The sequence below is a fragment of the Chenopodium quinoa genome, unplaced genomic scaffold (assembly GCF_001683475.1).
Source record: "Chenopodium quinoa cultivar QQ74 unplaced genomic scaffold, ASM168347v1, whole genome shotgun sequence".
In the NCBI taxonomy this organism is placed as follows: domain Eukaryota; kingdom Viridiplantae; phylum Streptophyta; class Magnoliopsida; order Caryophyllales; family Amaranthaceae; genus Chenopodium; species Chenopodium quinoa.
Window position 1 is genome coordinate 1,587,148 of NW_018744702.1, and position 72,089 is coordinate 1,659,236.

General features: G+C 34.5%; 2 protein-coding genes and 1 long non-coding RNA gene across 5 annotated transcripts; 1 reads left to right on the top strand and 2 right to left on the bottom strand.

Moving 5' to 3' along the window:
* Positions 1 to 16,323: 16,323 nt before the first annotated feature.
* Positions 16,324 to 20,368, bottom strand: LOC110702780. Its single transcript, XR_002507586.1, has 4 exons — positions 20,214 to 20,368; positions 19,811 to 20,095; positions 19,147 to 19,214; positions 16,324 to 17,269 (listed from the first exon to the last, which is right to left on the bottom strand). It is a non-coding gene; the product is annotated as an uncharacterized LOC110702780 (long non-coding RNA).
* A 221-nt stretch (positions 20,369 to 20,589) lies between these two features.
* LOC110702779 lies at positions 20,590 to 28,398 on the top strand. 3 transcript variants are annotated; one of them, XM_021880526.1, is made up of 4 exons: positions 20,590 to 20,730; positions 20,799 to 20,929; positions 26,488 to 26,529; positions 26,906 to 28,398. In XM_021880526.1, the coding sequence occupies exons 3-4, from the start codon at positions 26,512 to 26,514 to the stop codon at positions 27,944 to 27,946; spliced, it is 1,059 nt and encodes a 352-aa protein (XP_021736218.1). In that variant the 5' UTR covers positions 20,590 to 20,730; positions 20,799 to 20,929; positions 26,488 to 26,511; the 3' UTR covers positions 27,947 to 28,398. The 3 variants fall into 3 exon arrangements, with proteins under 3 accessions (XP_021736218.1, XP_021736216.1, XP_021736217.1); XM_021880524.1 differs by having other exon boundaries at positions 20,591 to 20,730; positions 26,900 to 28,398; XM_021880525.1 differs by having other exon boundaries at positions 20,591 to 20,730; positions 20,815 to 20,929; positions 26,900 to 28,398.
* A 13,551-nt stretch (positions 28,399 to 41,949) lies between these two features.
* LOC110702781 (RRP12-like protein) lies at positions 41,950 to 54,334 on the bottom strand. The gene is made up of 18 exons (XM_021880527.1): positions 53,711 to 54,334; positions 52,354 to 52,864; positions 51,994 to 52,251; positions 51,801 to 51,892; positions 50,782 to 50,991; positions 50,271 to 50,675; positions 49,368 to 49,528; positions 49,124 to 49,217; positions 48,959 to 49,015; positions 48,504 to 48,638; positions 48,077 to 48,139; positions 47,071 to 47,202; positions 45,304 to 45,465; positions 45,085 to 45,213; positions 44,386 to 44,487; positions 44,207 to 44,283; positions 43,405 to 43,545; positions 41,950 to 42,783 (listed from the first exon to the last, which is right to left on the bottom strand). Exons 1-18 carry the CDS (start codon positions 54,233 to 54,235, stop codon positions 42,219 to 42,221), a joined length of 3,819 nt encoding a protein of 1,272 aa, XP_021736219.1. The 5' UTR covers positions 54,236 to 54,334; the 3' UTR covers positions 41,950 to 42,218.
* Positions 54,335 to 72,089: the final 17,755 nt, after the last annotated feature.

Consider the following 72,089-nt stretch of genomic DNA (forward strand, 5'->3'; position numbering starts at 1 on the left):
TATGAAATGATTTATTTGTTCTAATGAGGGTTATAAAGATAATAAAGGCAGAAATATTAGATTTTATGAGAGACTTGATACAATAACTGAATGTTTAGCTTTTGTACAGTTTTCTATTGATCGTTCAAGTGTGACTATGAACATGTATATTCTAATATAGTTAGTGAATGATAGTTCAAAGTCGACAATTGTAAATGCTCAACCACAATTCAAGTTCTTATGAATATTTAGTTTTTTGTTTATGACCATGTTGTTTTCCTAATATGAACATTATATAAGTCGTCAAAAAATATGAAAACACACACACACACACAAACACACACACACACACACACACACACACACACACACACACATATATATATATATATATATATATATATATATATATATATATATATATATATATATATAAAATTTTTGCTTTTGAAGGATGTGATTTGTAATAGTACTTTAGGGGAAAAAATTATTTCCTTCTTATTAAAATCAAATAGAAATTGTATATCACCAAAAATTAAAATATTGAATATATAAATAGACAACACAATAATTCCCCGCATATTATTATACACAATGAATTCTCGATCCGTAATCGAAAAATTCAAGCTCGTGTTATTAATCCGTGTTGCGCGAATTCATGCCTTCTTGATTTCCTTATTTTTGTCGTCTTCTTCTTTTTTTTCCTTGCTATTGTGTGGTGTAACTTACTATATCCACGATTCTTTGTTTAACTACTAGACAGAAATAAATGAATTTTTAGTTAGATTTGAACAAGAATAAGTGTTGAAATGAACCAATTTTCATATGAATATGAATAGTATAACAATTGAAATGATCAATATAGAAATGAACATATATTAAAAATGAACATATATTAGTGTATAAAAGATCATCCATTAATATGGAAATGAACAACTATTAATACATAAATGAACATTTTTTACATAATTCAATATGAAAATGAACATCTATTAATATATAAATGAGCATACATTAGTTTAAAATGCCTATGAAAGATATTAATCAATGAACAACCAAATGTCTCCCCAAAACCAAACTCGATGATGAACAACCTTTCACCGCCACTATTGGTCGGGTTTAGTATTTAATCCCGAGAGTGCTTAAAAAATCATATTTTATTAAATTCATATTTTTGAACAGTCCATGGATTAGTCTTGATTTTTGGTAAAAGCATAGTTTTAATTTCAGCCCAAACTTATTAATTAATTTTTAGCCCAAGCCTTTTTATTTTATTGTTTTATTATTTATTTTTGGCCCAAACCCTTTATTTATTTTTATTTAATTATTTTTTTATTTTAGCCCGAATAATAAAAAGTCAGAAAAGGCCCGAAATTATCAATCGGCACTTAAAATGCCGAAGGAAATTAGGGTTAAAAATGTATTTAGACGGAAAAACAGGCTGGAATTTCCCGCGCCACGGCAGATACCTACCGTGTCACGGGAATCCTTCCCGTCTGACGGTGGGATTTCCCGTGTCTTTTCCGCGTAAACCCTTAACGCGTTTTTTATCTCGTTTTCTGAAAATTTCCCGCGTCACACCAAAAATGTACCGTGTCACGGGAAAGTGTACCGTCTGACGGTGGAGCTTCCCGTGTCACGGTACAGTTTGACCGTGTCACGGGATACTTTTTTAGGGTTTTTATCATTTTAGGGTTCCGTGTGCTCCCTCAGCACATTTTCCCTATAAATACCCCCTCATTTCTGATGAACGGGGCACCGAGTAATTCGATTATTTTATTTTCCCTCTTCTATGCTTTAGCCTAAACACTAGCCTACCCTTTTCTACTTCAAAATTCCTTCTTCAAGTACTCAAAGGAGTCCATACTTTACTCGTGGTTCTATCCTTAAGCCAAGGCGTGAAAGGTAGAATTGTTTGAGGGTTTGGCCCCAAAATCAACTTTACTTTATTTAATTTAATTTAATCATCGTTTTATTATTTCCTTGAAGTTACTAACTCGTTTATTATTTTGTAGTTGCAAACAAACAGAATCAAAGTAAGGATCATGCTCCTTTTATTTTTATTATTTTTCTAACGATTTTATGTTGTTGGAATTGTGATTAATTTGGTTTTAATATTAATGTTATTCTATTATTGATCACCGTATTGCATGTTTAAAGGGAATATGTAATTGAAAATCACGCCTAACAGGATAATTTGGACAAACGGTTTAGGTTCCTTTTTAATCTTGTTTTTAATTAAAGTGATCACAAATATTTTAGAATTATGTGTTGCATTAATATTCAACCAATTTAGCATAATAATAGTTTGGCGCAAATTGAATTTTTGTTTGTATGCCTTTGAGATCGCAGGAATCATTTTTCACTATAAGAATCGAGTAGAGGCCAATACGGGCGAATATGACTCCATGAATCACTTCGTACCATCATCCCCGATCCTCCTTTCGTGGTTCCAAACCATATGGAGTTAGTAATCTCATGGATTATGAATGGGGTGTAACCTTCACGGGTCAATCGTTGTTGCCTTCGTTGTCCCTTATTCGTGGTTGCCTTTTATGATCCGTGAACGGTTTACAAGTTCCTTAAAAACTTGTTGGCGGCTCCCTACTTTCCTTGTCCCTAATCGTATTATGTCAATTCCTACTTCCTATGAGTGCCAAGCATATTCACCACATGCTTTTAACGTAGGCGCACTTCGAACGACGCCTACAAACTCTTGAAGCTATCAATATGTGATTTACCATACATTTATATGCAAAAGGCATATATTGAAACTCAAAATGGAACCGAGCATGAAATATTTGAAGATGACCGAAATATAAATATTTATCAAAATTCTAATAATCGTATATTAATATGTGAAAATCATATACTTTTATGTGATTGAACATCTACCAAAATACAAATGAACATTCATCAAAATAATTTTCCACTTCAAACTATGAAAAAGAATGAACATTAATACAATGACTACGTAGTAATATATAAATGAACAATTATATTAATCATCTATTAACATGTGAACGAATGTGTACTAATATATAAAATATATAAATGAACATTTATCAAAATAAAAATGAACATTCATTAAAAAAACGAAAAAAAAAAACCCACTACGAACTAATTTAATTAATACTTACTGTTCTCCATATTCTTTGATGTTCTTCTCTGAAACTGTTTCCTTAACTTCATACCCAAAAATCAAAATGTATTTGTTCAAATTACTAATATTTAAACGAAAATTAGTAAAAATTATTAAAATGCAATAGTTAATACTATTTTTCCATGTTTTATACTTCGATGTTGTTCCTGTAACACAATTGCAACAAAATTTTATTAAAACTAGGGTTTATACTCTTTTTCGAATTAAATATGAACAAAATCACTTACCTCTTTGAATTTCGACCTTGATTTGTTGAATTCTGTAGTAATTGAACAATTTTTTTGATAATTTGTCACAAATTTGTAATTTTCGGATTTGAAAATACAAAAAATGGGTGTAGATAGAGAAAATGCAGAAAATAGGTGAGGAGAGAGTGAAATACGAATGATGGGGGGAAACAGTACGTTTATGTAGTGAAAGTGAGCATTTGGAGAAAGGGGTGTAGGATAAGATGCCTACACTAGAGTCTAGTCATAAATATTTTTTTTTTACGGAAACCGAGCACAGAAAAATATTAATCAATCAAAGAGTTTAAATCATCAACAACAAAAACAGAGATGCCCAATGGGACCTCTTCCATCCAAACTCTAAGCTCAAAAAAATTAGAACAAAGTTTAGCAAGTTCATGTGCAACTCGGTTCCCTTCCCTCTTCACAAAAGAGTACTAACATCTTCGGCAGCGAGAAGTGAGATTAAATATATCATGGACAACGAGACCAAAGGCAGTAGAGGGGGCATCGCCCTTCTTCAAGTGATTATAGAGCTTTAAACAATCGGTTTCCAAGCAAACATCAACAAACCCCGATTCCAAAGAGATGGACAAAGCATGTCGCATAGCTAATGCCTCAGCTACATCGGCGTCAAACTTCCCACTCATACGGAGACATGTTGAGGCTACCACATCTCCAAACCCATCATACATAACCCCACCTAAACCCACAAAACTCGTAACAAAAACAGCCGCATCCGAATTGATTTTAATCACCCCTTGGGCAGGCAGCTTCCATCGTGACTCTAAAGGCTAGACAGTTGGGTTAGGAGCAGGTGTGTCCTTCGCTCTCTCATATTCTCCCACCACACCCACTGTCTTATGGATAATCTCACCTACATCCTTCTTCTTGTTCTCAAACACCCATGCATTCCTTCGTAACCAAACTCCCCACAATATGCTCCAAAACAAATCCCACCATAAAGAATCTTTGTGGGAGTTCCTAACAGTGCAGCACCATTGATCAAAAGACTCACCCTCAAAGCTATCAACATTCAATCTTAACGGAGAGAGGTACCAAATTCGCCTCGTTTCTTCACACCTCACCAACAAATGAAGGATACTCTCCTCATGGATACCACACGTAGGACATATAGGGTCGATCAACATACCTCTATGAAGCAAATTAACACGAGTAGACAAAGCTCCTTTCAAGGCACGCCAGGCAAAAAATTTTGCCTTGGGAGGGATCTGAGCATCCCACACGATCTTCCAATCAAAACTACAACCCACATTCGAGCTTGAAGCCTTGTCATTTTTCTGCTCAATAGTCAAGAGATTGTAGGCACTACGAACTGTGTACCTTCCATCTTTCGTAGGATGCCACACCCAAGAATCCTTTCTATCGAACATTGAGATGGGTATATTGCAGTTTACTCACTTCCAAGGACAAAAATCGAGCCTCGAGAGGTTGAACATTCCACGACTTTTCAGTCCACAAGTCACGTACAAAAGTAGGCTCTCCCTCACCCATTACTTGGCTAGAACATACTTTAAAGCTTGGGAGATTAGGAACCCATGGATCATTCCATATGTGAATATTAGCACTATTGCCCACAGCTTTCCTTTCCCCTTTTAACAAAACATCACGAGCCCCCATTATCGATCTCCAAGTGTAACTCGCATTTTGTTGAACCTTTTCTTCCAACAACGACGAGTGAGGGTAATACTTCCCCTTAAGAACTATAGCCACGAGAGAATCCTCATTGTTCAAGATACGCCAATCTTGTTTAGCAAGGAGAGCTTTATTGAAATTTTTCATGTTCCTAAAACCAAGCCCCCCTTCCTTCTTTGGCACATACAATTTCTCCCACGCTACCCAACACAACTTCCTCTCTTCACCTTTTTGACCCCAAAAAAATTGACGACACAATTTCTCTACCTCGTTTAAAATACTACTCGGAATCAAGAAGCATTGCATTGCATATGTAGGAATTGCTTGGGCTATCGACTTAATTAACACTTCCCTTCCCGCTTGTGATAGAAAATTTCCTTTCCACCCTTTTAATTTTTTCTAGATTCGATCCTGAATATTATGGAACGCCTGTTTCTTGGAATTACCAATGTAAGTCGGCAACCCAAGATATTTGTCATGTCCTTCGACGGCCTTAAATGATAACTTCATCTGAAGCATATTTTTCCGTTCTTGCTCAATGTTTCGGCTAAAAGACACCTCTGACTTGTCCATATTCAGTTTCTGACCAGAAGCCACCTCATAAGTGGAAAGAATTCCCAACACATTCTCAACCTCTTCCTCCGTCGCCCTTACAAACAAAAGACTGTCATCTGCGATAAAAAGATGGGAAATGGGATTGACATGTCTGCCAATTTTAATTCCGTGAATAGCTTTTCTCCTTTCTGCATCCCTGAGCAAAGACGACAAACCTTCCGCACACATAATAAAGAGGAACGGAGAGAGCGGGTAACCCTGCCTGAGCCCCCGACTAGGCTTAAAACTCCTAGATGGTTGCCCATTTACCAACACCTCGAATTCTGTAGAGCTGACACATTTCATAACCAGGTGCAAAAAAGAAGCCGGCAAGCCTAACTTGATCATCATTTTCTGCAAAAAAAACCCATTCCACCCTATCATAGGCCTTACTCATATCGAGATTAAGGCCTAAAAAACCTTTCTTTCCTGTTTTCTTCTTCCTGAGATAATGAAAACATTCATATGCAACCAACACATTATCTGTGATCAATCTCCCCGGAACAAATCCACTGTACGACTCATGAATAATGAACGGAAGTACTAGTTTCAGTCGATTAGCTAGCACTTTAGTGACAATTTTATACAGCACATTACATAAACTTATAGGCCTATAATCAACAGGAGACTCACATTCTTTCATTTTTGGGATTAAAACAATATGAGTCTGATTAATAGAACCTATGTCACCATTATTGTTCAAAATATCCAATACTTTATCAATTATATCCATTCCTACAACATCCCAGAATTTCTGAAAAAAGATTGCGGACATACCATCAGGCCCAGGGGCCTTAGTCGGATGCATTTGAAAAAGAGCAGTGCGCACTTCCTCGGTATTGAATGGGGCTGCCAGATTGCTGCATTGTTGTTCTGTGACAATCGTTTCCACTTTCTCAATAACAGGTTCCGGCTCAACAAAACTATTCTCGGCAAAGAGTTTCTCAAAATATTTTACGAAAACCTCCGTAATTTGCTCCTCATCCACGAACTCTATACCAGCCGCATCTTTGATTTTTTTAACATTATTTCGAACAGCTCTTTGTTTGGTCTTCGTGTGGAAAAAAGTGGTATTCTTGTCTCCGTGTTTGAGCCAATCATGTATACTACGTTGCTTCCAGAACATCTCCTCCCTCCTTTCTAGCTCATCCATTCGATCATCAATAGCGCGCATTTGGGCAATAACCTCCTCCGTTTGAGGTTCCTTCATAAGATGTTCCATTTGCCCTCTACAAGCTTGTATCTCCTGTATGAAGTCCCCAAATTTTTCCTTACTCCACGCACTAAGGTTAGAGGAAGTGAGAGCAATTTTCGAACATAAATCGCCACCCCTTTCCCAAACCTCGGACACAATATTCGCACAATTCTCATCCCGTAACCACATTTCTTCAAAACGGTACATATTTTTTTTTCCTCTTTTTCCTGGGTATGTTCATAGCTTCTTTAATGCACAGAAGGATTGGCAAATGATCAGATTATCTTTTTGAGAGATGAGTAACAAAAGAGCCCGGGAATCTATCTCTCCAATCCCGATTAGCCAAGAAATTATCAAGGCGTTCCTAGATATTCTCCGCCCCACCTCTGTTATTTGACCACGTGAAATCATGACCAATGTGTCCAAGATCCTCTAACTGGCAATAGGCCACAACTTCTCTGAGAATGTCTGCCTCCTCGGTGCAAAATGCACGGCCCCCCAACTTTTCTGATGATTGCAGCATAAGATTAAGATCCCCACCACACAACCACGACCCACCATGATTATCACCCAAGTTCTTGAGCAGCAACCCTGTTCTAAACTTGTTCTTATCTTCGGGGAAACCGTAAATTCCAGAAAAACGCCACTTGCCTTGTTGGTTCGAGGAGATGTCCACATAAATGTAGTTTTGGGAGTATGATTTCACAGTAACATCCAAAGTGTCCTTCTACATGAGTGCTAGGCCACCTCTCCGTTTCCTTCCCTCTCCTTCGCAATCCACAACCAACGCACACTCAAACTTTGTTTTTTGTTTTATTTTTTCAAACTCAAAAGCTTTTAATCGAGTCTCCGAAAGAAAAACCATTTGGGGGCAATCAAGAAACACTATACGTTTCAATGCATTAATTGTAGGAGTGCCCCCCAAACCCCTACAATTCCAAGAGATAATGTAGCTCATTGATCACTGTAGGCGTCGCTCGAAGTGCGCCTACGTTAAAAGCATGTGTGAATATGCTTGGCAATCATAGTAAGTGGGAATTGACATTACGATTAGGCACAAAGAAAAGTAGGGAGCCGCCAACAAGTTTTTAAGGAACTTGTAAACCGTTCACGGATCATAAAAGGCAACCACGAATAAGAGACGACGATAGGTAACAAAGATTGACCCGTAAAGGTTACACCCCATTCATAATCCATGAGATTACTAACTCCATATGGTTCGGAACCATGAAAGGAGGATCGGGGATGATGGTACAAAGTGAGCCATGGAGTCATATTGGCCCGTATTGACCTCTACTCGATTCTTATAGTGAAAAGTGATTCCTGCGATCTCAAAGGCATACAAACAAAATATTCAATTTGCTCCAAACTATTATTAAGCTAAATTGGTTGAATATTAATGCAACACATAATTCTAAAATATCGTGATCACTTGATTAACAACAAGATTAAAAAGGAACCTAAGCCGGTTGTCCAAATTATCTTATTAGGCGTGATTTTCAATTACATATTCCCTTTAAACATGCAATATGGTGATCATAAAAATAATAATAGAATAAACATTAATATTGGAAGCAATTTAACCATAATATCGTAAGTCAAATTAAATATAAAATAACCTAATCATGATGCTAGCAACAAGAATAAAAATAAGAGTAATCAAATGATTAACTACTCACTTTCCGCATTTCCTTGAATTGCTACATCATGAATAAACTGTTAGTAACTTCAATAAAAATATAAATCAAATGAAAATTAAATTAAATAAAGATTATATTTGATCCAAACCCTCTGTTAATTATACATTTCACGCCTTGGTTTAAGTATAGAACTTTGGGTATTGTATGAACTCCATGGAGTGCGTAATTAGGGGAAGTATTTTGAGAGAATAGGGTGGCTAGTGTTTAGGATAAAGAGGGAGAAGAGAATTATTTTGTGATCAAGCTTCTTGATGATTGGAAAATTGGTGATATGAACTTTATTTATAGAGAAAATAAAAAGAAGGGTCGAAGAATCAAGAAAAGATAAGAATTCAAATCGGATAAAATTCTTGCGATAGACAGCAGTTTTTTTGGTTTTTGTTTTTATCATATCTTTTGATCCAGAAATTAGAATAATATGAATAAGATATCGTTTGAAAGATATTTAAGTCTACTTTCTAACCCAATTGAAATCAGATTAAAATATTTTATATAATAAAATATATATCCGAAATAGTGAGACGATGTCAGTTTTGGATAGAGCTTGACATTTTATTCATATCTTTTCCGTTATATCTCGAAATTGATATTATAATATATCATTGGAAAGATAATTTCAAGGGCTATCCAACCATCTAAGATTTGGATAAAAACTGTGAGGCACGAAAATATTATCTGTCTATCTTTGAATGTCTTTCGATTTGAATAGAATTAGGACTTTCAAAAACAGGAGTTTTATTCAATTTCAAACTATTTAGTCTTATCTTTTCAAAAAGGATAATCAAGATCTTTTAGAAACTTATAGAAGCTTCTAATTAATCCTAATTGGTTTATGAATGGGATTAAATAATTTGGACCCTCCACATGATCATTGGGTCGTAGGTAAGGTGGGCTTAGGTTCGGTTTGGGCTCAGTTTAATATTTTGGCCATAACTTATTCGTTATAACTCGGATTTGGGCTTATAATATATCGTTGGAAAGCTCTTTTAAAGCCCCATCCATCTAATCAATCATTGAACCCAGATAATGGACCAAAATAAACTGGATTAAAAGTTTTATAAAAAGGGCACGAAATGAATGATTTTAAAGGACACGAAATGAATTATTTTTGGTTTAAAGGCACGAAAAGTGGAAAATAAGTTATGGTTTGGGGAAATGGGATAGGATTTGGGTTGTTTTATGAAATGGAAATACGGATTTAAGCACTACAAGATTAAATACTCAACCCGACCAATAATGGCGATAAAATGTTGTTCATCATCGGGTTTGGTTTGGGGAGACATTTTTAGGTGTCTACAATCATCGAGAGCCCATTGTGTGGGGCTCGCCACTTTGTCGACGACGTTTCCAACAGATCTCTTCCTCTTCCTATCCACCTTTTCATCCAATGTATCAACTTTTTCAACACTACCCCCCTTTGAAGCCTTCCTCTTTTCACCAATAATACTCACATTCTCACCCATGCTATGGTCTGAGTCTCTCACCACACGCTTCTAGGTTTTACTATGAGCCACCTCTTTTGAAATTGTATTTTCCTCCCTCTCAAGAACCTTACTGACTCCCTCTACACTCTCTCCACTCGAAAAAATGAAAGACTCACTCCTCACATTTTTTTGGATTTTTTCTTCTCCCTCTTTCCTTACTAAACCCACATCACTTAATTTATGTACTACCTCTTCTACAACAGCAGCTTCTACTACCTTTTTTTCTGTAGCTTTTTTTGGTTTAGTCACGAACAGGGACTTTGCACAGCTCCCACCCTTCCCTGCTTTTTTATCACTCATCCCCCCATTATACTTCCACGGGGACGCCTTCAACCAAGTGCCAAAAGGGAGGTCAGTGTCTTCATTCTCCTTATGATCATCACAATCTTTAAGCCCATGCCCCATCATACCACAATAGAAGCAAAACAGAGGCGGTTTTTTCAAATTTAACCTCAAAAGCTTCTTCACTCCCATCCCTCAGTTTCAGCTTCACCTTTTGAGTCAAAGGCTTTCGAACATCAATCATAATACGAAGTCTTATAGACTTGTCAATCCCAATTTGAGCAGCCGCATCAAGTTTAACAAAAATTCCCAGTTTATTGCCAATTTTTTCAACATTAGCTAAGTTTAATCTACCCTTTAAGGGGAGATTGTAAACCCTCACCCACATAGGAAGATGGAAAAGTTCAATGTTCGAGGGCTTTACCGTGTCAATAGTATCACCTAGAACCAGTGCATATCTATCAAAGTGCCATGGTTGTTCATCAAGTACCCGTTGCTTATCCCTCCAATGGTAAAATTGGAACAAGAAACGATTTTTTCCAATGTTCGAGATATCCACTCCATGCTTAGGTTTCCAAACTCCCTTCATAGTAGTAATAAAGGCATTAACATTAACATTGCGAGAAGTCTAGAGGTCACCTACCAAGGCAAGTTCAATACGAGCGTCCTCATCGTCCTCCCCCGTATCGTCCCACTCAATTGCATCATCAAGAGCCTTCGATTGCGCAACCTTCTTACTGCCCTTGTCGCTAATTTCTTTCTCCATCAACGAAAGAAATTGATCAGAGTTCTCCATAGTAAATGTCTAGCAAACAAGAGTACAAAAATTGAGAAAGAAAAAGCAAAAAATCTCGATTAAAATCGAGAAAAAACCTCAAGAAAGAGGAAGACCTAGCCAGGAAGCTAGAACGGAAACCCTCCCAAGGTGTACCTAGAGGGAACCAGTAGCGAATGGTTATTCCCGAGTCTAGTCATAAATAATTAGTGTTTGGATGGTTGAGAAATTGAAATTAGCCTAATTCCAGTCCAATCCCATCGTTTCTCTCTCCTCTTTCTCTCTCTTTAATCTCCTTTAATTTAGGGTTATTTTCTCTCTCCTTTCTATCGTTGACATTATTCAAGGTATCTTATTTGACAAATTGAAATTGAAATTAGCCAAATTCTATTGTTTAGGTTTAATTTCGTGATTTAATGTGTTATTTTCAACATTTGTTTCGGAAGAATTATTGAATGATGGAATAAGATGTTTCTGATTGTGATGTTTTGGAAGTGATTTGAAAAATTAATTTCTTCAAGCTTTTATGCTTTGATCGTTCTAATGTACTGCATAGCAAGTATATTCTTTACTTCATTCTATCTATCTAATTGCATAACATTATTCCTTACTAATTCCATATATTTTATGCTTAATTTGTTCTTTGCTTAAATTTAGTTGAATCTAATTACAAGGTTATCCAAACAATGATATAAGAATTCAATTTTTTGATTTCCAAACGAGTTTGAGGAAATGGAATTGGATTTCAAATCCCTAATTTCAATTTAAAAATTTTAATTGAAATCCGTGTTCCCAAACACTACCTTAATTTAGAGCCGATTTTGACAATTTGGAGGCCCGGGGCAAAATGATTATTAAAGAAATCTTTTATTTTTATAGTTATTAAATAGTTTTGTAATTTGTTAATTCGTAAATATTTTATATAATTTGTTAAATACTTTCCCTCTTTATTTAACTGTAGGACATTTTCACTATTCACACTTCTCTTTTGATCTTCTTTTGTGATTTATCCGTTAGAAAAAATTATAATTAAATATTATATTTTTATAATTACTTAAATAAATAACTAGTAATCATCAATGAATAATAACTAATTAATAATCCATAAGTATATAAGTATTTCAATAACTATATACTTAATGACACACTAAAAAAATTCGTTCTTGGTTTGATAACGCACCTTCTTTTTTTTTGTCTTTTTGTCATTTTCATATGGAAAATATTAGTGTAAAATAGTAATGCGTATACATATGATAAATAAAAGAAAATTCTAATATAATACAGTAAAATAATGAAAAAATAACCACAATAAGTCGAACTTTAGGTGATCTTTTAATATTAATTCAACTTTAATAAATTAAAAAATAAGTCTAACATTGATGTCTATATTCGATAAATAATTTAAGTACTAGATTTTACTTGTGATCAATCAAACAAGTCATCATTTGACTTATACTATAATGAACTCTCATTTAAATAAGAATTTTCTTAATTAAAAACAAAATATAGCTTAATATTAACTTTAAATACAAAAAATTAATTTTAATTATAATTATAATAAATAATTTTTTAAAAGACTAGGGTGTCGGGTTTGGTGTGTAGGAATGGGTGGTCATAGGTTCATGCCGACTAGGGTGGGTGGGAGTTGTGTAGCTTCGATCGATTAGATAGGTTGGGGCTAGTTGGGAATTCGCCGCATAAGTGTGGTTTGAGAGTAAGGGTTGGGCTTTGGTTGGGAGTTCGCCACATAAGTGGGTTCGAGAGTTAGAGTAAGGTTTGGGTGGGTGTTCGCTGGAGTGGTTGGGACACTAGGGTGTAAAGTTAAAATGTATCCCATAAAAGGAACCGATGTAGTATTAGAGCAACTCCAATAGTTAGCTAATTAGAAAATTAGCTTTTTTAGGCTACATAAGATTTTAAAGCTAATTTCTTTTGTAGCTAGTTTGTGCCCTAGCTACTAGCTTGTGGTGTTTGCTAGAGAGAAGAAGAATATGTCATGCATGCGTTAAGATTGCAGTTTAGCCCAAGCAATTTAAAGTAAGTACAAACAATTTATACACGTTTTTTTACGAGATAAATTATACAAGCTTTGGTGTGTGAAGATAATATTTGGGAAAATATAGTGTAAATTTAAACTAATACTCTGTACTTTTTAAAACAGGTTTATTCTAAACCCTTAAGAGATGTGCGCTGCCCTATAATTGGACGATCGTATAAAGACTCAGCCCATTTATTTATTAGACGGATCTATCCCTTTAAGAACTGTGTTGGGTCATAGGGATTAAAGCTTGGTTCGTGGAGGCAGATGCACGATCCGCATGGTGCATCTGTCCAAAGTACAAAAAGGCGGAATGACATGCAGGTATATACTAATGTACATGGGCATATAAAAGAACACAGTGTTCATTTATAATTTACATGGACATATACATAAAAGAACATCGTGTTCATTTATAATGTACATCAGATTTTTGTGCAACAATTTTGTATATTATTTTTGTATAATAATATAATTTTTTTTTTGTATAATGAAATAGATAAATAGTACTATAATTATTTTTTTTACCATACATTAATTACAATCATTTTATTTAATTTTTTTTACCAAAAGTTCACTTTCTCTCTCCAAACAAAAACCCATTTAAATTCCTCAAACCCCAAGCAAAATTTCAAGAAATTAAAAATTTTGAGTCCAAAATTGTTCAAGATGACAAATAAAAATGAAAGGTAAGGCCAAATTCGACATTTATACTTATTTATTTGACATTCATACTTGTTTATTTTGAGTTTGAGTATTTTTTTTTTATAAATTTGATTGAAAATTGTAATATTTGATTTTATTGGGAATTAATTGCGATTTTGTTGTTATTTTTTTGTTGCAATGAGAAATAAAATGAAGTTCCTTGAAGAAGATCGTCCGATTAATCCATTTTGAAGAAGAAACCAAGCAAATAGTCAATTTTAGAAAAAGTTTTAGATTCAAATAATACAATGTACATTAAAATACAGTAAAATGTTCTTTTTTCATATACTTACAAGATGCAAATAATACAATGTACATTAAACATGTAACCAACATTATTATAACATATATGTTCATTAGAATATAATACAATGTACATTATAATACAATAAAATGTACTTTTTTATATGCATACATGGTCATTTATACCAAATGTACATTTACTATATGAATACTGTTCTTTAATATTATCAAGTTCTTTACTAATATTACAAATGTTCTTTAGATTTACAAAAAACACATATAAAACTAGATGTTCTTTATAAAATAGCTATATGTTCTTTATAAAACAACTATATGCTCTTTACTGAACAACTAAATGTTCATTCCGCCTTGTTTTTAAAGAAAATTGGATGCACCATGGTGCATCCGCCTTCACAGAAAAAAAAATTCACATAGGGATCCATAGAATTGGTCTCTCTCTTTTTTAACATAACTAGTTATTGGCCCTTGGCGGTCCCCCAATGTGATTTCGTCTCGGTGATTAGTGTATGATTAGTCGTAGTTTATGTGTTAATGTAATTGGTTGCGTTTTGTTTGTCGATTTTCTTTTGCTCTGATTGGTTAGTGTATTATTATATGTGGCCAGCCTTAAATTTAATTTGGCTAATGATCACTTTAGCTATAGCAAATAATGATGCAGACAAAGTGGATAGCAAGATAGCTTTGTTTACTATTACAATGGATGACACACAGAAAACACATGATGTGAGTATTGCTGAGAATGTTGCTAACTGTATTGATGAGCCGGATAAACCTCAACAAAATTTACAATTGACTGCCAGTTAGGAAGATGTAATTTGGGTCAATTGTTATGATTACTGTGTAATTATTCAATGATATATGCGTAGATTATTTCTAATGTTTTATTGGTAACGAAAATAGGTAAAGTTGTTAGCGTTGATCAATGATGAAATTTAATGGAATAGATTGTTCTGCTAAGAAATTAATTAATGTAATATATATGTGTGTTGATTAATGTGTATTGTGTTATGTATTACTAAAGTGGTTGAAAGGATTAAGTTGTTTTTTCTTATAATTATATTAACTATATTAATTATGGAAATAATAAACTTGTTATTATTGTTGTTAAATTGTTTTGAAAGAGTTATAAAAGGCTACTAGCATTTTAATAGTTATAATGATTTAATAATTGGTAATAAGGGTAAAAGAATTGTTTATTATTTTTTGAGATTTTGTTAAAGAATAATGGTTTATTAAAAAAAAGGTTAAAGAAAAAATCCCTTTAAAAAAGGAAACATTTCTACCTATGATAATTTAAGTTTTAATTAAGAATAAGAGTAAGACATCTTGTACGTACATTTCTTGGATACTTTATAACCTAACTTTTCGGAAAAGGAAAATGAAATAAATTGCAAATATTTGTAAAAAGGTATAGAGGCAAAGGATATTGTAGATAACCACTATCACTTTCCCTCCTTTGTTCCTTCTCTCCTTCCTTATTTAATGATACAACAAAATTTACATAGATAATCCATACCCCCCCCCCTTTCATAGCTCTCCTCCTCACCCTTTTTCATCTTCCTTTACATTTTCACACTTATATGATTTTACAATATTTAGAATCTTTTCCATCTTCCTTTAAATTTTCACACTTATTTAGAATATTTAGAACCTAATTCTTGATTACATACTAAAGATGGTCCTCGATTTATAGAGTTTTTCATCTATCCTTTCTCTTTTCCAGAAGCCCATTGCAATTTTTATTTCTTCAATACACATTCTTAATTCCTCTTCATTTCTCTCTTCCATGGCTTCTAAGTCTCTTCTTTAATTAAACACTAAGAATGGTATTTTGAAGTAGTGTTTCTCATCTTTTTCTTTCTTTATTACCCTAAAACATCTCTCAGTCTCTCTCTTTCCCTTTATCTCCCCCTTAACATGGCTATTGTTGACCCTAAGTTTTGATGATTACTCAAGGAACCTAAGCAAACTCATATAAGTTAAACTTTCGTTTTTAGCTTTGATTGATGCCAGGTTATTGCCGAGCTAAACTAAAGTATTATTTAAAGGGGTATACTCAGCTCGGCAAGTCACAAATTGTCAAATCGATCTGTATGTTCTGCAATGATTACTTGTTTCACATGACCTATTTTAGCTGGTTTTGTACCCTTTTGATTCTCCTTACTGATAGACACAGTTGATGATGACTTATCTGTAAGTCTTACAACAGGAATGGATCTCTTCTCTCCTTCAATCGGAGGAATCCATAGTTTCATAGGGCATTTTGAAACGAAGAGAGAGAGAGTAAGATTATGACAAAACCGATTGCCAAGCAACATTTTACAGGAGACCAAAAGAAGGAATCTACACATACATTAAGTGAATTTGGAGGTATACTTTCTTGCATTGGTATTACAAGTATTCCAGCATCTAGAATCAATTCGAGCTCCCTTTGTACCACAGACCCAGAAAGATCCGGTTGGTATGATAGCCCAAGCTCCGAAGATTCTCCAGGTTTCAGAGAAAAAACCTGGCAATTATGTACAACAAAACCATCCAATCCACATTCTCTTCCTGAGACATCTATTCTCTTGACATTGACAGGGTAATCACCTGCATTAAAAGCAAAGACCTTCTTTAATAATGGCTTACGACAGGCAGATATAGCATCCTCATTGTTGGATATATTTAGAGGATAGTTCATAGTAAAATCCAATCTTTGCACATGTTCTGAACCCTCGAGCAAGACTAAGGAAAAGAATCCACCCGATCCATGCAGAGATAATATCTCCAGACCAGAAAGATTACTCCTTATGAACGCCGAGCTCTTCCATTCACATATATCTGAAGGATGAAAATAGATAGGACCCAATCATGCTGTGTCATTTGGATGTAGAAAGGCCTCTGTAACTATACCGTCTGCTACTGAAAACCCACACATACTCATCCTGGTGGAATCATTACAGGTAGAGCTACTTGCAGAAGGTGTCTGTTGATGACCATAACAGGTTTGCAATTATCAACAGTTTCTATTGAGTTTAGTATAAGCTGCACTACGACAGGTTGCTGGCTGGGATTTCTGACCGTAATTGACTTATCATAATATTTCCCAACTGGGAGCAACGGGAGAAAGAGCTCGTGGCTGTCAAGAAAATAGCGCCCACTCATTGAGCTCTGAGTTCTCCACTCTTCATGAAAAAATTCATCTTTCACTGCACCATCCAATGCCTTCATGTAGCAAAAACGATAGTATTATATATTTATTGACAGGAAAGTGTTATTACTCAAACATGGAAAAGCAAACTTATAAGAGCATATAGATAAGAAGGGGTACACAGAAAACATAGGAGCATAGAAAGCGACACCTAAAAAGTTGAAACAACTTCACCGTCATGTTTTTTTACATTTGGGGCAACATGGTTTCCAAAAAAAATATTTTGTAAAGCATAACCATGAATTAATTCTGTAATTTGCTTGGTAGGTCCTGCATAATCATCTGCTAGATGAGCAAGATGATCCTTTAGCCCTTCAAGCTACTGAAAAACCTTTTTATGATGCATTGGGTCACAAAATACCCCCTTCCCCTAATCAACACCCTCTCATTGATCATGATGTTGATAGCCCGGATGACCGACCTTGGAGCTCATCTACTGATACTATTTTAAGAAAATCTAAGTGGTTGGTTAGTGATTGTGGATCATATCTATCTTGCTTTAGATTGCTTCTATGTATTATGTGTGTGTACGATTGTTTTAACAAGACTCAGTGACTATTTTAATATGTTATTATGCTGTTTGATTCCAATTATGCATTCTGAACTTTGATACATGTGATTATTCCCTTTCAATGAGTTGGTTTATGAGCTTTATTCTATAAGTTACTCTTCAAGTGACTTCTTAATCAAGGCACCTGGTAATTAAGGACCAAAAGATTCCTTATTAGCAAAAAATATATCAATCAAAATGGGCAACATAAATTAATAACTCAAAGCACAAAATCAGATGCCATTAGATAAAGCCAAACTTGGAGTTCCTTCCCCTTCTTGTTAAATATCTTCACACAGTTGAAACCCATAATTTGATTTCTCAATTTATGAAGAATATGCTCTTGTCAAAGTATACTATATAAGCTCACAGCACACATCTTCATGACATAGTTCCCAGGAATTAATTCATTTTGATTTTGCTATTGACTGGATGTGGTGCAAAGACTGCAAACAAAAGCCTTTGATGGTAACTTGCAGACAAATTCATGCTAGAATGAATTGATTAAACTATACAAAACTCTTCATAATTTGGCAGCGTAATCATTAATTTAACGAAACAAAATATTAATACTATTCTTTGTCAAATAGCTTATCAAATTTGCATATTTAATTTTCTGTGTTGTGGTTGCTTCTAAAATTCAGAGGAGTTTAGATTATATATATATTGTTAATGGATCCATGAAATTCAACACAAAATTCTTGCATGCCATCATCCATCTATCATCTCCACTTTATAGTCAATCATCATCGTAGTCCATAAAAATTTAACAATATTAAACACACCCAAGTTTTAATCCAAATTCATGATGAAAATATTACACAAAATCAATCAAAAATAAATTAATTCTGGGTATTTACAGTTTCATCAAGGCCCTCTCACGGCGCTAGCTAGGAGCATAATTTTTACTTATATATATAGTAAACAATCAGGCATCAAATTGAATGCATCTATACTTACTACACTTCTTTACTTTCCCTTATAGGATTCTTCACGATCAATCAAACAATAAACCCAATCAAAAATAAATATAAATATCAGTATCAATATCAAAAGGTTAAGATCAAACATTAGATATGAAACAAATAAATAATCCAAACATGTCAACGCTATAAGTATCATACCCCCTCTCCCTAAATACAAAGAATAAGTCAAGTCTAGTTGTCCACAACATGTCAGCACTATTGTCCATGCCTCCACAGCATGGTCCTAATTTAAGGTAATAACACTAATATCAAAGCCTTAAGAATCCTTAACCTCTAATTGCAGAGATGCTGCTTTCATTAATCCTTAGACTAATACCTTAAAAATCTAAAGTAAAACAAAACATAAGCAATTTACCTGACATGCCGATCATCACTGTAAGAATATTTTACAGCAACAGATTAAGCATTCAGCTCATCCCTAATCTGTTTAAACAATGAATATTAACAATGTCAGAAAACAGATAATTACAGCAAGGGCAGCTAACTATGCAAAATAAACAAACCCCGAGCTATGAGAGCCCAGTAGAAATCGAAAACATGGTAATAAAAAGCAAAGCATAACAAACTACACAAAACTAATACTGTTGACCTCTCTTAACTTGTATAAAATATAGAGGTTATCCAAACTATGGCAAATTGGCAATCAATGATAGTCAAAACACTAAATTTCACAGAAAATCACTGATAATTCAAATTTCAGAGAGATGTCATCAATAAATGGTGTTAATTAGGGTAACAAAGTATCCCAAATAGCTCTGAAAATAGTGAAAAATCAATAAAAGCCTCCCAAATGAATAGTTTGAGCATAAACTCGAATCAATTTTCCAAAATCAAAAGGGTAACAAAATTAAAAGAGAACCCACCCCAAATTAATCATCAGTTTCAATTATAACCAAATAGAATTGAAATTAAAAAATCTAGCAGTTACCCAAACAATTCAATCAACCCCACATCAAACAATCCCTTAAGTCCCCAATCAAAACAATCAATTAGATTGCAAAAAATACAGAAAATCTCACCCATATCCATGCTCATAATAAGGTAAATTAAAGAGAAGGGTTTCAAAACCATCGAAAACCCAAGCATCCTTTCCATCGCCGGAAACATTAGCGCGGATTCCAACTCATCTCCGGCGAAAACTTCCGAATCCAACAAGTAACGGTCACTGGTTAATCAAATCATCGGGTTGAATGGCTCCCAAATTCCGGCATCGCCTGTTTTGAAGGAAAACTGACATCTTTCGCAGAACAGTTGGTCACATACAAATTGTGAGTTTCGAGCCTCAAAAGATCTCATTAACAAAGCTGCAACATAATTCAATTAATTTGATATATTAGATTGACAATGGAAAAGAGATTCGGATGAACAAATGAAAATCCGATAATTCAATTAATTTGATATTTTAGATTGAGAAAAACTTACTCCGTACAAAAGAATTGAAGCCATACGAATTGGTACTTGGAGGAGCAAATTAGTGGAAGGCATGATTGATTTATTGCTTGCTTTGCTCTGATTCCATTGAAGAAAGTCTAGAGCAGTTGAAGAAGAACTCTTCAATTGAGGAGAGAGAAAGTGAATGAAGAGAGAGCAAACACATGGACACCAAGCAACGAAAGAAACTAAAAAGACAATCCTACCCCTGGAATTTTGGTGCTTCAGCAAGGGAGACAAAGGGCAGGGGTGGTAATTTCCTGTTCCTAACGAACAGTAAATTTGGAGCATTTTTGGTGCTACAGTAGATGAACTCCGGACTTTTATAAGAGTTACAGACTAGAAGATACGGAGTAATATTTACATTAAACATCCCATAATAATTACAATGAAAATCCATGTTGCAGAATTGGTCTCTCTCAGTCTCAGATTAGTCAGATATCCATTGAAGCGCAGTTGGCGTGAATCTAGTTCTTGTATCCCCCATTGAAGCCGCTTCAATTCTCAGGTAAGTTGTTTGTATTTGTTATCATCATATCAAATATCCCTAAAATAAAATATTCCGTACTTTTTAAGGTCTGCGGTGCCATAGAATTGTTGTCTCTCGGATTACTCAGATATCCATTGAAGCGCACTCTCCATTGAAGCGCAGTTGGCGTTTTCCGTTGAATCTAGTTCTTGTGTCCCCCATTGAAGCAACTTCTGAGGTAAGTTGTTTGTATTTGTTATCATCATATCAAATATCCCTAAAATTATGAGATCGATAATTGAATCAAATATCCCTATAATTATGAATCAAATTTGGTTGCTTTAATGTTAGGATTTAACTATGAAATCAGAGCTCTTTTCCCTCCTGCCCTGCCTCAGGGACGGGCCTCCCTTAATTCATTTATGGCTAAATTGATTTTAGTTATTTTTTTTTAAAAGTAACTACCTTCGATTATTTTTTTGGAAAAATTGCCCGCAATAATTCGACCTTTTGCCCGTCCGTTGAAAATAATCTCACATTTAGATTATTTTTAAATAATTCCACCTTTACCCCCCCGGTCTTTTTTAATGGTCCCAACCGGTCAATTAACTTGTTATACCAAGTCACTTGACACGTGTTAGCACCCAATAGTCCAAAAAATATTAAAAAAATAAAAAATAAAATAACAATTAATTAGTTTAGAAACCACCCACCACCAGCCAAACCACCGCCCCTGCCACCCCTGCGCACTGACCGCCCTGCCCCCCTGCGCGCCGACCGCCCTGCCACCCATCCTCAAACCCCTCCCTCACGAAACCACCCTCTAACCCCTCCCTCCCTCACGAAACCACACACCACTCAAGCCACCGTCGTTCCCGCCACGCGGCTCTTGGCAGTCAGCCCCCTACCCCCCCCCCCCCCGCCAGTCCGGCACGCAATTGACCCCACTCTCCCTCCCCCATCCCTGAACCACGAATCCCCTCCCTCCCCCACGAAAACGGAAACACCCAGCAATCCTTAACCCTCGAAAATCCCTTTCCCGGCCCGATCCCAGCCCCCTCCCCGTCCACCGTCCCTTTTCCAATCACTCCGACCTTTCCAACCCCAATCCCGATCCCAGCTGCCCTCCTCCGACCTCGAATTAGGGTTTTCGATTTTGCCGTGGGTTTTGGTGGAATGGTGGGTTTTCGATTTTTCGAAAAGGGGTTGGGGTTGGGTTGGCTGGGGTGGGGTGGGGTGGGATGGGATTCCGGTCAGCGCGTCAGTGGAGGTGGTTTCGAGTTGGTGTTCAGAGGCGGTTTGGCGCATCAGTGGCAGTGGTTAAGGGCTCTTGGTTTGGGTAATGGTGGGGATGGTGGTGCTGAAAGGTGATTTTTTTTTTTAATTTTACTTTTTTTTTATTGTTTTTGTTAATTTTGGACAAATCAAATGATGACACGTGTAAATTAAATTTAATTAAAAAAAATTACCTCTTCAACCGGTCACTGGTCATCCGGGACCATTTTAAGCAGATTGGGGGTAAAGGTGGGATTATTTAAAAATAATCCAAAGGTGGGATTATTTTTAGCGCACGGCTTAAAGGTGGGATTATTCCGGGCAATTTTTCCTATTTTTTTCTCCTTTCTGGATTCACCAAGAATTAAGGTATGTGATGTGTTGTCTCAGATTGATTCGAATCTGTTCATAATTTTGAATTTTCGTGCATAGAAACCCTAACTTTGAAGTTCATTCATACTAGAGTGTACTCGTGCTCATACACGGGATATATCTTTATTAATATGTAGTATGTATGTTTATGAAAAAAAAAAATAGAAGCGGAAGTTATTAAAGGGTGGTTATTGAGTAAAAAGGGTGGTCTAATACGTCTCTTATTGAAATTCTAATCATAAATTGTCCTTTTCTTAAGTGTGTTAAGATCCGATTGCCTTTCTGTCATTTTGAGAACCCAATTTCTCAAATATCCCCGGGTTGGAATTTTTTGTTAGAGCTTAATAATATGTTTCACCTACATTATCAATATGATTGATGTATGCTTATGTTGTACCCTTGCATTAGCAAATTGATCGAATCGGAAACTAAAGATACCCAATACAATAATCTACTATATCATCAAGTTTGATTTTTTGCTATAAACTATGAGTGTTGAGAAATGTAGTAGTAATCTAAACTTCGGTATAGTATGGGGAGTTGAAATGAAAGTGGAGGTGTGGAGTAATGAGACAACTGCCCCAAAAAATTGGGCACATTTAGTTTTTTTTTTTTTTTTGAATGAAAATGAGATTACAATTAGATTAAGTTAATGTTGATCTCTTTAGACACCAGTTATTAGATGATGAATTGTGTGTATGCACGTGTGTATTCCACCTTTTTTTTTTTTTTTTGAAATTTAAAGTAAGGCTAAAAGGCGGGAGTGAATGTGACCCTTAGGATTGGGGATTTATATTATATTAGAATGTACCCATGCTTTAATACATTGGGTTATTTGTATGTGTAGGAAACAAATTAATATAACTGTATAAGTGGAAGTTACGTAAGTGAAAGTTATAGATTTTTTTTAAAAAAAGTAAGTTTTTTTTTAAAAAGTTATTTATTTAGGGTTATTGGAGTTATTTGGAAGTTATTTTCTTAAAAAAAATAAAGAAAAACATAAAAATAAAAAATAAAAAAAGAGAGAGAATGCATAAGAATTGAGAGATGGGGGTTTGGAGTGTTGTGAGGAAGTGTTGCAAAAACGTCTCTTACCCGTGCAAAATGCACGGGATATATAAGAAAAAATATATTTAAAATATGAAAAGCTGATTTTGATATTGTAATTTAGACTTGAGCTGTAATGGTCGGTTTTGGACTGGTGGGTTTTGTTGAACCCTAATTAACTTTGTTGTACTAAGTATTAATAATCATATTAATAATGTGATGACACCTGCTGTGCTATGCTGAAATATGATATTCTATGCTTTAATTGCTTAGAAGCTCAAAAAAAAGGGTCTTACTATTTTATGTTAGTGGTCACGCAATGCTATTTTGAAGTTTACTTTTTCAAAGTTATAGAGGTTACTCGTTCAGTGTTATAGGGGTTACTCGTGTTACTGGGTTAGTGTCATATGAGTTGGTGTCTTGCTTTAGGAGTTACATACTTTGTTCTGTTGCAAGTAGTTATTCGCTGAGGCCAGTTCCACAAAAACGTGTTGTACATTTTTTATTTATTTTTTTTTGCTTTTGATGATTAAAGAAACGGAAAATGTTTGGAGGGTAATCCCTAAAAAAAATGCATATAATTGAAGGGTTGGGGATTTATAATACTATAGTGAATGGTTGATAAAGAAACTGTATACTCGTGGTAATGCATGACATATATTATACTATGCACCAAAAAAATACTCGTAAAATAAAGTGAAATTTTAGTACGTAGTGTTTAAAAAAAGTGAAATGTTGGGGATTTTGAGTGCTACAGTGAATTGTATGTGGAGATATATATTGTATTGTAAAATAGTAAAAGCGAATTATTTATTTATTTTTTTTATCTAAAATTTAGAGAATTAAAAATTATTGCCAAAAAAAAAGAAAAAAGATAAAGGTAGTTATTTTCCTCCGAAAAAAAAATAAAAATAGTGAAAGTTGGAGAGGAAGTTATCCAAAAAAAAATATTAGAATGCACAGAATTGCTTCATTCAAGAATTCAGGTATTAGAGTGCTGTGAATAAAAGTTGAAAAAACAACTCTGTATATATATATATATATATATATATATATATATATATATATATATATATATATATATATATATATATCAAACACCACCACTGCCACCACATTTGTGATAAAAAATGTTAATGTTGGGGTTTCAATTTTAAACCCAACCTACCATCTTCAACCTCAAACATTCTCTCTCTTCGCCCCACCAACACTATCCAATCTCTAGCTTCTCCGTCGCCACCACCGCATGTTATATAGCCTTTACGCCGCCACCTCCACCACCAGCACTCTTTCTCATCTTCCCGCCATCATGGCTACCATTCTCTCTCCTCTCCCACGACAACCACCATCACCACATGCTCAAGAATTTCGTGTGTTTGGTATCAACTTCTGAATAATTACAATCGAGAATTCAAGTTGTGAAGCTTAATCAAAGGTAAACCAAGCTTAATTGACAGTTTGATATGTGAAATCAAAATTTTTTTCATCCAAATCAATCAAATTGGGCAAATTATAGAGTTTGAAATTTCAAGGAATTTTAATTGATTTAAGAAACAAAACAACAATTCAACAATTTTATGTTACGTTAAAAATAAAGAATAAATTGATTTCGAATCAAATCGTTGTAAAAATCGAATTTCAATTCCTGATCAATATTAACGAATTATGTTCAAGAAAATATAAGTATGTTCTAAAAACTATTACAGATGTTCTAAAATATGTTGCATATGTTCTAAAAAAGATTGCATAGGTTCATATTTGTTTTTGAGTTCAAGGTCTTAAAATTTAAGTATCGTGTTCCAATTAAAACTATATTCAGTAAAGCTAAGTTTATTCTTCTAAGAAATATTACATATGTTAAGAATCATTGAGTCTAGATTCTAAATTTGTAGGCATTTTGTTCCAAAACCTATGCTACAAAAAGTTAAGTGTGATGCTCTAAAAGATGTTACATATGTTCCAAAAAGTTCTTCTAATGTTCTAAATTTTAAAGTGTTCTCACATAAGTATAATATTCTCACATATAAAGGTGTTCTCACCGGATCCCTCTCTCTCTCTCTCTATATATATATATATATATATATATATATATTTAGGGTCAAATGAGAAATTACTTAAAATGAGAAGGATGAGAAGGATTTTTTGTGCAAATATTTTGTATTAAATGTGCAGTTTTTTTGAACTAAATGTTTGAAGTTTAAAAGAATTTTTAAAAACTAGCGCAAAGTATATCTGCTCCACTTTCTTCTCCGGCCATTGTCAACATTCATCACTTTCTCTCTCCTACTCTAAGCTCTAACAATGCAACCAATCTATTACGACTCTCACTTTTGATTGGTAAATTTTAAACTGTTGCTTTATATTATATGCGTTGAAACAACTTTAAAATGTTATTGACGATATTGCTAAGTCCAAGAGATTTTGGAGGTTAACGAATCGTGAAAAGATTTTGATAAAACATGTATAGATTAAGAAGCATAAATAAAAGTCGATTGATGCTGAACATATTAAGAGCAGCAACAACCAAAACTGAAGGCATAACAGTAGATAAGATTTATATGTTACGGTTAGTTATCGACTTCCGACGAACTTGCTCTCTACCTCCTGCAAAACCGAGCGACTAACAATGAATGTATCATAACACCTCAATATTTGTTGATGCTGCCAATCAATTCAACAAAAATTAGAGTTCACTAGAAAAGTATCAACTATCATTAGCAACTCCAAAGTCACTACTTATACATACGATGATATTGCATTTATAATTTTTTTTTCAAAATTATGAACAAATAGTACCACCAATGGGATGTAGTTGTGATAGGAGGTTGGTAGTGGTGTTGCATTATAGATTAATGGTAGATTGGTAGCAGGTGGATTATTCAAATAGTGAAAAACGAATATGCATAATATTTTTACTATATGCATAATATTTTAACTAAATGTGCATAATATTCGTACTATATGTGCATTTTGCATTGTTGTAATGTGAACCTTTAGATTCCTTCTCATTATAAGATCCTTCTCATTGGATCACAACCCTATATATATATCGATTATCTTCTGCCCCTTCTGGTTATTAACTATATTTTTGTTTGTTTGAAGGAAATTGTAATTGTAATCAAGGTGATGGACATCACAATTAAGGTAATTGTTTTCTTTACCAAATTTTTATTATCTTTTCTGTCTTTGTCCAAAATGCACATGCACTTTAGTCGACTTGCCAGTTTTCGTTTTATTGATTTGATTTGATTAGTTAATTATTTACTCCTTGTAATTTACTTAGTTGAAATAATAATAATAATAATAATAATAATAATAATAATAATAATAATAATAATAATAATAATAATAATAATAATAATAATAATAATAATAGTAATTGTGAGTGATAAAACCCTTAGTTGAAATGCATATCTCGAGGTAAATTAGGAATTTCCCCTAATAGCACAACCCTGCCCCATCAAAAATCAAAATATCAACTCATCTCATTGTTGATTATAATATTAATTTTCAGATACAGGTATTCGCACTTCCTGGCTATGATGATGAGACATTCACATTGGACGGTTTCAAATATTCCGATACCATATTCAATGTCAAGTCTAAGATGTGCAAGAAATTGAGTGAAAATGGGTTGGCATTAAATGATCCTGACCGAGTCGAGATGTTATCATCTGAAGGACTCTTCTTGACAGACGACGACAGGACATTAGGATCTTATTATCCTGCCTGTCACCACCCCACTCTTGCCATTTTTCTATTTCATCGTGATAAAGAAATGGAAGATGCGGCTTTGGAGGAGAGTCGCTGGGAGGCTAAGTGTAAGCAAGTGCGAGAGGAAGAGGAAGCAAAAGCAGAGGAGGAGGAGAAGAAGAACAAGGTCAGCAGGAAGAATGGATATTCAATGGCGAGGGAAGCCAGACCTAAAACCAAGGATTTAAAACTCCAACTCCCTTATGTTGCTGAGTTAGAAGACCTTGGCATTGATGGCAATCTCAAGTTGTACAGCGAGGTAGGGTCATCTCTTCCTGTGGTGGATGTTGAGTCAGCCCACTCTGTCTGCACCTCTGCATCTGTCGTACTTTTGGCTCCCAATGACCGGATTTGGAAGATTTTGCAATCTAATTTGGCTGCTAAGTCCGAGTACCTTATTGTTCGTGTGAGTTGGGATATATTGTCGTATATAGCTCTGAGAGAAATCAAGGCATGCTACCCTGATGATCGTCATCTTCCCTTTGTCGCTGTCACTGACTTAGACCCCCACCACCTCGACCTCTTAACGTTCCTTGACACCCCTCCCGATGCTGTATTCAATTGCTATGGGTGGGATCTAGACTTAGAATCTAAAGATGCATCTTTTTTGGTTGAATATTTGGACATCAAGTGGCTCGGCCTCAGGCCTTCTCAGCTCAACAGTCTTAGTCTCCGTACTGCTGATTCTTCTGATGACCATGACCATGCCTGTCGTGGATCTGCTTATGACTTTGGCAAGGTTATTTGTATGCTCAGGGTGAATCCCTATATGCGTAGGAAGGAAGACTGGTTGAAAGCATTGGACTAGCTTGAACAGCATGGCAAGAGTGTACTATTTCAGCCTCGCTATTTCGACAACGATTTTATCCCCAAGAAAGTTCCTGCAAAGGATTGGGTTTAAATTTAAAAACCCACCTACTTACTAGTCTAGGGCTCTAATGCTTTACTTGTATATTTTAGTAGTGTTTTTATGTCTGCTACTCTGATGTTAAGTTGTACGTACGAGCTTCTGGATTCCAGTGCGTACTTGTATGTGTTCTAGTTATGTCTATGGTTTGTAATGGTTTATTTTCCAGCAATATGAAATGACGTCATGTTTTTTTTTTTTTTTTTTTTTTTTTTGGGTTAATTCTATTGGTCCTGTTAGCGTCTTCTTGTTGTAGTAATCTCTAATTTCCCTGTCCCTACCCAACCCTCGACTGATATTAAGTCTTTTATAGACATGATCTTTGGGCTGAGGATTTACTCTTTGCTCATTTACTTATATTCCCAATTACCAAAAATTTTTAATTTGCTGTCTTTTCTTTATTTATTTTTTTTATTTATCATGCTTAATATGGGCATGAGGACAAGCTTTACAAATCAATAGCAATAGTGAATTGAGCGTAGAAAGTGTAAACTTTTACTGTAGATGAGCTATATCTTTTGGTTGACCAGGTTTAGCAGCTTGGCTTCTCATCAAATGCTGCGACAACTGTTCTGAGTCGTGAAGATGGTGCTTGTAGGGATTCTGGTATGTTAACCTCCTCATTTTACCATCCGACTAATTTCTGTGTTTTTTTGTTGTTGATGAATGGAGACAATCTTTGTGTCAATGTGCTTTGTTTATTTAGTACTTCGTATTATGGAAGCAATACTAGTAGGCTTTCCAGTAAAGTTTATTCTTTATTGTCTTTTCTATTTGGTAGATGTTATAATTGTTCTTTGGGTTAGAGTTTGCAATTTTAATGTGTGTGTGTGATGATTTTACATGCAACACGTGTTTAGTGCGTGTTGTGTGTTTGAAATAAAACTCTTAGCTTTTTAATTTTCTTCTCTCTTTTCTTGTTCATGTTGCTCATCACTGACGTATCAAACTAGGGTTTTTCTAAGTGCAATGTTTTTTTGTTTCTTTTGTTTTTGTTTTAAATAGAAGTCTTTTGAATTTTGTTTTTATTTCTTACCTTTGGTGTTTGTAATTACAGTTTTGTGAGCGTCTTTTTTCCCTCAGTGGAATTCTGGAAACTTGTTTATGTGCTTTCTTTTTTCTTCATAAGATTCAGAATTTCAAATCTAGGTTTTGCAGATCCCTAAAGCTTTTAGCCCTTTCATCAATGGATTGAGATTCAGATCTGGGTTTTGTGGATTTTTAATTATTTCAATATCTCATAGCTACACTCGGGTAAGTTCCTTTTGGATTATCACCGGATTCCCCTTCTCCATCCCTCCATTTCATGATGATTTATGAGGTTTTATCCAATCCTTGTTTATTCTTGTTAATTTACCTTCGGTTTTTGTTGCTCCAATTTCCTAATCTTTCAGTTATAGTGTTGGATCACGATTTTGATTTCTTTGGTTTAAAAAAAAACCGCTGATTTGTTTTTGTTCGTGTTTAACTGTATGGGAGAAACCAAAGAAAACAATGCTAGGAGGAGCTTCCTGATCATGATAAATAAGGGGAGAAGGTACCGGATCCAACACTCACCAAAGCTAACGGCGAGTGGCGAGCCACACACTAATAATGTACCTTTCTTTTCATTCTCTTATTGCTTTATAGTAATGTTGTTGATTACGAGAAAGTACTGTTAGCTGATTTTTTTTCATATCTTTCCTGGGGTTTATGTCTTGGTTGTTTTGTGTAATAGAGATTAATTAGCTGATATGAGGTGTTAGAATTATTTCCATTTTTGCTGAGTAGGGTGGCCAACTGTTTATTGTTGCTACTATTCCATTTTTCTTAGGTTAGGTACTTAGATTTTTTGCGGTTTCATTGATTTTTGTTTTTATAAGGTGTTAAATGGTGCCCTACTGTTGTTGCATTTCAGTTTTTCTTCTGTTAGGCTTTTTGCTCCTATAATGGTGGTCACTCAGTGTAGCAAAGTGGTTAAAAAAAAATCTGATATTTCAAATAATCAATTGTATAGGAATGGAAATGAATATGTACCATACAGGTACCAGACTTTATTTAATACTTTGGTGCTCCATATATATCCTATATTGTTAGTAGGTCTTCGATTTTTAATTTTTTGCAGAATGGCTTCCTAACCCAATATGTAGCACACAATTTTTGGGTTTTTGAGGCCCTGGAAAAAATGTTCGAGAATCATAGGGGGTTTTGTTGAGTAATGCAATGCACCTACGTGAGTGGAGACGAGACAATGGAGACCCTTTGAAGGTGTCAAAAGACACATTATTCCGCCTAATTCGAAAACCGTGCAAATGTGATTCAAGTGCAATGCTCGTTACTAGGTGCACTACGCATTACTTGAGTTGAATTGCTCGTTATTTGAGGATAGGAATAGAAATGAGTCCTGACGAGATCTTGGACCCAACTATAAATATTAGGGTAAATGGCAACGGACCTCGGAATAGCTTCCCGGACAGCCAAAATTGAAACCTATAGTGCACGATTTTCCCATAATATGTGAATGAGCAAGGATTAGAGAGTCGGTGGTCACTCACTGTTGGTGTAGCAAAGTGGTTAAAAAAAAAATCTGATATTTCAAATAATCAATTGTATAGGAATGGAAATGAATATGTACCATACAGGACCAGACTTTATTTAATACTTTGGTGCTCCATATATGTCCTATATTGTTAGTAGATCTTCGTTTTTTAATTTTTTGCAGAATGGCTTCCTAACCCAATATGTAGCACACAATTTTTGGGTTTTTGAGGCCCTGGAAAAAATGTTCGAGAATCATAGGGGGTTTTGTTGAGTAATGCAATGCGCCTACATGAGTGGAGACGAGACAATGGAGGCCCTTTGAAGGTGTCAAAAGACACATTATTCTGCATAATTTGAAAACCGTGCAAACGTGATTCAAGTGCAATGCTCATTACTAGGTGCACTACGCGTTACTTGAGTTGAATTGCTCGTTATTTGAGGATAAGAATAGAAATAAGTCCTGACGAGATCTTGGACCCAACTATAAATATTAGGGTAAATGGCAACAGACCTCAGAATAGCTTCTCGGACAGCCAAAATTGAAACCTATAGTACACGATTTTCCCATAATCTGTGAATGAGCAAGGATTGGAGAGCTGGTGGTCACTCACTGTTGGTGTAGCAAAGTGGTTAAAAAAAATCTGATATTTCAAATAATCAATTGTACAGGAATGGAAATGAATATGTACCATACAGGGACCAGACTTTATTTAATACTTTGGTGCTCCATATATGTCCTATATGGTTAGTAGATCTTCGTTTTTTAATTTTTTTGCAGAATGGCTTCCTAACCTAATATGTAGCTGACAGGGTAAAGTCGTATCCCCTAATCAAAATTAATACCTAAATCCTCTAACTAATGTAGATAGGGAAGTAGGGTCGATCTCCACAGGGAAACAAGTCTTTCTATTCCTAATTAATTAAATTAATCTAGATTATGAAGTAACCAATATTTATATTTGAAAAAGAAACTAAACTACTAAGATTGAGAATAGGGAGAAAACAATATATAAAAGGATCTAGGGCATAGGTTCACCAATAAATAATACTCCAGGGTAAAACATAGTAATCAATCATTGACATTGCTTAAATAACATGATTAACAGGCTCTCGCAATTTATTAATCAACATAGATCTAACAGGCTCTCGCAATTTACTAGATCTAAGTTCTTATTGAAAATAGCCTTTAATATCAAATTAACATCTGCTCGATTCATCAATTCAATATTGCTATACTTTTACAAGCCGTAATTGTAAAACGTTAAAACAATTCAATAAGAAATTATCATGCAATACTAATAATCAATAATAGTCAACCATCAATGCATCAATTAACCAGATTGTAAAGGGCTTTCGCTACGTATTACAATCACAGAATTAATTTACCGGTATTAAATCTCATCTCTCGAATCTCGACTTAACCATATATAAATTAATCTGCCTATTGAAACTAGACCTAAACATTAATTCTCATCTCTCGAATCTCGAATCAATATTGTCAAACTCATGCATAAAAGATCAAGCCTAATCTAGTTACAAAGCATTAAATCAATCAATAGGAAATTAATCTAGCATTGATAATTAACAACAATAAATTACCCCTTCATATTATTTATGGATCCCCACAAACCCTATAATTAAAACTACTCACACATAGTAGAAATTAAACTAACCAAAGAAGTAAAGCAAGGCATGATAAAAGAAATAAAGTAAATAACTAAGATTAAGAGAAAAGAAATCGTTACCAAACTAATCTGTATTAATGGAAAATAACCAAGAACAAGAGTTGAGAGAAGAGTTAAGAGAGAGAAAAGATCCTAAGTAGAGAGAGAAAGTCTAAGGAAGAAGATTAAGAAAGAGTAAAAAGAAGGTAAAGAAGTACTAAATTCGTTTTACGGAGAAGTATTTATACTCCGTAAGAATCCTAAACTAAAACAAACTTAAACGACGCTAATCGTCTCCTACCAATAACACGCGCCCGATCGGGCGAAGGGCCGCCTGATCGGGCGCGCCTTTTTCTTTGCGTTCCTCCCAAGCAGCATCGCCCGATCGTGCTAGCTGCTCGCACGATCGGGTGCGCCTTAGCATGCACATCACTATGGTCTTGCCGCGCCCGATCGGGCTAGAGGTTGCCCGATCGGGTCCTTGCTCCCCTTTGAGGCTTGGACTTCGATTGGGCTAGATTTCTCGGCCCAATCCGGATTTCCTCCTCGGGTCTTGAATACTTGGTCCAAATGCCTCGGGACCCCAATTACCGAGCCCTTAATCCCCGGCACTCACCGATCTTGGGATCCAAAAGTGGTCGTGTCCTTCTAGCTTCCGTAGTTGATCCATAAAGCCCGGGAAAATGCTCCAAGAGTGCAATTTCCTGTAAAATACAACTAAACTACGAAAACACTAGAAAACACAAATTAGTAATAAAAGTGGCCCGGAAGAGCCAAAAACACTACTAATAACGACCAAGGGACGGGGGTAAAACATTATATAAAATGGACATATCAGTAGCACACAATTTTTGGGTTTTTGAGGCCCTGGAAAAAATGTTCCAGAATCATAGGGGGGTTTTGTTGAGTAATGCAATGCGCCTACGTGAGTGGAGATGAGACAATGGAGGCCCTTTGAAGGTGTCAAAAGACACATTATTTCGCCTAATTCGAAAACTGTGCAAACGTGATTCAAGTGCAATGCTTGTTACTAGGTGCACTACGCGTTACTTAAGTTGAATTGCTCGTTATTTGAGGATAGGAATAGAAATGAGTCCTGACGAGATCTTGGACCCAACTATAAATATTAGGGTAAATGGCAACAGACCTCAGAATAGCTTCTCGGATAGCCAAAATTGAAACCTATAGTACACGATTTTCCATAATCTGAGAATGAGCAAGGATTGGAGAGCTGATGGTCACTCACTGTTGGTGTAGCAAAGTGGTTAAAAAATCTGATATTTCAAATAATCAATTGTATAGGAATGGAAATGAATATGTACCATACAGGGACCAGACTTTATTTAATACTTTGGTGCTCCATATATGTCCTATATTGTTAGTAGATCTTCGTTTTTTAATTTTTTGCAGAATGGCTTCCTAACCCAATATGTAGCGCACAATTTTTGGGTTTTTGAGGCCCCGGAAAAAATGTTCGAGAATCATAGGGGGTTTGTTGAGTAATGCAATGTGCCTACGTGAGTGGAGATGAGACAATTGAGGCCCTTTGAAGGTGTCAAAAGACACATTATTCCGCCTGATTCGAAAACCGTGCAAACATGATTCAAGTGCAATGCTTGTTACTAGGTGCACTACGCGTTACTTGAGTTGAATTGCTCGTTATTTGAGGATAGGAACAGACATGAGTCCTGAGGAGATCTTGGACCACTGCTATAAATATTAGGGTAAATGGCGACAGACCTCGGAATAGCTTCTCGGACAGCCAAAATTGAAACCTATAATACACGATTTTTCCATAATCTGTGAATGGGCAAGGATTGGATGAGGTCCACGATTTTCACCAAGAGATAAGGTTCGATGAGGTCCACAAACATCAATGTGAACGAGCTACAATTTTTCTGATGCTCTCCACACATTATCCTTTGGGAAAGGCAGCCTATGTTGCTTTCCAAATTGACAAGACTCACAAAGATCATTAGATGCGCAAATTGCAGGAAAATCTCTCACTAGATTTTTCTCGTGAAGTTCATTGAGAGCACGCATATTAAAGTGTCCATACGGCCTATGCCATAGCCATGTGTCGCTTGAGTTTTCTGCATTCACATTCTCTACTGGATAATCCCATTTCAATAGAAAGTTATTGTTTTCCATCGGAACTTTTACAATCTCTTTCTTGTTTGAGTCAATGATAGTGCAATGGTTATTCTCAAAGACAAGTGAATAACCATTGTTGACCATCTGAGCAACACTAAGCAAACTCTCATTCAAATCTGGAACAAGGAGGACATCATTGATGTACTTTATACCTTCCTTGGTTTAAACACCAATTGTGCCTTTTCCAGTGGACTGTACAACAACACCATTCCCCATACGAACTGGAACTTTGATGGAAGAGTCAAGCTTGCAAAATAAGCTTGAATTGTTTGTCATGTGGGATGTGCACCCACTGTCAATCAACCATCTTTCCTTGTTGCTACAGGCGCTCATCGCTTGACGTGCATAAAACAAATAGTCTTCTGATTCATTGGAAGCACGAGCATTTGTATTTGATGGTTGTTGCTTCTGTTTGTGCCAACAATCCTTCTCCAAATGGCCTAGTTTTTTGCAATGGCTGCATTTCGGCTTCCCCTATGATAGAAATCTTTTTCAAGATGATTTTTCTTATTGCATATACCACATGAAGGGAATTTCCCTTTTGACTGTGGTTGTTCTTCGTCTTTTCTGTCAGATCATGGGACTCCTTGATTCTTCCTGTTATTTCCTTTGTTGAATAGAAATTTTTGATGAGACTTTGACAGAAAATCAATCTCCGAGGTTGGGGGTTTTGCTAAGTCATCCTTTGCAAATTTATGCTCATGGGCAAGCAACGAACCCATCAACTTCGTCACACTGAGCTTTGTGACGTCCTTAGATTCAACAGTTATTGTGGACATTGTGTTAAACCTTTTGTCCAAAGATCCTAAGATCTTTTGCACTATTTTTGCATCTGAGATCTCTTCTCCATAGATCTTCATTTGGTTTACAACTTCCATGAATCTAGATTGTGTAACCTTTTATATCCTCATTCTTCTTCATCTTCATAGACTCCTCAAAGTATTGAGTCGAATATTTCTGATTTTTTCATCGCCATGGAACTCCTCCTCGAGAAGACCCTAAGCTTCTTTTGTTGATGAGGCTCTCATGATCTTGGGGAAGATTGTGTCAGAAACACAATTGATGATATGAGATAAGGCTCTAGCATCCTTCATCTCATCATCACTTATCTTCTTTAATTGTGCTTCTGTGTACTGCACTCCTTGTTTTCGTACACAACCAATTTCCACTATCTCCCACAAAGCACTTCCTTTTAGAAAAAGCTTCATTTTTATGCACCAATAATCATAATTCTCTCCTGTGAAAGTAGGAGGTGTTGGCATAGAAGTTGTGGAAGAGGTTGACGTTGAAGCCATACTTCAACTGCTTAGTTTCTTCTTCTTCCTGTCTTCTGTTTTTTTTAGGCCCTTAAGATCATAAGGCTCTGATACCAATTGTTAGAGCAAAGCTGGACAGTGTGTATAGAAAGAAAGTAGGAAGATTTCTTATATTGTTTTGATATGTACAAGAGTACTTTATATAGGGGTGAGGGATGCCTTCTACATTATTGTGATGCAATGAAGAGTCACAACTTTTGGCATTTCAACTACTCCTAATAACTCTAGTACATTCAAGTTTATTCACTGATTTCTTCACTAATTGCTGAACACTAAAAGTCTCATTTACTAACAATTGTCATTCATGCTCAACGCTCATGTGCGCTATCTCATTCTTTACTTGACTGGAACAAGTGCTGCACTTATTTGATGTATCTTCTGTCATGTTGGGTAGATTTAGACTCAATACTGGTGTCGAATACTGTATTTTTTTTATCTTCTGAATTCATAACTAAAACAAAGGTGTAAGTTTCAATGTAAATGTACTTTAAACAAAGTTGATTTGATGGGGTTCAAGGGTACAACACTAAAACTGATGTCTAGTTGATTATAGGATCATTATTTTCATATATTGAGATTCAAAGTTATGTGAGAAATAACATAAGCTATTAGCTTGACATTATTTTGTATGAGACAGTATCCCATTATTTTGCTGTTAAGGTTGGTTTTTTTTTGTGGGATCCTAGCTTTTTTTTTTTTGAAAAAGGTAAAATATATTACTTCTCCAAAAGGATGAACCAACCAGCTGCCAAACCAGCAACACCAATACAAACGAAGAGACAAAAACTAGCTATACATCATCTTCCTAAACCAATCTACATTGCTTCTACTGATTTTTGCAGGGAGAACAAACTCAATTCTTTGCCTAATATCTGTCAAAAGCTCTTCAATCACCTTCTCAGGACATCTGATACACTTGTCCCACACAGCCCTATTCCTTTCCTTCCATATAACATACAGCAAGCCTGCATATAAAGATTGAAAAACCTGCCTTTTGAATCTGCCAGTAATCAGATTCAGAGCATCATTACACTCCTCTAAAGAGCTAGGATCCAACCGCACCTTCAGCCTATGAGCTAGCAAATTCTTACACCTCCTAGCATAATCACACTCAAAGTAAAGATGCTCCACCCATTCATCTGCATTCTGGCAGAGAGGACAACTAGCATCAGCACTTACTCCAATTCTGAACAGGAGAGCCTTAACTCTGATTTTCTTCAAAAGGATCATCCAGCAAATGAATTTATGCTTGGGAATATTGAACCTATTCCACACCCAATTACACCAAGGCACCTCATTATGCTGTTCCTTGAGCCAGTTATAACCACTAGAAATGGAATAACCATTCCTATCCTCTTTCCAGATGTTGCCATTATATCTATCTTTGAACTGATCTTTAACCCACCAGAGTTGCCTCCAGCTCCAGCTCACATTACTTGGGCATTTAAACCTCTTCCAGTTCTTCCCTTTTAAATACAATCCATTCACCCATTTCAACCATAAGATGTTCTGCTTTTGAGCAATGTTCCAAATCTGCTTACCCAAGGCAGCAATATTCCAAATTCTGCAATTATGAATACCCAAGCCACCTTGCTTCTTGCTCCTACACACAATATCCCAAACAATGGGAGGAGACTTAGTATAAACTGCTTTTCCAGTCCACAAGTAATTCCTGCAAATAGCAGCCACCCCATCTATCACACTCTTGGGCAGAAGAAAGATAGTGACCCAATAGATGTGCATAGACATTAGAACAGAATTGACTAACTGAGCTCTTCCAGCATAAGACAAGGTTCTGCAGCCCCAGGATTTAATTCTACCAGTGATCTTATCAATAAGCAACTGACTATCATCCTTGGCTAACTTCTTGGCACTCACATTTATACCCAGGTACTTAAAAGGAAGAGATCCCTCCTTGAAACCTGAAGTAGCCATAATATCCTCTTTCACTCCATTCTCCACATTACAAAAATAGATGTTGGATTTGCCTTCATTAGCAACCAAACCAGAAGCCGCTGCAAAAGTAGCTAAACTCCTAAGAATAATCTCAATAGAAACCTTGTCCCCTTTACAAAAAATAATCAAATCATCCGCAAATACCAAATGGTTCAAACTCAACTTCTTGCACTTGGGATGGAACTGAAAGTTTCTTTGAAGACCAATTTGCCCCAATATTCTAGACAAATATTCCATACAAATAACAAAAAGCAGAGGACACGTTGGATAACCTTGTCTCAAACCCTTCTTGCCCTTAAAAAAGCCAGCTAAACCTCCATTGATAGCAAGGGAAAAAGAAGAAGAAGTAACACATTTCATAATCAGCATAATGAACTTCTGAGGAAACTTCAAAGCTTTTAACATTTCTTCCAAGAACTCCCAACTCACAGAATCATAGGCTTTCCTTATATCTACCTTGAGTAAGCACCCAGGAGGAGTGTTCTTTCTACCCTATCTAGCAACTATATCCTGCACAATACTTATATTATGCACAATCTGTCTGCCCTCAACAAAGCCAGCTTGATTCTGAGAAATCAGATAAGGAAAAACCATCTTTAGCCTGTTACAAAGCATCTTAGTAATGCATTTGTACAACACATTACATCATGCTATAGGTCTGAATTCACTGACAGAAACAGGACACTCTACTTTAGGGATTAAAGTAAGAGTGGTACAATTAAGCTCTTTAAGCATCTTGCCATTATCTAAGAATTGCATCACAGCATCAGTAACCTCCTCCCCAATGATACTCCAGGAATGCTTGAAAAAATTGCTACTATACCCATCAGGGCCAGGAGCTTTATCCCCAGGAATAGAAAATAAAGTTTTCCTCACATCATTTCTACTAAAAGGAGCATCAAGCATCATAGCCTGGTTCTCAGAAAGGACCATTCCATGATTCACAATGTCATCCTGCACCTTGACCCTGTCCCCAATATCAGTCCCAAGAAGAGACTTATAAAACTCAACAAAAGCATTAGTAACCAAATCAGGCTTATCACACCAGTTACCATCTTTATCAGTAACAGCAATCACTCTGGATTTATACTACCTCTGCTTCACAAAATTATGAAAAAATTTAGTATTATCATCTCCCACTTTGAGCCAATTAATCTTAGCCTTCTGAGTGAGATAAGAAAAATATTGCTTCTTCACTAACTTAAACTCTTGGAGCAACTGTCTCTCATTATCCTGAGCCACAACATTCCTTTGATCATTCTGCAAGTCCATCTACACCTTTTCAATATCTTGCTTCAAATTCAAATACTTGAGATCAATATCAGCATAATCCTTACTATGAAGCTTTTTCAACTCATATTTCAGCATCTTAAGCTTCTTTACCACTCTATACATATGCACACCATGAACACTGCTATCCCAAACTTGCTGCACAATCTTCAAAAACTCAGGATGTAAAGACCACATATCAAGGTACTTAAAACTTCCTTTCTGTCTGATATTAGTTCCATCCAACTGAATAACAGCTGGACTATGATCAAACCAAGATTCAGGCAGATAGTTCACAAACGACTCAGGCATAGCATTCACCCAGCTTTCATTCACCAAAGTCCTATCAATTCTACTCACCACTCTATGCGCACCTCCTTGCTTATTATTCCAAGTAAAAGAGCAACCAACTTTCTTCATATCCTCAATCTCACACTTCATGACACACTCCCTGAATTGCACCAACTCAGAGTTAGTAACAGGGTTCCCAATCCTATCATCATAATTCAAAGGGCAGTTAAAATCCCCAGATACCAACCAAGGACCTGAAATTCCAGACCCAATATTACACAAACCCTCCCATAGCATCTCTCTCTCTTTACTATCATTCATACCATACACAATAGTGCACCCGAAATCCTGCCTAAGAGCAACATTAGTCACCTTCAAATGAACCAATTGAGAAGACACCATCAACACTTGCACTTGAAAGAATTGAGGAAGCCATGCAACCAAAATCCTCCCACCCTTGACTAGAGAAAAGTTCGAAGTAACACACCAACCTTGCAACATCCCAGAATAAATGCTAGGAAAATTACTTGATTTTATCTTAGTCTCCAAAATACCACACAAACCAATCTTTTGCTTCACCAGGAAATCCTTGACTTCCTTCTGTTTTGAGAGGCCATTCAAACCTCTCACATTCCAAATTAGAATTTTATCCATAAGAAATGGATTCACCCCCAATAAGAGGGACTTCCTTATTACCATGTCCAAATACCAGCCCATCATCATCCTGCAAACTCTCATAGGAATTACCAACAACTACCTCACCAACAGGTTTAGCCTTAGACATCTTCCCTGCCCCATTACTCTTCCTAGGAAATAGTTTTCCACCCCTCCTGCCCTTCTACAGCCTGTCCATCACTATCCTCCTCAATCTGCTTATCTACAGGCTGCTGCACAGGTACCCTTGCAACAACCTTAGGTCTCCACACTTTCTTAACATTTCTGCATTTCTCTTTCTCATGTCCTAACTGCTTACATACTTCACAGTGAACTGGTTTCCATTCATAAATCACTTTCTTCTAAATCACACACCCAGTTTCAGACATGAATTCAATCCATTCAGGAAACTCTCCAGCAACATCCATTTCCACAAGAAAGCGAACATAGTTCACCTTTTCCTTCATTGAAGTAGCATTATCAGGCTTAATTGGATTCCCTACTAAACCCACAATTTTCTCAAGACAAGATTTCCCCCAATATTTCAAGGGTAACCCAGGAATTTGAACCCAAACAGGAACTTTAGTAATACCCTCAAAATTCAATTCCATCCCATCAACCCATTGTTTCAGAAAAATAGGATGATTATCAAACAAAACATGAGCAGAATTAAGAGCTTTTTCTTTAGATTCAAAGTTCAAAAATCTAATAAGGAATACCCCATGCTTCAATGGAATCACCTTATCAATGTTCTTCGATCCCCACATTCTCTTACAAAAACCCGCAAAAGCATTCACAAAAGGATTAGCACCAAACACATAAGCAACAACACCCAAATTCCAATATGCTAATTCATCAGAAACATCATCAATTGATAATTTCAACAAAGGTTTAACACCAGCACTTACAGATTTCTCATTCTGAACTGGGACGCTCAATGCTCTGTTTTGCATATCCTCTGCTTCAATGGAGTCCTTAATCCCCTCCCTCGATTTCATCACACCCAACCATTCTGACAGCTTAGACTTAGTTCTTGATCCATGAATTAGCTCTTGAATCGATTGCTCTGGAGTAAGAATCAAATCATCCAAATTCTCAACCGCATCAAAATTTGGGGGTGGGATACCCTCAAAATTTATCTTCACTTTTTCCACTGATTGAAATATCAATCGATTCGCCTCATCAATCTCATCACAAAGGTCATTTTTATTCATGCTACCATCCCCTTTAGAGATCACCTTCTTCGATTTCTTTTTCGCCATGGCAGAAGAAGAAAAAACGTGGAGAGAGAAAATCCTAGAGAGAGAAAATCCTAACTTTCCTTTTTTAAAACTTTATAACGATCCTAGCTTATTGGGTTTGTTCTTTGTGAGATTGAAGTCGTTTCTCATCGGTAGCTTAGTCTTTTGAGTTTGGATTTTAGGTTGTTTTAAAATTTTGGAGTTTATTGTACGTTTTGAGTCAGTCAGTATCTAAAGCCGGGATCTCATTGTAGTCTTATTAATTCTTGTATTTCAAGTATATTGCATTAAAAGGGATAATTGGGATGGTATGCTTGTTGCCTTTTCTAATCTGTCTAAAAAAAGTCAAACTGCTTGGCATGTTCATTTAAAGTATATTGCAATTTTAGGGGTAGCATGAAATTTGAACTTAGTGAAGAAACCGAAATTTTAATACTTACTCTGTTTCTATTTAGTTGACACGTTCAATTTAGACATACATATTTAGGAGAGCATAGTGAATAGAGAATGAAAAAAATGATAAAGCAAGTAGTATACACTAAGAAAGCAAGGTATAAAACATACCTAAAAACAAAACATATTAAAAATAAACTTCTTTAAAAGGAATATGTATCAACTAAAAATAATGGAGGTAAGTATTTTGCCAATGCATTTTAAAAAGGTAATGACATAATGTCACTTAACGGATTACAGGCTTTACAGCAGAATGAGTAGTAAGTTAGATCACAAAATACAGTAGCACAAGGACAATCAGTATTCAGTATTGTGTTCCCATGAAAACTTTAAACTTTGCCCACGACCTCAATATTCAATTAATTGTACTGTACAAACTATAAAAATAAACTAAAATGAATCAATTTATCATTGAATAAATTCATTCATTAATCAATTTATGATGCATCATTACAAAACCAAATCATGAATTTACATGACGTCAAAATTAGACTGCACTTACATTGTAGACTCATAAGTCATAACATTTGGTACAAGGGAGAAAAAAATAAAATAAATTCTTTTCAAAATTCCTATTTTTTTTCCCATAAATAACACGAAAATAAATAAAATAATAGTAACAGAAAATTGAGCATTTTAACTTTTTAAGCTATCTTCATTTCTTATGAGCCTTTTTTACCTTGCTCTTAATGGAAAGTGCACTTGCAACACTCCTCCCTTCGAGCTTTTTCGTCAACGTAACAACACTACGCATACCCCTTCTAGCAGCAGCCCGGTGCTCAGGTCTACGGCTGAGCATCTTACGGTCCAGTGGCCAGTATGCATACGGCTCAAATTTGCCCTTCTTTTTCACATCTCCACGAGCCTTCTTACTACCATACTCATTACCAGTATAGGCCCATCCTGACTCGGATGTTTTTCTGCGCTTCTGGTCAGCCTTCTTTGATTTAGAAGAAACAAAGCTTCGAACATCAGTTTTATCTTCATCATATTCATAATTATCATCATATTTCTCACTCTTGGGTTTTCCTTCCTCACGAATTATTAGTCGTCCATCCTCATCAAACTCGGGCTCATCTTCTGAATCAAGCTTCCTTTTCAGATTTCCACCAGAACGAAGAGCTAGCCTTGTTTTACGCTGGTCCAGAAGATCAAGTGGTTCATCTTCTAGGTCAAGCGAGTCTTCTAATAAGCTCCTTCCTGACCTCGTTTTCCTTGACCTAAGAGAAATTTATTGAATTAAGGTACATATAGAGAATCTCTCTAAGTTATAACTTGTTTAAATACTTTACAGATTCTTCCATTTTATTGGACCTGTATAAATCAAGAGAAACCCCAATCCTCCATCCTTAGAGGTGGCAAACAGGTTGAAGTCATTTCTGGCTATATTCTAGTCTATTGAATATTAGGTACTCTCTCCGTTTTTATCATAAGCTAGAGTTGGAATTTACACTATTCATATGTCATCAATGACTTAATTTTTTTTACCCATATATGATAAATAAATATGATCATATAATATATTGTTGGATTCGTCATAATGCATGTCTTCTTTTATAAATTAATTTTTACATAATTTTTACTAATCTCTAATTAAATATATTAATGGTCAAAGTTGCGTCTCAGAATACATGCAAATCCAACTCTAGCTTAAAAGAGAGAGAGAGAGTATTATAGAATAAATGAATTTTGGCTGGGTCTTTCCAAGTCAGGTAATTTGGGTATCAAATGAAAGAGAAACCAATTCAGTGCAAGGCCAACAGAACAACAGAAAAAGTAAACAGTGCATACTTCAGTACCTTGTACATAAAAGATGAATTGACTAATAAAATGCAAGATACCTTGACGAAGGCGCTTTTGATTTTAACTTGGAAGATGATCTGCTCCGTCGACCAACAGATGTCCCAGCATCCATATCATCCCCATCACTAAATTCTTCATCAAAGTCAGAAAATATCTTTGTATGACCCCATCCACTTTGCCTGCAAAGTGCAGTCACACACTCACACTCGTTAATCACAACACAAGTTGGTATAGACCAACAGCGTCAAATAAAAAGAGCAATCTTTACAATTCCTATTAAAGGAAAAAATGGTCAAGTCCTCAACTATTACCAGCATGCAATAACATCTACTCTATACTTGTATCACTCTAGCTAGTATACATGTAAGACATGGGTATGTCTCAGTATCAAATTCAGCCATTTATACTTTCCTTACTTTTGGTACAAAATGAAGTGTGAATTGTCCATACACAATAACATCTGCTAGTATTTGTTATTCTAGTAAGATCTCGTGTTACTGTGTTAGACATGAGTATCTGTCAAAGCAAAATATTCAACCATTTTCAAATTTCCATGTTTTTGGTCCAAGTGTTAAGGATGTGACATAGGTACTTGAGGTGAAATGAAGCATCCAGGTGACAAAATATTTTTTAGAGAAAGAATGAACATAGCATTTGGCATTTCCCACATAACTTCAAATAATTTGCTTCGAGCTGGAGTTATGATACACATGCATTTTCGAGATAAGGATAAAAACTATAGCAATTGAAAAATCCCAAATATTGACAAGACATGTCAGTAAATTTCAACCCTTAAGCACGCAAGCAATATGAAGAAAACAAAGATGGAATAACTTAAACCTGGACGTAGTTGCTCTTGACAGGTAGGAACTTGTCTCAGAATTGGCTGCCAACTTCCTTTCTTTCCGCTCTTTTATCTGGAGAGAACCAACAAGTAAGCAATCACAGACAAAAGAACAAACGTCAGGTAATAAACAGCAACTAAAAGAAAAGATTAAAAATTATATTCAACTTCGCACCTTGCGGATATTAGTAAGAAGTTTCATATGATCTTCTGGCATTACAGCCTTAATAGCATCAAGGCCACATTTCTTGACAAGCATCTCCAACAAGTGTTTAACCTAGCAATAGACGTGAAACCAAACTTAGGAAGAGAGAGAGATGTTGATATAAGCTACCACGGTAATTCCTTTATCCATTGAAACAGAATAAATGAAGAATTACAGTACATGGACTGAAAACCCAGCTGGATCCTCACTCCTCAAGGGACCCAAGGGTACAGTTCTCAGATACACAATTTCGGCAGGGGTGAAGGGGAGGGCAGGTGGCAAATTTTACTAGCTTACGTGTACATATGAACATGAAACTAGAAGAAAAGAGGTAGAGAGGACCACCCTAACAGCCCTATCTATCATAAATTCGAATGTACAGATCCAATATTTGACTCAATTACACAACACATCTACCTTAGCCAGGGTTAGGAGAAAGAAGGATAAGTTCAGTGTCTTTACTGGTCAAAACCTAAGGCCATATACTACTGCTAACCAACTAAAGCTAGTTGAGCCAACGAGCTAGTTTCAGAGTTAGCGGATAACTAAAATGAATGAAAAAGAAAAAGGAAACAAAGTAATAGTGCCAAGAACACGAGCACATGACCCAAATGCGCTAAAAAAGGCTAAAAGGAAATGAAAGTCTCATAGCAACAGTAGGCCACAAACCTTAGCTTTGAAATGCTTCATGGAGTCATCCTGCCGTACTAAAATACCATCAACCATGCCTTTCAGGTAAATTTGCAGGATCTCAGATGGTGATTTTGCAACCAAAACCTTAAGTAGACCCAAATTAGCCTGAAGCACACAACCATTCAACATAAATATCCCTACGAATAAAATTACCAAAAAAAAACAAAAACCAATGGTCAGTTAAACAGGACATACTTTAATGATCTCTTTGTCCTCCCTCTCAAGAAGTAAAAGTGAAGGGGAAAACAGATCGCATGCACCAGAAAGACAATCAGAAAATTCATAAGCCAAGCGAGCCAACCCTTTCACAGTAGCACTGATCATATGCGAACAATCGCTGGCAAGGCCTGCAGCTACCTGTTCAAATGAAAGATCCCTAAAATCATTTTGAAGTTATATTGGAAAACAAGTCTATTTTTTAGCCAGATATATGTCACAGATGTAAGCTCTTTTTTATGAAAAATTGTAACTTTCCTTTACCACACAACTCTCCCTTTTTCATGTTATAGGGAGTATGAGATACTCACTACTCAATTTTCCCTAGAAGCTTCTGCCCCACACAATTTTTAAAAAACTTATTTTGATATACCTTCCAAAAATATCAAAATATTACCCACGAAAATTATATACACAGTATTCACATTAACCCTTCTCCATTTAATACTTCCTCCGTTCTTTTTTACTTGACCCGCTTTGACTTTTACACTATTCATCACCCCTCCTTTGACCGTCTTTTGTGAATAATATGTGAGGAAAAACATGTTCATATAGGATCTTTTTTTAGTTCATCTCAATAAGTACTATCATAATATATAACTTTTACAATTTTTACTCGTACAGAATTAAAGTTATTGATTATTAAAGTTTTGCATTGGCAAGCGTGATAAAAGAAACAAGTCAAGTAAAAAAAGAACAGAGGAATGCTAGAATTAAGTATGAAAACAGAGAATGATTCAAGCAATCAAGAGAAGTAATTAGCTACCCAGATATTTTGTATTGCAATTCCAGAAAAGATTACAACACAAATGCCCTCTTTCGAGAGGAAGGCTCTCTCCCAAACACTCAACAGTATTTTTCTAGATACTTTCTCCCCAGACCCTTAACCATATTTATAATCAGAAATTATCCTAACAAACTCAATTATTACAGCTAACACAGGGAATCAAAATAACAAACTATATTCTGAATTACTCTTCTGCCCTCAAGCATAACTAACTCTGTCCAGCTCAGCTTCCCACATTAACAGCACTATTATTCTTGGCCCTTCTCCTAGCATAAGTAAAACGGACCTCAGGCCTAGGATTATCTCTTGCAAGGAAGTAGTACAATATTATACTCTTATTATAATTTCATCAAGATGAGCGAAGAGAAGTTCGGCTGAGATCCATAGTGTTTTCTTTGTTGTTGTCATAGAGATCTATGCAAAAGCACTTGCAGGTGGAGACCATGTTTAGGGTTGAAGGATTTGAAGAAAGTAGAATATTTTGAAGAGGATAAATAAAATGGCAGTGGTAAATATTGACGGGGGAAAGGGGGATTTTACTGAGAGTTAAGGATTGATTAGATCAATTGAGAAATTTTTTTTCTGCTTTTGCTGCATTGTTATCATCTTGATTTCATTTTTTATTTATTTTGTAACTTGTTCCAAAGTTAAATACGATTTTTTATTTTTGTTTAAAAGAAAAATAAAAAATAATAATAATAAATTTATAAAAAAAAAAATAAAAAATAAAAAAAAAAAAGAACATCAAGCCAAGCCCAATCGGTTCCGCGACCGGTTCACTATATTTAACCCAATTTGACCGGTTCCGAGACTGGTTCAAAATTTTCGGATCCGGTCCTGACCAGTTACCCCAAGTAAATACTTCCATAGAGTGGAACATAAGATGAAACTAGCCATATGATGAGTAAAACAAATGAGGTACTCCAAAAACTGATAAGAGAAGCAACGAAACTACATACTTTCTCAAAGACTTGGAGTAAGTTCTTCTTTTTCCCTCCTTGATCCTTCTTTTTCCCTCCCTTCTCCTCGTCACAAGCATGACCAATTTGGACTAGAATATCATAAGCCCGATTTCTGGTTTTCTTATTAACCTGCAAATAATTTCAAAATTAGCATTCTACCTATGAATTCTACTGAAGAAAATGACTAAACAAAGTGCAAAGATACTATGAAGATATGCCATCAGGAAGAAGTAAATATTATACTCACTCCGTTTTTTTAAGTGAAGTGTTTCTCATGTGTACGTATGCCAATGCAAAAATTTAATCAAAAATATCTTTAATAATCAATCACTAAATATTATAACAATTGAATATTAATAATCTATTCATTGAGATGATTTTAATCCACAAGACTATTTTTTCTTATGTGTAAATCACTAACATTAGTAAAAGTAGATTAGGTGAACTGTGCAAAGAGTCAAAATGTTTCACTTAAAAAATACAAAGGAAGTATATATGCAGTCCACCTAAGCCAATAATCAATGCAATCAAATTTGGCATTCAACCTATGAATTCTACTTCAGAAAATGACAGAACAAGTGCAAGATAATAGGAAGATAATTCACAGAAAATTATGTATGCAGTCCATCATAACAAGTGCAAAGATAATAGAAAAAGAATAACTATATATGCAGTCCATCAAAGCAGATATACAATGCAATCATAGGTTAACTTCTCAGCCAGAATAATTCACAGAAAATTATGAGCAAAGCAAAACTAGAAAAATTTAAATAAATAAAGTAATAATAATAGCCCTCAAACAGTCAACCCACAAACAAAAATGAGAAAGGTTTTGTGGGATGGATGGAAATTATGATAGTACACATAAAAAATAAAAAACAAAAATAAATAAATAAATAATCAGAAAGGAGTTAACACCATAAAAAAAATTGTAATTCTAAAAATGCTATTTCAGAAAAAAAAAAAAAAAAAAAAAAAAAAAAAAAAAAAAAAAAAACCATACCTCTTTCAATGCAAGTACAATTTCAACTATGAAAGGACTGATTTTATCCCATCCTGCGTCATCCTATTGAATAAAAATAAGAAATTATTTGATTAATATAATTTACTCCATCCAACTCCAAAGTTTCTTCACATGTGGGTTCAGCATAGAAATAATACTGGTAAAATTAAAGTACCAGAAGTGAATAGAAAAAAAAAAGGGGGGGGGGGGGGGGGAGTGAAGTGAAAGTAGTGAGATGGAAAGAGAAAAAGGAATTATGTGATGGAGAGAATACATATTAATTATTAAGTATTACGGGATTGTCATCTTCAACCCAAATTGTAGTAATATATAATTTGGACAGCTGATCAAGGAATATGTGAAGCATTTCGGGGAAGGAGGGAATACATACAGCTAGCATGTAGAGTTTAAAGAAAACAAATCAAACCTTGATCACATGGACAATAACAAAATACAAACAGTCAAGCCTATGACGTTTGGCTGAGAAATGGCATTTAGACCGCACTTCACTCATCAACTTGAGAACTTCTTCAATCTTCCTTGAAATAAACACATCCGAATTCTACCAGCAAACCCAAGTCAAATGAACAGTTAAAAAACTGAGTAGAAAAAGATCATTATATTGCGCAAAGAATTGAACTTTCATTCTAAACCATTACAAACTCTGCTTACTTTAACCGTAACCATAGTAAATTGAAGAAGAAATAAATTATCTCCTTATTAATCAGAAACAAATGCTAAAAACCATCATCTACCTCTTAGCCAATGATAGACCCATTTCAAAAGGCTAATTAATGGGCACTTTTCATTTTTGAAGCATAAAATCCTCAATATTGTTGTGGCGGATTGAATAAATTAAATCTGTAAAGAGGTTAAATTCACCTTGAGAATCATTGAAAGAACCTTGTACGCCTTCTTTTGGATCAAGCCATCGATATCCTGCAGCTCATTATATCAAAGATGCATCAGACATACCTCACAACCATAGCTCAAAGAAAACTACAGTGAATATAATGAGATGATCATATATATTGGTGAATCACAAACCTCCAGTGCTGGAATTATGGAAGAAAACAAGATATCAGTATCCTGAGGACCCAAACCAGGCAAAAGTGAAACAGCCAGATCAAAATGCTGAGCTCTGCCAATATAAAAGAAGAAATGAGGAATTATCATTATAAACAAAGAAGAAACCGTAAACATTACACATTGGTAGGAGCAAACATGGAAAATTCATCTTTTGGCTTTAACACAAAAGACATACTACTAACAGAAAAGACAAGTAACACACCTCTGGAAAGAAAATGAATTATTGCCGGATGAAAAGTCGATCTCCATTGCATCTCTTTTATTGCCATCGTCCGTGAACTTCAAAAGTTGTTTCATTTCTTTCCTAAGTAATTTTGACACAGTATCTTCACCCGCTATTGATGCGAATTCACCTATTGTAGACTAGAATCAAACCAGAGCTGATGTAAGTTTTGAGAAGCATTAAAATAAATTATCAGCAAACAAATATAAGAGCAACGGATACTTGCATATACCATTTGGTATACCAAGACTGGACTACAGTTTGTACCACAAATCAATTATTACTGGTCCAAGAAAGAAATTCTAACTTCAAGAAGAGGATTCTAGGTTCCAATTACATCAAAAGAAGGCATCACTATCCTTAGAAAACATATGAACCCATGAGGAGAATAGCAGTAGTATATAGCAGATTAATATGTTTTTCTAAGCAAGTTTAAAATATAAAAGTTAAATATCACTCATCAGTTTAGCCCTGGGGCTTGGGAAAGATACAAAGGTATTAAGGCTGGGGCTTCCTGTGCTCACAAAGCCCATCATACCTAATTATGGCTGAGCATTGGATTATAATTGAAACAAAATCAATCAATCTATGTAGACCAACAACTTGACAGTACAGAAAATTTTGTCTAAATAGCCTGACAATGCAAAAAAAATAAAAAATAAACAAATAAACTGGAGCAAGAAAAAAAAAACCATAAACATATACCTGCAACATTTAACAGGATTGATATTGAATAATTATGTGATAAAGAAAAACAATCGACATGAATTATGACAAACAAAAATGAAGTCACTCTACCCGAATCAGCAAGCAGACACGACTAACACTATATAACAGACAGAAACTTATGACTGTAGCACGAAAAAGAACATAGAATTGTACCAGCAAGCTTCCACCAGGATCATTTGTGGAGTTCAGGAAAGCATTGAATAAAACTAACAAGAAATTACGAGCAGAAGATCTCAGCACTCCCAAATTAGCGGAAGCCACCTCTTGATTGTAAAAACCAATAGCTCTCTCAGTGGGAGCATTTAGTTTATCGCTGGGTACATAATTGTTTCCTACTAGAATACACTTATTCTGTTGTATGAGGATTTGCAAACTGGAGCAAATAATTCCTTGAAGATCAGGCTCTTTATACAAAGCATTGCATAAAACTTCCTCAAGAAGTCTGAAGCTTTCAGCAGTGTCCAAAGGGTAATTGCAAAATGAAGGCAATAAGGTCCACACTTGGTACACAATCCTGTCTGCGTATCTTGATGCCTGGACTTGCCCCTCTAACTTAAGCTGGTAAAGTACTTTCGTTTATCAATGATACGAGAAAAAACGTATACAATATTGATGAAAACTATGTAGAGTATTTATAGAGGCAAAGTAGCAAGACTAAAAGTACCTTTTTAGATTTTTGCTTGAGGTTTTCAACCGTTCCCAGCAATGACTCGACGTAGAACCTCATACTTGCACCAACTGTATACTGTTTTAGAATTGGGAAAAGCCAACCATTGATATCAGACAGAGTGTCAGCTTCCAAATTCAGTGGCAAAATGCGTAAAAAGACTTCAGGTCCCACTGCCCCAAGTGCTGATCCAATGCAATCTTGCAGCTGTACATGAGAACCAGCGTCACAAGTCAAAGAGGTAGATTGAAGGTAAGGAAACATCAGATTGAAGGGGAATAGAAAAGGGAAGGGAAAAGTATTGCTATGACACAGTTTCCATAAAGCATTAGTTGCATATGCCATATCCATATCAATCATTAGAATCTGAAAAAAGGATATATAGTTTGAGTAATTGTGTACACTACAGCACAAACTATTAATCCATATACAACAATTTGTAGGGAAAACCAGGCATTCTTGGTAGAGATGGCAGAGGTAAACCCAGGCATTTTTGGGGTCAAAGACTTTCTTACCCAGTTGAATTTCAGTTAGGACAACATCCAAGACAAGACTGGTAACAATCAAATCATGAAAGTTCAAAAAATCTGTTTTTTGCATGAGGAACTTTCCTTGATAAGAGGAGAACCGCTCACATTGAAACACTTTCTAACTATGTGGTGAAGTCAGCAGATGCCAGGCCTTACTAGGACACTTAGCAGATAAAACTGGATTTTAGTAATAAGGATTAAAGATAAGATAGCAAATGCTTTGGGCAAGAACCATTGATAGCTTGCAAAATAATGAAGTATGTGACAACATTTGCCTGATATTTCAGACGATTCAAAAAATTTCTTCGCTTTCTATTCTGATCAATTAGGATATTGTGAACAGCAATGATCCTGACTGTAAATATATGACATCCCTCTTTATACCTTGTTTTAAGGAAAGCTTCAGCAGAACAGAATACAATATGAAAGCGACTAAAATGGTATCACCAACTTTCATGGGGATTGAGCTATAAGTGAAATGACAACCTTTTTCCTCTCTGGGAAATCTTCCTCGCTATCCTTTTCAATGCTTGCCAAGCTCTCCAGGCTGCCTCTTAGGAGGACAGAAGAGAAAGTACCTAAAAACAGTAACCCAAAAATAAATACAACCTACATGAGATAGAATGTGGTAAAGAAAGAAGCCTCTGTAAGTCTGAAATAAGCACATCTTTATGATTACCTAGTTTGTCAAACATCAAAGAGACAATCTGGAAGGCCATGTCCCACTCGCTACGATATCTGTTGTCGAGCAAACTTCCAATAGTAGCACAAATTTTCTCAATAGTAGACGGTGCAGACTTTCTGTTGAAGTCTAAATTACTGTTTGCTCGGTCAACACCTTTCTTTATTAGGTCTTCATCAACACAAGCTTGTATCAGATTCTTTAATGACTCGGTCGCAGCAAATTTAGCTTCCTCGAACCCAGATCCAAAAATATCTGCCAGGTAGGCCAGTAGAATGCCAAGAAACAGAATGGTAAAAAATCACTGAAATAATTTTGCTTGACATGCAGAAATATGGAAGAGGGAGAAAAAACAACCTTGCAAAGCATTTAGTACAAGTGGAAGCTTATCAACGCAGATCTGCCTGTTGAGATTGTAAACCTTCCTCATTCCGACATCCAACAGACGTGCAGTAAAATTCATGCCATCAGCTGACGTTTCATCCACTGGAACTGAAGTAGCCAAAGTGCTTAGAAGGTCTACCAAATCTTCAGGTTTAACTTCCACACTAGGGTCAAGGCAAAGGACGTACAAACTATCAGTTATACGCCTTGTGACAAGGGGCTTACGCACTCCCAATAGGGTTTTGTAGTACTTCAGGATGGATGTTTTGTATTTCATAGAAATATAAGGCAGACAATCTTTAAGAGCCTCAAGGACATGCAAAATCTCCTGGGCTATCTCAGCAGGGGCACCTTTTGATGCTCCAGCAAGAAGCACCAATTTCTGAAACATGCTAGTGAATCCTTCACTTGCAGGTGCCAACAGTGGACATCTCTGGAAGCTTTGTAATACATCTCGAATACAAATATGTGATTGCTTCCTCACCTTTACAGTTCAAAGAAATAATTCTATCAGAGGAAATAAATAAATAAATAAATAAATAAATAAAACTTACATCTACATATTCTAGGAATCTAGGGACTGACATGAGCAAGGTAATGACATAGGATGATTCTCTCCACCAACACTAATGAGAAAATTAATGCTGATCATTAACTAAACCCCAGGCCATGTGCCACTAGGCCATGGCCAAAGTAAGAGTGAAAGATCGTAAACTTACTGGTTGTACAAGATATTTGGTCGTCAAAAGAGAGTCATTTTATGTGTTATGACACAAACATACTACCTTTTAAGTATTAATTTTCAAGCTTCCTAAAAGAAAAGGGCCATTTGGTTACACTATACTAAATCCTATGCAAATTTTAAGCTCCTCAACATCAAGACATTGGCAGCGATTGCAGCAATCAAGTTATTTAAACCTTCACCTCACCCCCAATCTAATTTTCGGATACAGCAAAGGCACTTCTGCACTACACAGAGATTGCAGCAATCCGGTCTAACTTTCTCCTCCTTCCAATCATAATCTTTTTCATATTTCTTTTTTGTTCCGAAACAATAAACAGTTATGTGCAATCAAATGAAACGCTCAATAAATTAAGCAATATCGGAAATTTAACATCAGTACAAGAGCATGATTAATAAAATTATCAACCAAACCACACACACCAACTAAACAAAATTTGGGAGCTTAAACATTAAAAAAAAGCAGTATCATTCAACACCATTTGATGATAAATTTCCTAATTCAACTGAACAGATAAAAACTAATCAATTAAACAATAAAAATCCAACCTTCAAAATCAAAAACACATGATTTCGCAAACTTCGTACCTTACTATCGGAATGAGTGACGAAACCAAGAAGAAACCCATAATACTGACTAACATCAGACCAATTTAAAGAATCCCTAATAACCAGCAACCCAGAAACACAGCTCAACCCAGCCACAACAGCATCAGTGGACAAAGAACTACCGCCTCGTAAAACCCTAATCAACAAATCCAACAACAACACCTTCCTCTTCCTAAGACTCCCAACAGGAATCCTCGGCATAATCAAACTCATCAAAGTAAGAAGTGCCTCAACATTGTGGTCGGGTGACGTGGAGGAAGAATCAGAGGAGACACAAAGTCGGTCAAGGGAAGAAACAATGGAACCAAAGTACGCCGCAGGTAAGAGAGGAACGTTGTTGTCTTTGAGACCTTGCGACATTGTTCCGATGACATTGCAGAGATTGAGGTGTTGCTCGTTGTTGGATTTTCCGAATTGCGAGATGATTGAGGTGCAGAAATCTTCGGTTTGCTCTTCAATTGGGTCGAATTCTTCAAGGCCTAAACCTTCAATTTCCATATCCATGGCGGATGAAATTGGGGAAGAAGACGGTGTTAAACCCTAGAATTGATTGGGATTTGGGAGAGATGATGGAATGCTAGGGTTTTTGGAGGGGTTTTAGGTGGCTGTGTGTGGCAGTACGAGTATCGACCCAACCTGCGACCCGAAAGTTGACCCGAAATCATTGATCCAAAAATGACCCGACTTGAAATGGAGTTGACCCGAACCAGGTGACCCAATATTCCAAATGACCCAACTCGAAATTGACCCGAAATTTGAACTTAAGCCGACCCGAAGTGACCCGATTTTTGAAGTGAATAGGGTGGAATGGTGAATTACAAAGTAATTAGTTTAGGGCTTCTTTCTTTCCTAAGTAATAAGTACTCACGATTTTTTTAATTTTTTTAACGATTTTCCTTTAGGTTGTTGTGGCAGTATGAGGGAAGTGTTAGTGACTCGGCAATCCTGACCCGAAATAATTAACCCGAAAATGACCCGAACCCAAATTGACCCAAACCCAACCTGAAATGGAGTTGATCCGAATGTGATCTAATATTCGAAATGACCTGACTCGAAATTGACCCGAAACTCGAACTTGAACCAACCCGAAGAGACCAGAATCGATTTTAACCCGAAGTAACCCGACCCAAAGTGACAAGACCCGAAGTGACCCGATTCCTGAAGTGAATAGAGTGAAATGATAAATTACTTGGTTTAGGGCTTCTTTCTTTCCTAAGTAACATGTTCTCACGATTTTCTTAACGATTTTACTCTATTTTTCCAACTATTTTTTTAAGTGAGTTTATTTTGGTGACCCGACACAAACTTGATCCAACCCAATCTAATCCGGCTCAAAATTAACCTGAAAATTGGTCCTAAAAATTAACCCAACCCGAATTGACTTGATCCGAACTTGACCCAAAATGCTGACGTGAAACCCAAATTGACTCAACCCGACCCGAATCCAACCCGTATATTTGCTAACCCGAAATTGACTCGATCCAAACCCGACCCAGACGACCCGTTTGCCAAGTCTAAGTGTAACCAAGCTTCCTAAAAGAAAAAAGGTCATTTGGTTACACTATACTAAATCCTAAGCAAATTTTAACCTACTAAACATCAAGACATTAGCAACGACTGCAACATTCCACTGGTTAAAACCTTCACCTCACCTCCAACCTAATTTCGGATACGACAAAAGCATTGCTGCACTGCACAGAGATTGCAGCAATCCAGTTTAACTTTCTCTTCCTTGCAATTGTAATATTTTTTGTATTTCTTTTTTGTTCCGAGATAGTAAACAGATGTTTATGCCAAAAACTGCCTAAAGAGACAAGTTTTGGTTGGAATGCCGATAACTAGATTAAAAGAGATTGTGAAATGCTAACAATGGAAATATTGAAAAGAAAATAGACACAATATGGTGACGCAGAAAACCCCCAATAAAAGGTGGGTAAAAATCGCATGTACCACCCCCAAATCTCGCTTTACGGTATTACTAGAAAAATACGTACAATTATACCCTAGAGATAGACTTAGGCGTACTACTGCCGCGTGATTACGCAAAGCTACCAAACTTACTAAATAAAATCAATACTTTGCAGCGAAAACTTCAATACTCTTTTATTAGTAAAACCATAATAGTAACCATTGTCATGAGTATTCATAAATAAAAACAAGAACCGACATTCCTAATCGAGATAAAGACATTCCCGGGACTCCAAATGCTCACATATTGACTTCACCTGAACTTAGTCAATGAACACTGCTTACCATTAAGGTAAACAGGGCGAACCAAAACAAATAGTAAATATGAATTAGCAAAATATATGCTAAGTACGATAAGTGCAAGATAATTAAATTCAATTTAGTAGAGAACATGCTTTTGAAACCAATTCCAATAATTAACCAATTCATGATTTAAAACCAAATTCCTACAATTCAACCATTCCAATAATTCAATAATTAATAAAACCAATTTCTTTAAATCCAATTTCATTAAATGTCCAAATTCCTCACCCAAGTGTGCACACCCCCAAGCCAGTCTCCTTAAATTACAAGGCTATTCTTGAGGAAAGACTCGGTCATACAAAGTCCAAAGTCTTATCAAATAAACCAAATCCACATAGTGGGATTGCTAACATGCTTATAAAGCGTTAATAATAATTATTCAATAAATCCTTTTTTATAATTCAAAACTCCTTTTTTTTTATTAAATTCCACATGCTTTCTAAATAAAACCTTTAAAACATGATTACTAATTTAATTAATAAATACATGATTTAAAATCAACCTTTAATTTATTTATTAAAACAATCCTTTAATCATACTTTTTATTTCATAAACCCTAGTTCACTAAAATCATAATATCAAGATCAATTTATTAAAACACACCTTAAAATCATACTTTATTTCATAAATCATAATTCCAGTCAATTTAATTCAATCACCAATAAAATCATATAAAACATGATATTCAAACCAATCACTTTTGAAGGTATCTAGCCATCTGAACGTACGTCGATCGTTGTTTAGCAAACCCACAAAAGAACTCAAGAAGCTTGATTGAACACACCCTACAATTAAATATAATCTTAATTAATATAAGGTTAATAAATAATCACGGCAATTAAATTAAAAACCCCCAACTATATGTACATGAACCTTTTAAATTATTTTCTCATAAACAGCATTAAAGAAACTGATTTTATTTAAGTAAAACTAGTCATAATAATTTTTATAAATCCCCTATAATAATTGTAATTAATTAAATAAGAAAAAAGAAAAGATAGAAAACCAAGAAGAAAGAGGAGGAGAGTGGCGGCAAAGGAGGGCTGGCAGCGGCAGGGGTGCCGAAGGTGGTGGTGGTGTACGGTGGAGGTGGTGGTGGCGGTGTGCAAGGAGGAGAAAGTGAAAGAGAGAAAATAAGAGAAGAGAATCAGAGAGAATTATGAGAATTGGCATAAGTATTTTGTCATGAAATGAAGGGGTATTTATAGGCTAATATGGGCATGAATTATGGTATGAAAATTTAGGAAGAAGTATGACACAAAGAGTTGTGGAAATACTTGGAGAAGTGAATAAGAAATTATGGAAAGTTTTGATATTAAGGTGATTGTGCATAATAAAAATATGGAAGGTGTGTTGTCATGAAAAATAATATGGCATGGAAGATTACTTGGGGAATAATCAAGGTAGATAAAAATATAGGAAAATATGATGATCAAATTTTTAGGAGATGGAAAAATAGAATTAACGAAAATAAAGATTTTAAGGAGATAATTAAAAATATAATTTTCCAAAATAAATTCCCATAAATCCAACTAGGATGAACGAAAATTTTGAGCTTCCATATCTCAAATTTTTGGACCACCTAATTGTATTTAGGGAAAGATTTTGCTAGTTTTAGGAATTAAAAATAATTGTGTAAATAATATTTATTGTATAAAATAATTAATTAAATAAATAATAAATAACTACCAATTATTCACCAATAAAATAAGCAAGAAAATCCAAAATTCCTAGCTACTATTTGGGAATTTTCGGACCTTTTAATTAATTAATAAAATATAGTTTTTACTTTAATTAAAATATCTAAAATATATAAATAATACGGTTTTTAAATAAAATAAATGGATGATAAACCTTATCCAAAATCTAATATAATAATTAGGTCTCAAAATATTTTTGGCGCAAAAATTCAAATATCATTTTGGCTCCAAAATTCAAATTTTAAGTCAATTTACTAAAAATACCCTTTTTATGAAATGATAATAATTAATTACTTAGGAAAATACGTATGAAAATACGGGGTATTGAGATGCGTCCTCACTAAGATGCGTCATTGACGTTAGTTGTTGCTTGCTCCTAGGCATTCTCCACCTAATTTAACCTTGAACACCAGGCCAAGATTTGTCTAACACGTGACTGTTTGGCAATCAATAATTATATACATAGAGAAGATTTTGCGTAGCTTAGCTTCCTTCTTCTTCTTCTTCTTCTTCTTCTTCTTCTTCTTCTTCTTCTTCTTCTTCTTCTTCTTCTTCTTCTTCTTCTTCTTCTTCTTCTTCTTCTTCAATGGCAGACTCTGTTGAACACAAACCCCGACGACCGCTGCCACCGCTGATACCAGCCTCTTCGCAACCAATTGATTGATTATTGTGAAATCATATCCTGCTAACATAACGCCAAGTTGCCAAGTACTCACCAGCTAATTAAATGCAGATGTTTCAATTTCCACATCCATCAAAGAACAAAACAATTAAACAGATTAGATATATATTAACGAAAAATCAGAATCATCTTACACTTGCAATACAGTAATCTAATTGAGTGTGTGATAGTAGGCTTATATTAATTACGGAGTATCAAAAAACATCTTTGGACTACATGTTTGGGAGGAAAGAAGGAATTCTTGTTGTGAGTTGTGACTCAAAGGAAAGCAATCGAGCATGTAAACAAGGAAGTCACCATACCTGACGAATATTATGTAATACCTGACCAATATTATCTAATTTCTGATACTTATTATCTAATACGGAGTACCTAATCAATATTATCTAATTTCTGACACTTATTATTATCTAATATCTAATCAATATTATCTAATTTCTTATACTTATTATCTAATACCTAACTAATATTATCTAATTTCTGATACTTATTATCTAATATCTGACCATTATTATCTAATTTCAAACAATTTTTTTTTGTATGATTGGACTCACGTGAGTCCGTTCTACACAATACTTTTCCATATACTAAAAGACACACTGGCAATGACACGTGTCAATTTCTGGTGATTCCTTAGTTTTTTTTTTTTTTTGGAGTTATATACACTATCGGGTACTAAACTTTGCCAAATGTATCAAATAAGGTACTGAACTTTCATTTGTATCAAATCGAGTACTATAATCTTTACTGCGGGTAAACTTTTCATTTGCAACTTACATTAGCCCGTTTATTCGATTTTTCAAAAAAAATTTGAAAGTTTAGTACCCTAATTCCCCATCAGTGGCGATCAGTTCCTTCACCACTTGTCAATGACTTTCACCATCTTCATTCTCTAGTTCTCCTTCTTCCCTTTTCTCTTTCCTCCCGCCCATCAATGGAAACCAGACCCTCCACCACACTCCGCCTCCTCACCCACCTTCTCCACACTCACCCTTCTCCTGCACCTTCAGCCACTAATTACAACAATCAATTACCACCGCAACAACCCAGCAGCCGTGCCACAACCACCTTCACCACAAGCTCACAACCACCGCAGTGAACTTACCACACCAACTCCCACCAGCACCTGCCAACACCAACCACTGTATCTCAAAAGCCGGCCAGCGGCAACTCCAATCACCACCAATCAACTTCCCCTACTCCACCAATTAGCAACCTGCAAACAACAATTCGACCATCAATTGATATAATTTCCACCACCAATCGCAGTAGCAACCTCAATTTTGTGTTCAAATTGAAGACAAATTTGCTGCGCACGTACGGATTTGATGATATTGAGCCGTTGATCTTAATGAGCTTGATGATCAAACGTTGATGTGTGGAAATGATATTGAGCCGTTGATCTTGATGTGATTTTTGACAGGCTAAAGTCGTATCACTTAATCAAAAGTAATTTCTAAAACCACTAACTAATAATAGATAGGGAAGTAGGGTCGAATCCATAGGGAAACGAGTCTTTTTATTTCTAATTAATTATTATAATCTAGATTAAAAGTAACTAATATATAAATTTGGATATAAAACTAAACTACGGAGATTAAGAGTAAAGAGAAAACAATGAAAAGGTCTAGGGTATAGGTTCACCAATAAATAATATTCTAGGGTAAAACATAATAATCAATCATCAATGTATAAATTAATCTGATCATAAAGGGCTTTCGCTACGTATTACTATCACACAATTAATTTACCGGTATTAAATCTCATCTCTCGAATCTCGACCTAACCATTTATAAATTAACCCGCCTATTGAAACTAGACCTAAACATCAATTCTCATCTCACGAATCTCGAATCAATATTGTCAAACTCATGCATAAAAGATATGCGCAAATCTAGTCACAGAGCATTAAATCAATCAATAGGAAACTACTTTAGCATTGACAATTAACAACAATAAACTACCCCTTCATATTATTTATGGATCCCTACAAACCCTAGAAATAGAACTACTCACACATAATTAAATCTAAACTAATCAAAGTAATAAAACAAGACATGATCAAAGGAATATAATAAATAACTAAGATTAAGAGAAGAGAAATCGTTACCAAAGTAATCTGGAATTAAGAATAGAGTCAAGAACAAAGTATAAGAGAGAGAGAAACTAATCTAAAAGCTAAGTAGAGAGAGAAAATCTAAGAAAGAATTAAGAAAGAGTAAAAGAAGATCCTAAACTCGCTTAACGGAGAAGTATTTATGCTAAGCAAGAATCATAAACTAAAACCAACTTAAACGACGTTAATCGTCTTCTAAAAATAACACGCGCCCGATCGGGCGCGCCTTTTTCCATCAGGTACAAATCTCGCGCCCGGTCGGGCGCGAGTTCGGGCGCCGACCTTGCTTCCCCCGTCCGGCCAGGCGCGCCTTCGGGCGCCAGCTTCTTTGGTCGGGCCGCACTCTTGGGCCACTATTTGGACTTCAATTGGGCTTCAATTCTTCGGGCCAATCTGGATTTCCTCTTCGGGTCTTGAATACTCGGTCCAAATGCCCCGGTATCACATATACCGAGCCCTTAATCACCGGTTCGATGGCTCTAACCGACCCTGGGCTATTAAAACTGGTCGTGCTTCTCCAATGCTCGTAGTTACTCCATAAAATCTCGGGAAAATGCTCTAAAAGTGCAAATCCCTACAAAAGTCAACCAAATCTACGAAAACACTATAAAACACCAATTAGTAATAAAAGTGGCTCTAAAGAGCCAAAAACAATACTAATTATGACCAAGGGACGGGGGTAAAATACTATATAAAATAGACATATCACTTTTTTCCATCAATTGGAAAAAATTGAAAGTTTAGTACCTTGCTTTAATTGTGCCGAAATTTTAGATATTTTTTTTTGGTGGTTAACTGGTTGCTGTAGGTGGGAAAGTTTAGTACTCTCCCTTGAGTACCTTAGCTTGCTTAATACAAATGAAAGTTCAGTACCTTAATTGATACATTTGGCAAAGTTCAGTATCTAGTAGTGTATATAACTCATTTTTTTTTAAAAAATAAAAATAAAAAAAAACCTTTTATAAAACTTTAAATTTTTAGTAAATTATTATATTCCATATACAATAGTTCACTAGCAATGACACGTGTCAATTTCTGGTGTGTCTTTAGTTTTTTTTTTTTTAAAAATACCTTTTATAAAACTTTATATTTTAGGAAATTATTATATACAATAGTAATTGTCATAATTAACTGTATAAAATAGGTAATAATCTTTTACATTCTATAGAAGGATATACAACTACTATAAGACCCTGTTCTTTTGAGCTTCTGGGCAGAGTAGACAGAGCAGAGCAGAGCAGGGGGCAGCAGAGCAGAGCAGATTAAATTTCAGCAGAGCAGATTTCAGGATAGCAGAGCAGAGCCGAGCCGAGCCAAGCCGAGCAGAGCAGATTTCAGCATTATTATTAATAGTAATAATAATGTTATTATTATTATTATTATTATTATTATTATTATTATTATTATTTCTACTACTATTATTAATACTATTATTAATGTTATTATTAATAATGTTGTTGTTGTTATTATTGTTATTATTATTACTATTATTATTATTATTATATTATATTATATTATATTATATTATATTATATTATATTATATTATATTATATTATATTATATTATATTATATTATATTATATTATATTATATTATATTATATTATATTATATTATATTATATTATATTATATTATATTATATTATATTATATTATATTATATTATATTATATTATATTATATTATATTATATTATATTATATTATATATATTATATTATATTATATTATATTATATTATATTATATTATATTATATTATTATCAATGTTATTATTATTAATGTTGTTGTTATTATTATTACTATTACTATTACTAAGTGCGTATACCATTGATTTAGGTGAGTGAAAACATAAATATATGTATACCATATTTAACATATGTTAATAGTAGAAAGATAAAAGACAACAGTTTACTTATATTTATTTCACCAAAATTTTAAAATAAAATGATCTAATGAGTAATAATGATTTTACTTATAAATTTGTCTGAATAATATATTTTTAACCATAAAAATAATAATGATATACAAAGTACTACTTGAAAACAACTTCGTTTTTTTAATTCTTAAATTGTTTGGAAAGATTTGAAAAATAATTCAATTCATTGAACTAACAATCAATACCCACATACATATAATGTTTCTACACTTTGTGAATCTAATATTATTAATTATTATTATGATTAATAAATATTAATTATTATTAATATTAATAATTATTAAAATTATTTTTAATATTCAAAATTATTATAATTATTATCATCAATACAATATTAATTATTATTTATTGAATATTAATTATTATTGTTATTATTAATTATTATTTGAAAATAGAACAAAGTAGAGCAGAGCACAGCAGTGTAGTGCAGTGCAGTGTAGAGCATAGCAGATTTCTTTTGAGTTGAGTAGAGCAGAGCAGATTTGATTTGAGCAGAGCAGGGCTTAGCAGAGTAGAGCAGAGCAAAGCAAAGCAGGGCAGCTCTAAAAAACGAGGCTTAAGTATGTGTTTTGGCAACATATAATTACTTAAAAAAAGGCAATCTTTTTGAGATTTTTTTTTTGTAATTTATAAATACTTCATTGATTTAAAATAAGAAATAAAAAGGATATATCGATTTTGTCTTTGAAAATATTACCCATGCGAACAAAGACCACTACAAGAAAATGCGTTTTTCGCGATCAATATTACCGACGAACGTCAAATCAATTGGTAAAATGAAACATTAGCTAATGATTTTAAAAACGGTCACTATTTACCAACCGTTAAGATAACCGGACGCTAATTATCGAACGTTATTAAAATCATTCATTTGACATAATTTTAAAACTAGTAAACAATTCTTTCACGTGATATTCAATCTTTAAATTTTTGTAAAGACGTGAAATAAGAAGAAAATAACTATATTTTGGTAAAAATTTGTTCACATTAGTTTTAATTTTTTTAATCAAATATAATACTAATTTAATAATGAAAATTAAAATTTACCGTGTATGGCACATGACCTAACATAGTAGCATAATAGGACAACCCTTCGAACTTCAATGTGTGTCGTGGAAATTACGCTCATAACAATAGCCCCCATTTTATTAGTTGAAGCATGTCGTAAACTAAGTAAATTATCTTTTCACTTGATGTTATATTTATCTTGGCACTAGCATTACTGGTTGGACATTCTCTTGGTACCCTACCTATAATACCCTAAATTTTTCTATTTTTAAATTTTTCTATTTTAAGTTTCGTAAACAAAACTTGTTTTAAGGAGAGTAGATTGTAATACCTGCGTATTTTGAAATATATAAAAGATAAAAATCAAATTTTATTTCGTATTTTTTATGTTATATCCTATTTTTTGATAGAAGCTAAGGTTAAAACCCTATTTTAATTTAAATATTACACTACGTTTTCTTTAGCATGTAAAACCATTTATTTTTATTAAAACCCTAAATATTCATGTGTATGAAGCCATCACTTTTATGATATTTTGACCGAGAGTTCTTGCCTTTTACAATTAATTATATCATGCAATCTTGAGCAATGTTTTTTTTCAATAATTTTGAAGTCAACCTTTGTGATCATCAAAGCATGCTAGTTGTAAATATTTATAATTATGATTCCATTATCATTTATCACCCTCATGCAAATCAGTTACCAAGGCTTTCGTGATTCCTTTTTGGTCGATGCTGTAGATTATGGGATTAGTTTAGTCCGAAAGGTAATCGCACACATCTTTTGTTGTTGTTTGATTATAAATTATTGTTGTATATTTTTTGTACTTTGTATCGTTATGTGTAAAGTTTTATAATTTTGTTATTTGAATGATCAAGATTTTACATATATAAGTGTGTGGTATTGTAGGGAATATTTCAAGCATTATCCCAAACTTGAACCCCAATGTGATCATACGCTAAAGTACGGTGGCGTCTAAAGGGAAAGAAGATAGAGCAAAAGAGTCGCCAACAAGTTTTAGGAACTTGTAAACCGTTCATGAGGTGAAGGTTACACCCCTTAACGATCCAGGAGATCGTCAACTCCAATAGATCTGGAACCATGACTGGTAGTTCGGGGATGAAGGTACAAATTCAACCTAAAAGAGATTGAACCTGCCCTAATAATAGGCCTTTACTTTATTCTTCTCGTATTCATTTGCGCTTTTCAACTAACATGCACTCAATAGGTTTAACCCTAAACCTGTTTATCTATGTTGGTTGAATATTAATGCACAAATAAATCTATTATTGGTGATCACTTGAATTATAATCAAATTAACCCTAAACAAGATTATTAATTATCTTATTAAGCGTGATTACAAGTACAAATTCCCTTTAAACATGCATAAAAGGTGTGATCAAACAATAAATAATAGTAAGCATCAAGCAACATAATAATCATAAAAATAATGATAATTATGACAATTATAATCATAAATCACAAAAATAATTATAATCATGAACCATCGTCATAACAATTATAATCATAATATTCATGTTAAAGCATAATAATAGCAAGATCCTAGGCATGATACTAACAAGATTAATAACAAATCCTAGCATGTCACTAAACAATAAAAACCAAAGCTTTAGCCCTAACATGATACTAACATGCATATTAGGAAAAGCATAAGAAGCATCGCAGGAATCATAATTGTCATATTTAATATTAGAAATTATAGTTACCCTAAACATGATACTAGGAAGAATAAAACATCCTAACATGATACTAGGAATCAAAATAACAATCTAGGCATGATTTCTATATCATAATATCAATAAATCAATTAAAGCATTTACTTGGATGTCTCGTACCTCTTTTTAATAACAAAATACACCCATTAGTAACTTCAAGGAAAATATAAAAATCAAACAATTAAATTAAATAATTGAAATAGAGATTGGGGACCAAACCCTCATAAATTAAAACCTTTCACGTTTAGGGCGAAGGCAACTTCGAACAATGCTAGGTGTGTCTAGATCTTGTGTATGCGGAATTTTGTATGCGAAAGGGTTGGTTTAGAAGAGAGAGAGAGAGAGAGTAATCAAGAGATTCTTGATGAGAGTTGGTGAAAGTGAGAATTAGAAAATTTATGGAAATTGATGATCAAAATTGACGATTGAAAATAGAGGTTTTAGGAGGCTATTTATAGAGAAAATCAGTCGGTTGTGATAAAAAACGAATCAGAGTTTCGAAAAGAATAAAACACGATCACAGTGTCAAACATGCGCGTGGCGCCAAACGCTGAGTGCAGCGCCAAATACCAAGTCTGGCCCAGGTCTGGCGCCAGACGCTAGGCTTGGCGTCCGGCGCTGCAAAACAATTTTTGCAGATTTTGTTTTTATCATATCTTTTGAGCCAAAGGTCCAAATAAGTCATATAATATGTCGTTGGAAAGCTAAAAAGATATGGCCGAAATAGTGGAAGGGTGTCAGTTTTGGATAGAGTTTCATATTCCATTCATATCTTTTTCGTTATAGCTCGGAATTAATATTATAATATATAATTAGAAAGAAAATTTCAAGATCTATCCAACCATATAATATTTGGATAAATATTATGAGGCATAAAAATAAAACCTGAATATATTCCACTTCGTACAAAACAAGGGTTCAGAAAAGGAGTAGTTTTAATCAATTTCAAACTCTTTGAAACATAATTATCAATCCTAACTCCATTAGGATTTAAAAGAACCTTCTAGAATATTCTAGAACACTATAATAAATCCTAATAGCTTTAGGAATGATAATTAATAATAGGTCATCCTCTAGATCATCGGGCTGCATATAAAAGCCAAACCGGGCCCTGTTTAGTATTTTGGCCATAACTTCCTCATTATTCATCGGAATTAGGCTTATAATATATCGGTGGAAAGGTCTTTTCAAGATCCATCCAACTACACTATTATTGGACCCTTGTCATGGACCAAACTAAAATGAAATGCACTTTTTTCATAAATAGGGTAAAAAAAAAGATATTTTCAAAAGCAGAAAGAAGAAATATTTTAATAAAAACATCCTCATCACTAGACTTTTCACACTTTCGCTTTGTTCGATATTCAATGACATAAGAGGTATTCATCACTGGGTTTGGTTTTGGGGAGACACATTTGGGTGTCTACTTATATGATTTGATTGGATTATTTGAATATCGTATTATTTTTGTTGTATATAATTGATTGTACAACTATGCTAGGGTTTTTAATGTTGTTGCTATTTGGAGTATTGTTCTTAAGGTTTTAGGGTTACTAATTTAATCTTGGGTTGAGAATTAATTAATTTTGTGTACTAGTCTGATTGCCCGATAAGAGTTGAGTAACTTTGTGAATTGAGTTGACCATGTTATATTATTTGGGAACCTGTGTCATTATTGATCAAAGTATGAGTAATTATGTTATTTACTAGTTTGTGAATGGTTATTTGATCAAAGTATGAGATCAATAGGGTGAACATTATTATTTTGTTCTTGGTTTGAGGCTCGACGTTATAGACCTTAGTCCTTGGCATATATGTTGGTAATTAAGGAGATAATGATCCTGAGTTAAGAATGAGGTATAATCTTTATTATTTATTTTTTTATGGTTCCATATAGTGGGATTTGGCCCGTATGAGGTCTGGTTCAATGTGTTTTCTGGTTATGAAGAGTATTCAAGTTTTTATACTTGTTGGTTTGTTATTGAATTACCCATGCATGTCCAAAGCTAGGTATAGAGCAAAGAGCATGACACGTTATGGGTTATATGAGTTAATTGAGTAGAGGTTCGTATTATTATTTGAGGTTGAGTTGATAAAGGTTATTTTCAGAGTATAATGTAGTTTTGAACTACATTGTTTAATTGAACTAGTATGTTTCTATTATTCTCCGTATTTTGGTATGTGATGATTACTTAGCTTTTTGTTGACGTGTATGTTGTTTTGTTGCGTTACTTGTGTTTGCGGCCATGTATTTTACTTATGGTGGCCCTGCGACAACCTATTTTGGACTTTGTCCTTAATGGTGAACAATAAAGATTGTTTAAGCAGATTAATCAAGTGATCATATCTAAAGGAGCTCAAGTGTTTCAATTAGTATACTATAATGAGTTTGTAAAGATGTATTAATAGCTCACCTAGATTATTGAGTTGTATAGTTGGGATTTTGTAAGCCTTACACTTGATAGGTCATCAAGTGTGGCAGTAATACCTCCGATTTAAGTGTATGCTTCCGCATTTTTATTCAAAGGTTGTTTATTTTTCCTTTAATTCTTGTTTATTATTGGTTAGTAAATCGGGAGTGTTACACTACCATCGTGTCGTTGTCATGCATGTACGTTGGCATTGAGCGAGAGACTTGTGTGACCTCGTTATTTCTTGAGATAATAGTGACTTTGAAAATGATTCCAATCTTTCCATAGGTCAATGGTAGATTGAGCATTGATTTGTGTAGACACCAAATTTTGATCCTACTTTTGTAATTATCACTAATAATTATCTTTTATTATTATAATATTTGTTTTTTTGGAAATAATTACTAATATTTTTATAAATTTAATAACATTTGTTTTATTGTTTAAAACGAAGAAAACGAGTAATAATAATGATTTTTATTCATAATTCCCAAACATACATGTTACAATTTGTACTTCCAAACTACTAAATTACAAAATATTGAAGTACAGCTAACACTACATGTATTTTTACCCTGCTCCACCGAAGTAATTTTCGGGCTTTACTTGTGGATTAACAAGTAAATTAATACAACCATTAGGAGGACCACTAGCCCCACAATGTACATGAAGTACACCCTTATTATCTTCATGTCTTCCTCAAAGGTGAAGACAGGCTGATCCTCCTGGTTTTCTTGAAACATGGTGGCCGAGTTTTATGGTGGTTTTTGTTTGGTTTTTTCGGGTAAGGAGAAAGATGGAAGAAGATAAGAATTAATTGGTGAGTGGAGATTTTGGATAAGGGTATTTCTTTTTATAGTAAAAAGTAGATATTTTAGACCGTATTTTTATACGTATATAATCGTATAGTATAAAGTACAATATTTTTTATCTCGTCAGGGGAGTATGTCATTTTCTTTATAAACAAGCGTTATTTACTCATTTAGAGTATGTTATGTATATTAGTATGTTCACTTAGATTGTTAGAGCATTTTTTTTATTTTTTATTTTTTTATTTTAACTAGTGATTTTTGCGATTTGTGCAATACCTTATTATATGACCAGTTTACCTATAAAGTCCAGTAGTCTAAAGACTCATGCCCAACCAATGTAGGGAAATGACAAACATTCTCACACCTAAATAGGTACTACATGTTGTAGTGCTAAAGGAACCTCCTTTTATATACACTTGTTAAAATGTCATTGTCTTTTTATTCCACAGTTAATACTTATTCCGATAAATACAAGTTCGGACCAAACCCGTCGATAATTATTTAGGTGTTGTATGGATGAGAGTAAAAGAGGGATACGTATGGATGGAAATGTATAATTGTACGTGTATGGATTTTCGTATGATTGTTAGATGAATAGTGTTGGCAGCTAAAAAGTAGGATCGTGCTTTTCTTTGTTTCAATGACTTTTCTTTTCTTTGTTGTGAATTCATTCTGACATTTACTTTTGGTTTTTTTTTTCGTTTTTTTATAATTAATTTTTCTTTTTCTTTTTGTTCGGTTTTTTTTTTTATGATTTGTTTATTCAGTCTACTTTGTGTATTCTTTCGTCAATTTTAATAAACAATTGTCAATAGTGAAATAAAGTTGTCTTTTTTATTATCCCCACGGTTAATATTGTATCCAATAAATTTCAATTTGGATCAATTGTATCAATATTTATCTGACACTAATTAGGACAGCTGGATTTCATACGCATCATATATTGCATATCACTATTCAAAACACTATTTGATGACTTCAAACACTATTTGATGACACTATTCAAATAGTATTTTCCGTTACGTTAATTTGCGTTGCCGACGTGAATTTGGTCTTCTGTTTTATTTGTTTTCCTATTGTTTTGATCTAGTTTTGTATCTTTTATCTTTGTTTTTACGACTATGATAAGTATAAATTTGTGTTTTAGTAAAGTGAGGCAAGATAAGAGTTCATTTTTTTTAAAGGTCATTCAGTTAAGGGAATATATTTTACTCTTGACTACCTTAAATTTATGTTGTATGACTTAATATTGTATGATTTTACATGGTGTATTTTCACTTTGACCATGTCAATCTTATTATTTTATATGGCTTACCTTACTTTATACTTTTAAGGGTTATTATTTGAAATGCTCGTATTCATAAGGTTTTGTCGTATGTTTAGATGTTTTTGGGTAAATTTATATGTACTATCTAATAAGTGCAGGGATTTTTATTATTATTATTTTTATAATTATTATTATTATAATTATTATTATTATTATTATTGTAGGCGTCGCTTGAAATGCGCCTACGTAAAAGCATGTGTGAATATGCTTGGCACTCATAGGAAGTGGGAATTGACATTACGATTAGGGACAAATAAAGTAGGGAGCCGCCAACAAGTTTTTTAGGAACTTGTAAACCGTTCACGGATCATAAAAGGCAACCACGATAAAGGGACAACGATAGGCAACAACGATTGACCCGTGAAGGTTACACCCCATTCATAATCCATGAGATTACTAACTCCATATGGTTCGGAACCACGAAAGGAGGATCGGGGATGATGGTACGAAGTGAGTCATGGAGTAACATTCGCCCGTATTGACCTCTACTCGATTCTTATATTGAAAAGCATTCCTGTGATCTCAAAGGCATGCAAACAAAATATTCAATTTGCTCCAAACTATTATTAAGCTAAATTGGTTGAATATTAATGCACACATAATTCTAAAAATTTGGTGATCACTTCAATTAATAATAAGATTAAAAGGATCCTAAACCGGTTGTCCAAATTATCTTATTAGGCGTGATTTTCAATTACATATTCCCTTTAACATGCAATATGGTGATAAAAAATAATAATAGAATCAATATTAATATAAAAACCAATTTAATCATAATTCCAACAATATAAAAATCGTTAGAAAAATAATAATAATAACAAGAGCATGATCCTTACTTTGAATCTGTTTGTTTGCAACTACAAAATAATAAACGAGTTAGTAACTTCAAGGAAATAATAAAACAATAACTAAATTGAATTAAATAAGGTTGATTTTGGGGCCAAACCCTCAAACGATTCTACCTTTCACGCCTTGGCTTAAGGACAGAACCTCGAGTAAAATATGGACTCCTTTGAGTGCTTGAAGAAGGAATTTTTGAAGTGAAAAGGGTAGGCTAGTGTTTAGGTTAAGAGCATAGAAGAGAGAAAAATAAGAGTAATCGAATTCTCGTTGCCCCGTACATCATAAATGAGGGGGTATTCATAGGGAAATGTGCTGAGGGAGCACACGGAACCCTAAAATGATAAAAACCCTAAAAAAAAGTATTCCGTGACACGGTCAGACTATACCGTGACACGGTTAGACTGTACCGTCAGACGGTACAAGTTCCCGTGACACGGTCAGTTTTGGAGTGACGCGGGAAATTTTCAGAAAACGGGACGGAAAACGCGTTAAGGATTTACGCGGAAAGGACACGGAACTTTCCGTGTCACGGCAGACCTCCCGTGTCACGGGAATTCCCACCGTCAGACGGGAACAGTTCCAGTGACACGGTCAAGATGTACCGTGACACGGTCAGCTCCAGTCCATTTTTCCGTCTAAATTCATTTTTAACCCTAATTTCTTTCGGCTTTTAAAGTGCCGATTGATAATTTTGGGCTTTTTTCTGACTTTTATTATTCGGGCTAAAATAAGAAAATAATAAAATATTTGGGCCAAAAATAATAAATAATAAAATAATAAAATAAAAAGGTTTGGGCTTAAAATTAATTAACAAGTTTGGGCTAAAATTAAAACTATACTTTTACCAAACATCAAGACTAATCCATGGACCTTTCAAAAATATGAATTTAATAAAATACGATTTTTTAAGCACTCTCGGGATTAAATACTAAACCCGACCAATAGTGGCGGTGAAAGGTTATTTATCATTGAATTTGGTTTTGGGGAGACATTTTTAGGTGTCTACAATTATTATTATTATTATTATTATTATTATTATTATTATTATTATTATTATTATTATTATTATTATTATTATTATTATTATTATTATTATTATATAAACTCTAAAATATTTTGTCCAACCCTATTAGTATTTTAAACTAATGTCTTTGTGTAACTTTCAGAGCTGACATCTAAGGGCTGGTTTTTATTTTATAAGTGTGGTTTTAGTACCTTGGTGAGTATAATAGTCATTAAATAAATTTAGGCACTTTGTTATCGTATACCATGTGAGTATTATTTTTGAGTTGTGACATGACTTGGTCATATATTTTCTTTTTTGTAATACCATGGAATTTTAGAACCTTTTTATTATGTGAATATTAGAGTTGATTTTATTACGGTTTTCTTTATTTTATCAGTTTAAGTGTTGCAAAACAGATTAAGTAAGTTTGTTACATATAAAAAGAAAGAATTTAACATCAAGATTCTCATTATTACCAAAATCTTGATATTTACCAAAATAATCCT

Coding starts and splice junctions, on each gene's coding strand:
- LOC110702781 (XM_021880527.1), bottom strand. CDS start 54,235: ATGGATATGGAAATTGAAGGTTTAGGCCTTGAAGAATTCGACCCAATT. Junction 49,016..49,123: donor CCATAATTCCAGCACTGGAG/GTTTGTGATTCA, acceptor AATGAGCTGCAG/GATATCGATGGCTTGATCCA. Junction 42,784..43,404: donor TCAAAAGCGCCTTCGTCAAG/GTATCTTGCATT, acceptor AATTTCTCTTAG/GTCAAGGAAAACGAGGTCAG.